Source organism: Macaca nemestrina, chromosome 12 (assembly GCF_043159975.1).
Source record: "Macaca nemestrina isolate mMacNem1 chromosome 12, mMacNem.hap1, whole genome shotgun sequence".
In the NCBI taxonomy this organism is placed as follows: Eukaryota; Metazoa; Chordata; class Mammalia; order Primates; family Cercopithecidae; genus Macaca; species Macaca nemestrina.
In genome coordinates this window covers 14,291,718-14,356,205 of record NC_092136.1, presented here as the reverse complement: position 1 = coordinate 14,356,205, position 64,488 = coordinate 14,291,718, and the positions used below count along the sequence as shown (strand labels likewise).

The 64,488-nt window shown below is 40.7% G+C and overlaps 5 protein-coding genes and 1 non-coding gene across 6 annotated transcripts; all 6 read left to right on the top strand.

Moving 5' to 3' along the window:
* Nucleotides 1-6,991: 6,991 nt before the first annotated feature.
* Nucleotides 6,992-7,939, top strand: LOC105464592 (olfactory receptor family 5 subfamily A member 1). The gene has a single exon (XM_011712603.2). It carries the CDS (start codon nt 6,992-6,994, stop codon nt 7,937-7,939), a length of 948 nt encoding a protein of 315 aa, XP_011710905.2.
* A 12,867-nt stretch (nt 7,940-20,806) lies between these two features.
* Nucleotides 20,807-21,751, top strand: LOC105464593 (olfactory receptor family 4 subfamily D member 6). The gene has a single exon (XM_011712604.2). The coding sequence runs from the start codon at nt 20,807-20,809 to the stop codon at nt 21,749-21,751; it is 945 nt and encodes a 314-aa protein (XP_011710906.2).
* A 15,301-nt stretch (nt 21,752-37,052) lies between these two features.
* On the top strand, nt 37,053-37,970 carry LOC105464594 (olfactory receptor 4D10). Its single transcript, XM_011712605.2, has one exon. It carries the CDS (start codon nt 37,053-37,055, stop codon nt 37,968-37,970), a length of 918 nt encoding a protein of 305 aa, XP_011710907.2.
* A 5,924-nt stretch (nt 37,971-43,894) lies between these two features.
* On the top strand, nt 43,895-43,996 carry LOC112423616 (U6 spliceosomal RNA). The gene has a single exon (XR_003014104.1). It is a non-coding gene; the product is annotated as a U6 spliceosomal RNA (small nuclear RNA).
* A 4,550-nt stretch (nt 43,997-48,546) lies between these two features.
* On the top strand, nt 48,547-49,482 carry LOC105464595 (olfactory receptor 4D11). The gene has a single exon (XM_011712606.2). It carries the CDS (start codon nt 48,547-48,549, stop codon nt 49,480-49,482), a length of 936 nt encoding a protein of 311 aa, XP_011710908.2.
* Nucleotides 49,483-60,736: 11,254 nt separating this feature from the next.
* On the top strand, nt 60,737-61,687 carry LOC105464596 (olfactory receptor 4D9). Its single transcript, XM_011712607.2, has one exon. It carries the CDS (start codon nt 60,737-60,739, stop codon nt 61,685-61,687), a length of 951 nt encoding a protein of 316 aa, XP_011710909.2.
* Nucleotides 61,688-64,488: the final 2,801 nt, after the last annotated feature.

Below are 64,488 nucleotides of genomic sequence, written 5' to 3'. Positions count from 1 at the left end.
CTGAGCTAACACACATAAGGCACATAGTATAGTGCTTAGTACATAGTAGGAGCTCAGGAAGGTTAAGTTCCCCCCCTTTTAACATACTTCTGGCCAAATAGGTTATACTAAGAAATGGAAAAGGGTCAATAAATATATATGTATAGATAGGCAATGTTGCTTTCTTTTGTGGAGTGGTGTTTAACCTATCTTTATGCTCCACTGCTATCTTGAGGATTTTCGTCATGTACTACCAGAAAATGTCTTGATTGGCCTTGGGGGATTGGAGGCCTTGGCCACTGGGATGGAGTTTAATAAGCATCAGTTTTGGAGCTTTTAGAGTTTGTGTTCTAGACAACCCCAGAGAGCAATTAACCATAAAGCCGTGAAGTTCAGGTGATACATTCCTCCCTTTCAAAAAGACCCTCAGGGGCAAATGTAATGAAACATCTCCAAGGAGAGAAGAAAAAAAACCTCTCCCCAATTTACCCCCAACCCCAACTTTGAACATTTTCCCAAAATGACCCTAAATGCACATATTAGCTGATACGAGAAGAGCTTCTTAAAGATTGCAACCTCCATCCTTTCTGTACATATCTTTTTCCTCCTTTACTCTGCCCCAAAACACACCTTCTATGCACCAAGAGGATATTTTGATCCTTGATGAAAAAACCAGCCTCAAGCTCTCTCCAAACTCATTAGCACTTTGGGAATTGGAAGCAGCCACTGAAACCCGATTAAACTCCTTCCAAAGCAGGACAACTCAAAACAGGTATCAGCTAAAGGGCAGGCAGAGCAGGAGCAACAGGGTAAGTGCAGTTTACTCTTTGTCTTCATCCCCATATTAATCTCACATGATAGAATCCCCTATATCCACAAGCCCATTTAGGTAACCAAGAAGTTCTTTGACTTTTAGTTTTTCTCCCTGCATCTCTCAATGCGATTTGTCTTTCCTCAAATTCAGCCAAATCTTTTTGTACTTTTTTAAATACTTTTTTTGTACTTTTTAAAAAATAGACCTTATTTTTTAGAGCAATTATAGAGTCATAGCAATATTGACCAGAGATTTCCTATTTATCCTTTTACTGCTACACATGCATAGCATCCTCCATGATCAACCTCCCCCACCACAGTGGTACAATGTTACAGTCAATGAACCTACATTGGCACATTATCCATAGTTGACATTTAGGTTCATTCTTGGTGTTGTGCATTCTGTGGGTTTGCACAAATGTATAATGACATGTATCCACTGTTATAGGATCATCCATAGTAGCTTCACTGTCCTAAAGACCCTCTGTGCTCTGCCTGTTCACCCTTCCCTCTCTGACCCCTAGCAACTGCTGATCTTTTTACTGTCTCCATAGTTTTGCTTTTTCCAAAATGTCTCATAGGTGGAATTATACACTATGTAGCCTTTTCAGGTTGATTTATTTCACTTAGTAATATGCAAGTAAGGTTCCTCCATGTCTTTTCATGGCTTGATAGCTCATTTCTTTTCAGTACTATACTTTTCAAGGTGTCTGCTGTATACTTTTTTGTTTTCAAGCATTCTCTGCTGTCATTTAAGTACTTAAGTAGAATACGGAAAATTTGAATTTACAGATTTTTTTGCCACAGTTTTTCAAATGTACATTATTCTTTTCATATTTGAGCTTTCTCCAATTCAAAATTGAAATTCCAGATAATATGCAGAAATTTAGGATTTACGTTCAATTTTGTTATCTGTCTCAGATAATTCTATGCTCTTGATTTATCAGTTGGATAGATTTCCCAGTGCAGTGTTTTATTAATTGTTGTATACGATAAGCTGGACTCTGTTTGATATAGTTTGAGTGTTTGTTCCTTCCAAATCTCATGTTGAAATGTAATCCCCATTGTTGGAGGTGAGGCCTGGTAGGAGGTGATGGGGCGGATCCCTCATGAATAGGGTAGTGCTATCCCCTTGGTGATGAGTGAATTCAGGCAACAGAGGGTTGCTTAAAAGAGCCTGGCCCTTTTCTGTTGCTCTCTCTCTCTTGCTTCTGCTCTCACCATATGAGACGTCTGCTCCCCCTTCAACTTCCGCCATGATTATAAGCTTCCTGCAGCCCTCATCAGAAGCAGATGCCAGCACCACACTTGTACAATCTGCTGAACTGTGAGCCAATTAAACCTATTTTCTTCTTTTTTTTTTTTTTTTTTTTTTGAGACGGAGTCTCGCTCTGTCGCCAAACCTCTTTTCTTTATAAATTATCCAGCCTCAGGTAGTCCTGAAAAAGGGCCTAATACACTATTCTATATTGTCTTAAAAGGGCCATATTACTAAAAGAGAGCTAAAAGAAACACATGGTCTCTTTAACTGGTAAGCAGTTGACTATTAAGTATTCAGTAGTATTTTTTAAGTCTTCAGAAAACCATGATGAATTATTAGCTTTATAAATGCATTAATTGTTCATTACAAATTTTGTGAACAGTAAACCCAGCATACTATTAGATGCTATGGTAAAACAAATATGAAACCAGTCTTTTCAAAAACCAAGGTTACTCTAAGGAGAGAAATTTGCTCACCATGATAATCTGAGTAAGACATTTAAGAGCCTGATTCTGAAATCACAGCCCAATCTTGGTTATTCTCTACTGCTCCTGTGATGGGCTTCCTGAAGTACATTTGAGCCCTTGCAACTACCAAGATGATTAAAAGGGAATGACATTTCTGAAGGAACCTCTATGCCCTTAAACAGAGCCTCAATTATTAGTAAGTAATCCACAAAGTAATTTAGAAGACCTGTAATCCAGACACACTTTACATAGCAGGTTTTCTAAACACTGCAGACGCCTCTAAACTCCAAAACCCTCCTTCTCTTTTCTCCCTAATGCTGTGAATCATACCATCTGAATCTTAATTCTTGAATTAAAGTCTTGAACCCTTTAGCATTATCACCTTACATTGAGAGGAACTCCTCATTTCATCAATCATTTGTACATTCAGATGAAAGAAAGACCTGGAAGAGCAGTACCTTGAGGGCACCAGGCACCGGCAGGAGCGAGAGGAAATGGCATCATGAAGTGAAGGACATGCAGCTCAGGTCGGGATTGATGGGGAAATCACAGAACACTTCCAACTCCACAGTTTGGCTGACTGAGGTCCTTCTCATCATTCAATTTTTTCCTCCATCACCAACTGTGTCTGTGAAGTTCAAATGAGGCAAACTTGGTTATAAAGTTTAGCACTTCCTCCAGATATATTTGATGGAAAATGAACAGAATCATAAATCAACTCTACAAGTCCCCATCGATTACCCAGTATTTTCTATGTGCAAAGGACTGTGCTAGGTGCTTGGTTTTACTGTATTATTATCTTCCCGTGTCCATCAAGGACAGTGTAGTTCATGAAGATCCTGGAATTGCATCTACGAGTCTAATGAGGTCACTGAGCCTCTCAGACTCTTCCTCTTCAGCTCTGTAAAATAGACCCGGTGTTGATTACACCTGTATCATAGAATTGTAGGGAGTCCAGGCTCCCCAAGTTTGCTGCAAGAGTGAATAAAACCTCCTTTCCCTCTCAAGGGAAGAAGCACCTCTTCGTGAGCGGGGTTCCGTGCCATAAAGCACTCCATACGACCCTTAAGATACCTTCTCTCTAATGTTCTAAAATAAGCTCCAGGGCATCCATACGTGGGAATAAAACTCTACATATGCTTTTCCTTTTGTTTCAATTTGTCCAGCTCCACTTTCTGTTTCTGGGGCTGGGAAATCTCATCCTTAAATACAAAATTTCTCCCTCCTGATGACAACATTCAAAACAGACTTTCAATTAACCCATCAGACCTCCAGTCATTAAGTTCCTCAACCTCACTCGTAAACACTTCTTACAAACTTGCATGGTCCATTAGTGAACTTCTTATTTCTCTAACATAAGCATACTTCAACCTATTATACAAGGAGGAAGTGTTTCAAAATTAATGGTCGGTTCTATCAATAATACTTTAAGGAATAGGTGCTGCTAATAACAGTCACAGTCCCAGTTTATTAAGCAAACATTCTATCTCAAGACCCATCATGAGCCCTTTATATATTATCTTAAGCAATTTTCAAGCTCTGTTGTTACTGTTGGTTTTGTTGTTGTTTTGAGACAAGGTCTCCCTTTGTCACCTAGTCTGGAGTGCAGTGGCACAATCACAGCTAACTGCAGCCTCAACCTTGTGGGTTCAAGCAATCCTCCCACCTCAGCCTCCCAAGTAGCTGGGACCACAGGTGTATGCCATCGTTCCCGACTAATTTTTTTCATATTTATTTTTATTTGTAGAGATGAGGTCTCACCATGTTGCTCAGGCTGGTCTGGAGCTCCTGGCCTCAAGCAATCCTCCCGCCTGTGCTTCCCAAAGTGCTAGGATGATGAGCATAAGCCACCACACCTGGCCAGTAGTGGCTGTTATTCCCATTTTACAAATGAGGAAATTGAAACTCAGAAAGGCTAAATGAGTTGCCCAACATCCCACAGCTGGCAAGTGGCAGAGTCAGAATTAGAACCAGGCTTTTTCTAAAGCCTACCCAGGATCAAACCACTACCTTCTTGCAGAGCTCTTTTTGTTTTAGCTCCCAATGTCTCCATGTGGCTCTACGTCTGCTCTCAATTATGCCAAAGTTTGTTGCACATTCCTCTTTTATTTCCTCAAAGGATAAAGAATCTTCTCTTGACTCTAGAAAGTTCACAAACCTTTTACAAACAGGAGCAAAACCTTAGAATATAGGATGAAGCTTAAAGTCATACCAACAATATTGTGACTACTGTGATGAATATCTAAAACTCTGCACAAATGGCAGCATGGTGATAGCTAAAAGGAGCTTCACATTCTCCCATTATCCAAATTTGAGGGGTTTAGCACTGAAAAATATGTAGAAGGAACTATTGAGAGGGGAGCAAATGAGCCCCAATTTCAAGGGCATCTGTCTGAGCAAGTTCCAGGAAAAAAACATTAAGAATGTTAATGAGACCTTAACTGGCAATGAGTAGATGTAGACTGATTTGTGAAAACTGAGGATGTTAAAACAAAGTGGCTCTCCTAAACTGAGCAAGAAAAATTCAGCACAAATAGAGTATTACTTCCCAAATTGTGAAGTTATTGACTTGCAATGATTTCTATAATGTATACAAGTTACAAAGGTTTGTGTACTGTGATACAAACACCTATGCACATAAACATATACTTGTACATAAAAACTATACACCAAAATGTTAAGAGTTATTATTTCAAGAGATAGATCATAATGTTCAGTTTCCTTTTTTTTTTTTTATTAATCAGGAACATCATTTTTTGTTTCAATAGTTCACATTTGTATATTGATCATTAACCAAATATCTCACAGTTCTTTAATTTAAAAGGCAGTTAAAATAATTTCATTGATTTCCAAATTATTTGGGTTAAGAATTGAAGAAGGATCAAGATATATTCCAAACCTTTAAGGGTCATTCACCATGAGCCACATGGCCATCTGACCACATTTTTCCCGATGCTTTCTGTAGGATTAGGGACCCAGATTCAGAGACTCGATGACTGCAGTTAGCTTCTGATTAATGTGCATTGACACTCAGTGTGGATGTGTGAGGGAGCAATGGGAGTCCTTACTGGTGTGGATTTAATAAAATCAAGTCCCTGATCTTGAAAGATGCTTCATGCACTGAAAATTCAAATAATTTGATTGAGGATACTTCGTAACTTAGGTTTAAAGTAACAACAGCAACAACAACAAATACTTATAGAACAGTTACTATGGGCCAGGCATATTTTAAGAAGATTAGAAGATACATGACGATGATGATAGATGATAGATAGATGATAGACAAACAGATAGTAGATGATAGATAATTAGATAGATCCTATAACAATGTAAATGCTATTATTATCTTTAATTTTACAGAGACCTAGTCAACATCGCACATCTACTAAGTGAGGCTGAGAATTGAATCCAGGCAGTCTAGATCCAGAGCCCACACTCAACAATTAAACAACTCAGGCCAGGAGCAGTGGCTCACACCTGTAATCCCAGCACTTTGGGAGGCTGAGGCAGGTGGATCACCTGAGGTCGGGAGTTCGAGACCAGCCTGACCAACATGGAGAAACCCCATCTCTACTTAAAATGCAAAATTAGCTGGGCGTGGTGATGCATGCCTGTAATCCCAGCTACTCAGGAGGCTGAAGCAGGAGAATCGATTGAACCCGGGAGGCGGAGGTTGCAGTGAGCCGAGATCGTGCCATTGCACTCCAGCCTGAGCAACAAGAGTGAAACTCCATCTCAAAAAAAAAAAAAATTAATTAAAAAATAAATAAATAAATAAAATAGAAAGCTCAGACTGAGATAAATTTGAAATTCAACCTACATTAGTATATTTGGACCCAATATCTGACAATTAAGAACATTTTTATATACATGTGGCCTAATCCTTTGCATTAAAAACATTCTATCTGATTAATCATCTCACAACTACATAGCTGAACCTAGTTCCATTGATCTTTCCCTCCTAATGTGGAAACTTAGGTAAAGGAGATGAATAGTTATTCCAAGGCATGACCTGACTCACCTGAGGCACAAAGGACTGTCCTAATAACTACTCACTGGTCACTTGTTATATGTCAGGCACTTAAAACAAATCTATAAAGTAATTGCTATCATCCAGTTTTAAGGATAAGTTGAAGCCAGAGATGTTAGCTATCTCACCCGAAGTAACACAACTAGTAAATGGTCGAGGCAGGAGTTGATCCTAGGGATTTGGGATCCAAAGTTTAAATTCATATCAGCTACACTATACTGCCTAAATATTTAAGATGATGACTGCAATTGCCTTCTTCCAGAGAGAGAGAGAGACTGAGACTGAGACCAAGAAAGAGAAACAGTCTTTGCATAAAGCTGTAACCTGTAATCCTCTGCCTTCCCTCTCATGTGTTTTGTAATTATTTGCTAATACCACCTGTAATGCGGACTGTCATTACTATCTCAGGTCTGCATCTTGTCCATGTGGTCCACGGGAAGCATGCCCATAACCAAACCCTGGAACAGCTCATCAGTGACCATGTTCATCCTCCGGGGATTCACAGACCATCCAGAACTCCAGGCGCTCCTCTTTGTGACCTTCCTGGGCATCTATCTTACGACCCTGGCCTGGAACCTGGCCCTCATTTTTCTGATCAGGGGTGACACCCATCTGCACACACCCATGTACTTCTTCCTAAGCAACTTATCTTTCATTGACATCTGCTACTCTTCTGCTGTGGCTCCCAAGATGCTCACTGACTTCTTCTGGGAGCAGAAGACCATATCATTTGTGGGCTGTGCTGCTCAGTTTTTTTTCTTTGTCGGCACGGGACTGTCTGAGTGCCTTCTCCTGACTGCTATGGCGTATGACCGATATGCAGCCATCTCCCGCCCCCTTCTCTACCCCACTATCATGACCCAGGGCCTCTGTACACGCATGGTGGCTGGGGCATATGTTGGTGGCTTCCTGAGCTCCCTGATCCAGGCCAGCTCCGTATTTAGGCTTCACTTTTGTGGACCCAACATCATTAACCACTTCTTCTGTGACCTCCCACCAGTCCTGGCTCTGTCTTGCTCTGACACCTTCCTCAGTCAAGTGGTGAATTTCCTCGTGGTGGTCACTGTAGGAGGAACATCGTTCCTCCAACTCCTTATCTCCTATGGTTACATAGTGTCTGCTGTCCTGAAGATCCCTTCAGCAGAAGGCCGATGGAAAGCCTTCAACACGTGTGCCTCGCATCTGATGGTGGTGACTCTGCTGTTTGGGACAGCCCTTTTCATGTACCTGCGACCCAGCTCCACCTACTCGCTGGGCAGGGACAAGGTGGTGTCCGTGTTCTATTCACTGGTGATCCCCATGCTGAACCCTCTCATTTACAGTTTGAGGAACAAAGAGATCAAGGATGCCCTGTGGAAGGTGCTGGAAAGGAAGAAAGTGTTTTCTTAGGTCATGTGTAGAAACTTATTTATCCAAACTGCTGGAGAATTAAATGATCCAAGCCTTCACCTCCACCTCTGCTTCAGGCAAGGGAGACATCCGGTGCTTTTACTTGAATGTGGAGACTCTTCCCTCTAGATTCCTCTCACCCTTCCTCATGGTCACTTGTCTACTGACTGTGCCATAGATAGCCAAAAAGGTAAAGGAATTTCTTCAGGAAAAAAAAAAAAAAAAAAGAACCTCCACAATAATCACAGTAACTAACCTTTATTGAGCACTTAATATGTACCAGGCACGAAAGTTATTTAATTAAATACTCATTGCAGTAGTAAAATACACATTGAACTATCCCCTATGTTACAAAATAAGGAAACGATGTGTCAGCAAGGAAAACTAACTTGCTCAGGGTCACCAAGGAAGGGGCAGAACTCTGATTCACACCAAGGCCTTCCTGACTCCAGAGCCCACGGTCTGCCCAAATGCTGCAGTCCACATTCAACAAAAAATAGCCCAAAAGTAGTACAAGTATATAACTCTTGTTATTGGCATATGGCAGAATCTGAAAAGATACACTGTGTATAGTTAAGGTAAATGACAAGAACAAGATGACACCTCATCAAATGCCCTCTCTAGGATCTCCCTGTTGAATTCCCATTATGGCTACTGAGTAATTTGCTAAGCAAATGCTGAAGGACATTCCCCTTGGCTGCCATTTCTCTCTATCTCAGCTATGTAAGGGCTGGGGAAATTTGAGTCCAATAGTGTCACACCAATACTCTTCTTTTCTCAGTCTCAGTCCCCTAAACTGCCTACTCAGTCAGAACCTCCTTGATTTTTCTTTAATATTTTGCTAAATGTTGTGTTTTGTTCTTTTAATTTTATTTTATTTTAAGTTCTGGTATACATGTGCAGGACGTGCAGGTTTGTTACATAGGTAAACATGTGTCATGGTGATTTGCTGCACCTATCAACCCATCACCTAGGTATTAAGCCCCACATCCGTTAGCTATTTATCCCGATGCTCTCACTCCTCCCTGCCCCCTGACAGGCCCCAGTGTGTGTTGTTCCCTCTCTATGTCCATATGTTCTCACTGTTTAGCTCTCACTTACAAGTGAGAACATGGGATATTTGGTTATCTGTTCCTGTGTTAGTTTGCTGAGGATAATGGCTTCCAACTCCATCCATGGCCCTAAAAAGAACACTAACTCCTTCCTTTTGTGGCTGCATAGTATCCCATGGTATATATGTACCATCTTTTCTTTATCCAGTCTATTATTGATGGGAATTTGGGTTGATTCCATGTCTTTGCTATTGTGAATAGTGCTGCAGTGAACATACCATGCATGTATCTTTATAATAGAATTATTTATATTCCTTTGGGTATATACCCATTAGTGAGATTGCTGGGTCAAATGATATTTCCATTTCTAGGTCTTTGAGGACTTGCCACACTGTCTTCCACAATGGTTGAACTAATTTACATTCCCACAAATAGTATAAAAATGTTCCTATTTCTCCACAGCTTCACCAGCATCTGTTGTTTCTTGACTTTTTAATAATTGCCATTCTGACTAGTGTGAGATGGTATCTCATTGTGATTTTTGATTTGCATTTCTCTAATAATTAGTGACGTTGAGTTTTTTTTCATATGTTTGTTGACCACACAAATGTCTTCTTGAGAAGTGTCTGTTCATGACATTAGCCCACTTTTAGATAGGGTTGTATGTTTTTTCTTGTGAATTTGTTTAAGTTACCTTTGTCAGACGGATAGATTGCAAAAATTTTCTCCCATTCTGTAGGTTGTCTGTTCATTTTGATGATAGCTTCTTTTGCAGAATCTCCTTAGTTTAATTAGATCCTATTTGCCAACTTTTGCTTTTGTTGCAATTGTTTTTGATGTTTTCATCATGAAATCTTTGCCAGTGCCTATGTCTTAAATGGCATTGCCTAGATTTTCTTCTAGGGTTTTCATAGTTTGGGGCTTTACATTTACACCTTTAATCCATCTTGAGTTAATTTTTGTATAAAGTGTAAGGAAACAGTCCCATTTTCAATTTTCTGTACATGGCTAGCCAGTTTTCCCAGCACCATTTATTAAATAGGGAATCCTTTCCCCATTGTTTGTTTTTGTCAGGTTTGTCAAAGATTCGATGGTTGTAGATGTGCAGTCTTATTTCTGAGATCTCTATTCTGTTCTATGGGTCTATGTGTCTGTTTTTGTACAAGTACCATGTTGTTTTGCTTACTGTAGTCTTGTATTATAGGTTGAAGTCAGGGAGTGTAATGCCTCCAACTTTGCTATTTTTGCTTAGGATTGTCTTGACTATACTATCTCCTTGATATTAACCATGCCATTCCTTTACCAGTTGTGTCCTTTTTGATCACCACACCCTGAATTCCCCTTACTATCTTCTATCTGAACCCATTGCTCCTATAAAATTCCTGTTTCTCCTCTTGAATAAATTAAACCTTGCAGCCCACATTGGGTATAATTTATTTGGCATCAACTCAGGGAGATATATCCCAGGTTCCCACTTCCAGATAATTACCCCTTCATTTCAGGCAGTTACAGTGGAGTTGTCCCACACAACTATTTCTGCTGGTAAATCTCTCTCTCTGGCCACTTGCAACACATTCACTTTTCCTTGGTGTAGGTCAATTGGATAAGTAGATATTTGACTTGATCGTTCATATAAGAGAAGTAATTATTTCCTCCATATCTGGAAGAACATAAACAATGCATAGGAAAGCAGAGATCCCTGTCTCAGGTTTCCTGGGTTCTTCATCCTCTAAATTCATTCCTATCCATGGCCAATAAAATGTAGAATGACTCCTACTATTCATATATACAGGTACTCAGAGAGAGAGAGTTGAAATTTGCTGAGTGTTACTAAGTTTCAAGTTCTATTCTGAACATTTCATACATGTTAAGTCATTGAATCCCCACTCACACAGCCATTGAGTGGAAACTGACTCAGCATGGCTTCTGAGACAAAACTCATCAACACTTTGTGACATTTCCCCCAGTGGGCCCCTGATAAGGTTGAAGTGGGAAGGTTTTATAGTGGCAGCCAAATATACCACCTAGGGAAAATACTAAAGAATCTCAACATATGCCTCCCACTTCTGTCTACTGGAAGCATCCCATGCCTCCATTTTTCTATTGCACATCTTCCAAATGTAGGCCCAGAAGCAGAGGCCGCAGTTATGCCTAGAACTACAGAACCATTGCCACTGCGGTCAAGCTGGTGTATGAAACTGCAACAATTAAGTCTGTAACATTTTAGGAATGAAAAGCTGACAGTATATCTGTATATTAAAGGATAGTTGCTTTACAGAAATATAAGCAAATGAATCAAAAATTTACAGGCATTTTACTATTACAAGGGAAATTCAAGAAAGAATATGAGGAGAGATTGTCTGATCCTCAGCCCTATTTGCTTGCAGTTACATCATTAGCTTCTTCAGGCATTATTGGGTAGTAGAGAACAGCAGGAGGCAGGGAGACAAAAGTCAAAATATCAGTTTAATAATGTTAAACTGACAGATAATGTTTTGTTGGAGGACGTGGCTTTGATCTGGTCCTATGGCTGCCCCACACTGTACACCAGAATCAGACAGGCTAACCCAGGAGAAGCAGGCTTGCCCGGTTGCACTAATTGTGTAGATGAGAGAAAATCGGTCCACACGCTGTCTGCAGGGAGACAGATCCCAAAGAAAGAGAAGGAAGATCAGGAGGCCAAGTTCTCCTGCCTAATTGTTTTCCCCGATTCTCCAGTCCTTTAAATCAGGGGTGTCCAATCTTTTGGCTTCCCTGGGCAACACTGGAAGAATTTGTCTTGGGCCACACAAAAAAACACATTAATAATAGTTGATGAACTTTTAAAAATATCACAAAAACACTCTTAATGTTTTAAGGAAGTTTACAAATTTGTATCAGGCCGCATTCAAAGCCGTCCTGGGCCACATGCAGCCCACGGGCTGTGGGTTGCACACGCTTGCTTTACATCACTCCTACCTTCCTAGAAAAGACTGAGTGAAGAAGGAGGCACAAAACCTGCATGCCATTTCAGTGTAAGTTCCTCTCCAGGAAAACAGGAGGACAAGGGAAGGAACTCCCCATACATACTAAGACCTTTAAGGTTCCTTCACCCCGATCCTCTAAGAAGCACTAAACTGAAGTTCCATCCATTACTATGAGGGGCCACCAGACCAGGAGGCCTCATCTGGTGGAATCCAATTTGCCAGTATCTCCAGGTCTCAGTCGAGGCCCCTTTATGATGACATTGGTCACATCCAATGCTTGGATCTTACAGGATTATTATGAGCCCAAAAAAAAAATTGATTTTTAGAAACTTCTTAGAAAAAAATTAAAACATTATATAAAAACCAGAGATTCTTGTTATTACCAAATGCCGCTTCCCCCAAGGAAGCATTCCCAGACTCTCTGGACCTCACTAAATCCCTGGGCCAATCTCGCCGCATTCTTGCCCTTTGGTGTGAATCATCACAGTTGTAAGTATATGCTTGAGGGTGCGGGTCACATCTGTCTCTTCATGAATATATTCTCAGCATCTAGAACTCTGCCCGATACACAAAAAGCAATGAATATGCATTTTTTGGTCAATCACTGTAATTGATCTGTTTGAAGAAAATCAATTATGTGACCCAAATTGTAACCACTGTCACAAGAAATAGACTCTTGAACTATAATATTGTTGATGAAATTGCTGTGTTATCATACAAGGACTTTGCATCACATTGATGTTGTTATAATTTAGAGAAGGGCCTTTAGAGATTCCTCAGACTTCCCTGTACACAGTTTCATCACCTCCTTATTAGATGTGCTATCATAATGATGTGTGTGTGTGTGTGTGTGTGTGTAAAGGAGAGAAAAAACATGCATACGTGTTGCTTAGTGACTTTTTAATAACTCCCATTGCATCTGCAACTGCCCACGTCTCCATTGAAAATTGTATTTCCTACAAATATCCAACATTATTCCCTACGCTAATTATTATAGTAGACTTCTAATTCAGCGTCAGTTAGGAACAGTGTAAACTCTTCCTGTGCTTGGGTGAAGAAGGGCAGAGCAGTGATGATGGGGAACTTGTCAGGCTCACTTTGCAAAGGTAGGTGACGGCATCCTGAAAATTTTGCATACCTACAACCTTAGGATTTTGATAGTGTCTCTGAAAGGCAAAATGTCCATTTGCAATTCTGGAAGGATATGTCATCTTGAACTAAAAGTTTCGGGCCGATTAAGATCTCCTGCCTCTAACCTAAAATACTGGGCTTCTTAAGACACATTCAAATAAGGTAATTTTTCAAAAAATAAAACTCATTCCATAAACATTACTAAGCCCCTACAATGTGTTAAAAAAAAAAAAAATACTGGTGTGATCTCTTTCTTAAAAGGTGATTAAAAGTTAGATGGCAGCAGAAAGAAAACTATATAATGATATTAGGATTATGATAGTATTAATACCCTACATTTGTATAATGCTTTGAAGTTTACGATATTCTCTCATATGCATTAAGCCGTTTAATTGACTTATACAGCAACATAAGTGAATAGGGATGTAAGATGAGGCTGAAAATGGCCTAAAGGAAAACAAATACTGTTGGGGAACTACTGCACATCAGGAGCTGGACACCCATTTGTTCATTCATCTTCAAAAAGAATTATTGAATAACTGCTATGTGCCAGGTAGGAGCTGGGGATACAATGGTGACAAATCCTTGCCTTCAGGGAGTTTACATTTGGAGGAAAAGGCAGACACACGTAGACCCATAAAGGCAAGGAGTGAAAAGTGCTAGATTATGACAAGCAAACCTCACTATGCAAAGTAAGGTGTATGTTCCCCATTTCATGGAATAAGATCCCAGGGTTCATAAAGGTTAACTTGCTCCAGGTCACAAGAGCCACAGTTTAAAATACTGGAACCTGGCTTCGAAGGCTGTGCTCTTCTGAACAAGCTAATTCTACATTCAATAATGCAACCTTGAGGTTACAAAACAGAAAGGCTATCATTTGACCCTGAGCTGACATTGAACCTGATAGTCCAGAACCTTCTAAGGTGATTGGCCAGAATAATAATATTATGGAATAATATTAATCTGAAAGAGAAGTCAACAATAAGTAGATTTGATCTCAGTTCCCAGAGACCTGAGTTGGCTGGTCCCAGGTTCTCCTCTAGGTGCCTCCAGCCAATGCCTCATGGAGCCATAACACACCCAAAGAAAAATTAGAGCTATCTTTCCCACACACCCTTTTCTGAAATAAGTCAGCTTCTGAGAACAATTTTAAAAACAAACAAAAAAAGAAAAATACAAGATACATAATATCAGAGCTCAAATTAACGGAGAACTTTTTTCTTCGAATTGTAAATAGGTATAGTAGTTTTTCTGATTTTCAAAATCAGAAGCCATTTAAAATCATTTTTTTAGTTAGACACAACAGAATGTCTTTTTAAAATAAAAACACCAAAATCCAATTATCAACAGATAATGGCTACTACTGTTGTCATTTATTAATACATCTTTTCAAACTTCTAGCCATGTAAATATTTTTCCCAAAAATAACATCATGTGACATATTCAGTGTTTTAATCTGTCACTAAAAAGAAGTCTCTCCATGTTTAAGAGTACAATTCTACGTTATCACTTCGAATGTCTGCAAATACTTAATTGTACTATTGTGCCGTATTTATTGAACAAATTTTCTGTATCGGACGCTAACTTAAATTCTAATTTCTGCTATTTGAAACAGCACTGAGATGAACTTTGCTTATATTTAGGACATTAAGCATTTGGTTTATTAACTCTTTAGCATAAATTCCTAAAGTAGAAATTTTGAGTCACGGTGTTTGTACATTTTACATTTTGACAACATATTTCCAGAATGACCCCAGAAATGTTGCCCATGTGTGCACTCCTATTAACCATATAAAGGTGTCACTTTCTCCACATCTATGCCAACAGTGGACTATTCAACATTGGCTAATCTTCTAGATGAGAAATGATACCTCATTGCAATTTAATTTGTATTTCCTTTTTCTTTCTTTCTTTCCCTTTTTTAATAGAGACAGGATCTTCCTATGTTGCCCAGGCTGGTCTCAAACTTGTGAGCTCAAGATATCCTCCCTCCTTGGCCTCCCAATATATTTATTTGATCAATAGTTGATTGATTGTCTTTTCACATGTGGGCTAACCAACTGTATTTTTCTGTGAATCACGACTCATTTTTGTTTTAAAGTATCAAAATGTCTGTGTCTTACAGATTTATAAGAGCTCTTTATATATCAAAGATGTTTACGCTTGTTTTATTTTTTTTAGATATTTTCCCAAGTTTTTTATTTATATTTAGTTTTAAGCTTATTTATAATGCTTTTAAAATGTAAAAGCTTTATATTTTTACTTAGTCAAATATAATTATTATTGGCATAATGCTCCCCTACTCCAAAAATTATGAAAACATTTATGTAAGTTTTATTCTAATATTTTAATTGCTTTTTTTGGTATTTATATTATTAAGGTGACAAAATCTTCTTGTCTTCCATTTCTATGAGAAGTTAAAGAGTGTTACAATTTATTTCAGCTCACAGTATCTATCTATAAAAAGAAAAGACATTAAACATTCAAACACAATTAGAATTGGGCTGTGTTTTTTGTTTTGTTTTGTTTTTTGTTTTTTCTTTGGAGACAGGTTCTTCCTCCATCACTCAGACTGGAGTGCAGTGGCGCAATCACAGTTCACTACAGAGCTTCGATGTCCCAGGAAATTTGATGTGCCCAGTTCAGCCTCCTGCGTATCTGGGACTACAGCACACACCACCAGGCCCAGCTAATATTTTTTGTAGAGAAGTTTCTCCATGTAATCCAGGCTGGTCTGGAACTCCTGGCCTCAAGTAATCTGGCCACCTCCACCTCCCAAATTACTGGGATTAAAGGCGTGAGCCACCACACCCATTCTATTTCTTTTTTTCATTTTTCTTTTTTAATTTTTTTTTTCACTTTTATTTTAAGTTCAGGGATGTAAGTGCAGCTTTGTTACATAGGTAAACTTGTGTCACGGGGGTTGTTGTACAGATTACTTCATCACCAAAATGTTAAGCCTGGTATCCACTAGTTATTTTTCCTGATGGTCTCTCTCCTCCCACCCTCCACTCTCCAAAAAGCACCAGTAAGTGTTGTTCCCCTTTATGTGTTCATGCGTTCTCATCATTTAGCTCCCACTTACAAGTGAAAACATGCGGTATTTGGTTTTCTGTGCCTGCGTTAGTTTGCTAAGGGTAATGGCCTCCAGTTCCACCCATGTCTCTGCAAAGGACGTGATCTCATTCTTTTTTATAGCTGCATAGTATTCCATAATGTATGTGTACCACATTTTCTTTACTCAATCTATTATTGATGGGCATTTAGGTTGATTCCATATCTTTGCTATTGTGAATAGTGTTGCAATGAACATACACATGCATGTCTTTATAATACAATGATTTATATTTCTTTGGGTGTATATGTAGTAGTAGAATTGCTGGATGGAATGGTATTTCTGTCTTTAGATCTTTGAGAAATCTCCACACTGTCTTCCACAATGGCTGAACTAATTTACATTCCCACCAACAGTGTATAAGCATACTTTTTCTCCACAACCTTGCCAGCATCTGTTATTTTTTGACTTTTTAATAGTAGCCATTCTGACTGGTATTAGATGGTATCTCATTGTAATTTTGATTTGCATTTCTGTAATGATCAGTAATGTTTAGCTTTTTTTCATATGATCATTGGCTGCATGTATTTCCTCTTTTGAAAAGTGTCTGTTCACATCCCTTGCCTCCTTTTTTACGGAGTTGTTCGGTTTTTTTCTTGTAAATTTATTTAAGTTCCTTATAGATGCTGGATATTAGACCTTTGTTGGATGCATAGTTTGCAAAAAATTTTCTTCCATTCTACAGGTTGTCTGTTTACTCTGTTGATCGTTTCTTGTGCTGTGCGGCAGCTCTTTACAATACCTTTATCATCAGTTAAAATTAGAAAACGAACGTGCCATTTGACCTAATAAGTTCATTTCTGGAAATGTATCTTTAAAAGAAATCATAGATGCACATGAAAATGCATTTACAAAATGTTGAGTGCAGGATTATTCAAAAAGACTAATCAGGGACTGACTAGGCAACTGAAGAGATCAAGGTATGACTTTTGTAGCCCCTCACTTCCTGTACATTCTACAAGCCTGACTCACAATGCCTCGCACTCACCCTGGTTTCCATACTATCTATCTTAAGTCCTGAATCCCAAACTGCTGTGCTCTCCTGGCTGGTGTCTCATTCCGTTTTAGCCATCATGACTGATGCTTATTCTTCACTTGCCTGACTCCCACATACCTATGAAAACCTGTCTCTACCTTAGTCACCGATGTATTTCCCATCACATTCCACAGGGGATCAGGGAGACCTTGCAGCAACAACAAAGAACTACATACAGTAAAACAATAGAATGTACGTAAGGAACTGTTAAGAGGCTACATGTGAAAAATGATAGAGTAGGAAATTAAGTCACACATATGTTTTTGAATGTATGAAAGCCAAAACAAAAATACATAGTCAGGGCCTGGCGCGGTGGCTCACGCCTGTAATCCCAGCACTTTGGGAGGCTGAAGTGGGTAGATCACCTGAGTTCAGGAGTTCCAGACCAGCCCAGCCAACATTGCAAAACCCCGTCTCTACTAAAAATACAGAAATTAGCCGGGCATGGTGGCTCCTGCCTGCAATCCCAGCTACTCGGGAGGATGAAGTAGGAGAATGGCTTGAACTGGGAGGCGGAGGTTGCAGTCAGCCAAGATTGCACCACTGCACTCCAGCCTGGGCAACAGAGAAAGACTCTGTGTTAAAACACACACACACACACACACACACACACACACAGATACACAGTCAGTTACACAATTCTTATTGCCTCAGAAAAGAATGCACACTGATGTCCCACAGGAGCTCTGCCTTGCACTTTCATCTAGGATAAATGTCTTCTTTGGAATCTCCTGTGAAGAACTAAATAGATCCTGCCCTGAGTACAATCCAAAGATGGATGCTTTTCCTTGTAGACACTCTAATAAAAGGAAATGACGTAATTCCAAATACATTGTACCAGTTAGTATGTTACTGGAGGCTAGCATATTAAAGTAAGATTTCTTTTGGGCTGTATACCTTAAATATGTGCAATTTTTAAAAGATTGTAAAAAGTTTTTTAATTAAAAATAAATAAACAAAAATGAAAGCGGCAACTCACTTCCACAGGAATGAAATTATTCTAATGGTGGAAACATCAGGGATCTAACAAGATAACAAGATTTTTGTTTAAGAGGACTTCTGTATGTTCTAACCCCACAAACTAAACTATAAAATACACTCAACTGTAAGAGAACTGAAATAAGAAAAATTAAGAACTATGTTGCTTATGGAACACTTTCTTTTGCTTTTATTTCAGGGAAAGTGCTCTATCCTTTGTTCATCTGGTATACTGTTTTCTTTCTTATCCTATATTTTTTCAGACATAATTATGTTTTTTCAAATGCCAATTGCCTACTTTTTATTGTTGAATTAGATTTTGGTCATCTCAATTTTTTTTTTTTTTTTTTTTTTTTTTTTTTTTTGAGGCAAAGTCTCACTCTGTCGCCCAGGTTGGAGTGCAGTGGTGCAATCTTGGCTCACTGCATGCTTTGCTTCCTGGGTTCACGCCATTCTCCTGCCTCAGCCTCCCGAGTAGCTGGGACTACAGGCGCCCACCACCATGCCTGGCTAATTTTTTGTATTTTTAGTACAGACGGGGTTTCACTGTGTTAGGATGGTCTCAATCTCCTGACCTCGTGATCCGCCCACCTCAGCCTCCCCAAGTGCTGGGATTACAGGCGTGAGCCAGTGTGCCCGGCTCCTTAAATTTTTAAAAATTATCTAGAATATGAGTCCTTGGGACATACAGATATTCTTTGTTTCACAGGCCTGCTGTATCAAATGGTTTGGGGGCAGGGTTATTGTTTTGTAGAGACAGGAACTTGCTCTGTCACCAGGGCTGGAGTACAATGGCACAATCATAGCACACTGCAGCCTTGAATTCCTGGGCTCAAGCGATCCCCCTACTTCAGCCTCCTGAGTAGCTCATGTGCACACCACCATGCCTGGCTAATTTATTTTTTTTAATTTGTTGTTGTTGATAAGATGGGGTCTCACTATTGCCCCGGCTGGTCTCAAACTCCTGATCTCAAGCAATCTGCCCGCCTCGACCTCCCAAAGTGCTGGGATTACAGGCATTAGCCACGGCACCTGGTTCACACAGATATTCTTACCAAAAGAAGTTTGTCCTCACATGACTGAATATCTGATTTGGGGAAAAGCAATATTAATATAGTAAATTGCTATTATATAGCAATAGTAGAATATCCCTAGAATTTGAGTCAATAAACCTGGTTATAGCTCTCTATCTTTCACCAATTCAAACTCTGATTCTGAAAAAAAAAAAAATGTCCTTCTCTAGTCACTCCTGAAGTAAGAAGCATTAGACTAATTTATCTCTGAAGTCCTGTGATGCTCTAATGATCAGTTTTTCTGTGATACTAAAACATGCCCTTAACAATGATTGTAGCTCTATACTCTACCAAGAGCCCTGTGTGTCAATAGCAAGGTCCAGGCTTCCCAGAGTGCCAAAGAGGAGTAATTATGAGGGCCTGACTCTTCTCTTTTTATAAGGGATGAGATGAGGAATAGGTAGACAGGCTACTTAATAAACTGTTTAAGCCTTACATACACACTAGAATTCTCGTAAGCCAAAGTAAGCCCCAGACTCTTTGATTTCTCAGAGTGGTACAGTGGAAAAATCCCTGGAGACTGTCATGTTAAAGAAAAATTATTCACCAGACAATTATTAAAGACAGGAATATAGATTTCATTTAAAACTCTTGCAATAGAAGAAAAAGATTGAACTCAACTTAAAATATAGCAAAGACAAGTGAAGATTTATAAGCAATGAGCAGAGTGAGGGAGGTCAGTGGATTGGAAATTACTAAGAAGTGATATCAAAGGTAGGATGGTTCTTGCTAAACTAGCATAAAAGAATTCTTGCTAAAGACTGGCCAAGAACTTAGACACAAGGACTTAGATATCGAGGGTGAGGGATGAGATTAAAAATAATAAATACATAAAAGGGTAACGGGTGAGGAATTTGATTAGATTTCAAGGGTGGGAAATTCTCATTAAACTGACTTGGCAAGATTCCTGTTAAAACTGGGCTCAGCAAAGACAGACACAGAAGGTCAAGATTGAGTCATAGTCAAGAAAAGGGCTCAGAGGAGCCTAAGCAACATTTGGTCAAGGAGGGAATCTTTCTCAAGTCAGGAGAATGATTTGGATTTGAATCCTCGATTTACAATTCACTAATTTTGCAACTATGCAGATGTGAGTAAGTCATTCACTGCTCTAAAGCTTCAGTTTCCCCATATATAAAATGTAGATAGTCGTTCTAAAGACTCTTCAGAAACTTCATGAGAATCGAAATCAAGATGAGCTATTGCAGGTGAAAGCCCTTGGTAAAGCATAGGCAAATGGCCACAGTCCATCCATCTCTCTCTGGTCAGAGTGAGGATAGAGACATGTGATGGTTTTTCCCTGTCAACCCAGGATATTTACAATAAGAAAGAAGAACCGTATGAAAGAAGAATTTCCAGACCACAAAGGGAAGGCTAGCCCAGTTTTTCTGTGTAGTCATGATGACCTCGATGCTTGAGAGCAGTATGTGATCAATGATTTTGCCACCTCATGTCACCATAATCCAAGTTCTAATATATCTTCACCCAGGGTAGGACGTGGAAGACAGTCATCCCCGTCATGGACCAGATCAACCACACTAATGTAAAGGAGTTTTTCTTCCTGGAACTTACTCGTTCCCAAGAGCTGGAGTTTTTCTTGTTTGTGGTCTTCTTTGCTGTGTATGTAGCAACCGTCCTGGGAAATGCACTCATTGTGGTCACTGTCACCTCTGAGTCCCGCCTGCACACTCCTATGTACTTTCTCCTGCGGAACAAATCAGTCCTGGACATCATTTTTTCATCTATCACCGTCCCCAAGTTCCTGGTGGATCTTTTATCAGAGAGGAAAACCATCTCCTACAATGGCTGCATGGCACAGATCTTTTTCTTCCACTTTGCTGGTGGGGCAGATATATTTTTCCTCTCTGTGATGGCCTATGACAGATACCTTGCAATCGCCAAGCCCCTGCACTATGTGAACATGATGAGGAAAGAGGTGTGGGTGGCCTTGGTGGTGGCATCTTGGGTGGGTGGTGGTTTGCATTCAATCTTCCAGGTATTTCTGATGCTTCCACTCCCCTTCTGTGGCCCCAACACGCTGGATGCCTTCTACTGTGATGTGCCCCAGGTGGTAAAACTGGCCTGCACTGACACCTTTGCTTTGGAGCTTCTCATGATCTCTAACAATGGACTGGTGACCCTGCTCTCATTCCTGCTGCTCCTGGGCTCCTACACGGTCATTCTGGTGACGCTGAGATCCCACTCTGGGAAGGGGCGGAACAAGGCCCTCTCCACGTGCACTTCCCACATCCTGGTGGTGACTCTTCACTTCGTGCCTTGCGTTTACATCTACTGCCGGCCCTTCATGACACTGCCCATGGACACAACCGTATCCGTTAATAACACGATCATTACCCCCATGCTGAACCCCTTAATCTATTCCCTGAGTAATCAAGAGATGAAGTCAGCCATGCAGAGGCTGCAGAGGAGACTTGGGCCTTCCAAGAGCAGAAAATGGGGGTGAGCAGTCAGATGGAGAGTGGAAGTCCATCTGATCTAGTTTTCTCAAAATGCTAACCTAAGAGTAACAGGTAGCTAGCTCTTCTTCCACCACTTCATTGTATATCTTCATAGCCACTCGATTCTATTAGCGAGAGTATACAAACAAAAAGAAGAAATGAGATTAAACAATGTGAGCTATCGAGTTTGTGGACTCAGGAGAAGAAGGGGGTATAAGGTTGAAAGCAATACCCTAAATGCTTTTTGGTGTTATCTGTGACTCATACCAACACTTATCTCACTTTTAGCACCCGTAATACGGAAATATCATTACTTGCTCACAAGGTTGTCAAAAGAACGAAATGTGATCAATGCAGTGAGGATGATAGTTGTGAAGGTTAGTACTGCTCCTGGCATTAATCAGGTATTCAATCAACTTTCCCTATTACCTATCCCTCTCTTCCTAAATGTGCATATATGCAGAATATAGACACATTTATTTCATATATGCTTTCTGTGGTGACTCTGCTATATCCAGTCAATTATTAAAATCACTTGATTTTATATTTTAAGTACAGAATTTTAAGTATATTTCACCAATTAGTGAAAATGGGAGGAATATTTTAAATTGTAAGTCAAATATGTACATGGACAAATTTATACATGGACCAAGTATTTCCTGTTCTCAGGTCTAGTCTACTGATTTACGAACTGAAATTAAAAAGATGCTTGTACAGTTTGGGTACATATATGCGCAGAGACAATTTCTTTATGTTAACCTGAACTTCCTTTTCTTCTTTATACACTCTTTACATTTCACCCTCGGGGATTTTGTGACTGGAATAAAACCACAGTTTTTGTTTATGTATGGGTAGGCAATTCAAGACAAATCATGGTGGTTCAAGAAAACAAAACCTGTCTAATAAATACATTTTATGCCTTCATGGCCCATGGCCCACTTTTTGTTCCAGGAGAGAAAAGAAACACATTGTATTCAGGGTCATTTGGGAATAGCCACTGGGTCTGTGTTAGAATCCACCTGTCTCTCAAGGGAAGGATTCCAAGAGAGTAGATATGTAAAGACAATGAATCCTCCTTCTTCCTCTATACTCATCTCAAATCCACCCTTCGGCCTTCAACAGTCATTCAAAAATTATCCAAGAGAAGTAAGGAAGCTCAAGAAATTGCAACACATTGAAAAAAGTTTTGCAAGGTACCGAAATGTTATAATGCATTAATATTTGGCCACGAAGATCCTAGTAGTTGGCATACATCTGTGATCCTCCCTGAGTCCTACAAGACCGAGATAATGAGCCAAGACCCTGCATCAGCTCACCGTGCAGGCCCAAGGGCCTAGAGTCGCAGCTACTCATGGCAGGAGGATCATTTGAACCCAGGAGTTGGAGACCAGCTTGGACAACACAGCAGGACCTTGTTTCCACACACACAAAAAAAAATTATTAGCCCCCTCAGGGAGCTTTATTAGCTGTTTTTCCTAATTGCTCCTTTATGAGGAAATTCAATACCAAAAATATACTGTATATATTTATGTGTACTGAGGCCTTTTGAAGGGCCATACCTCACTGTAATAAGTAAGTTTTGTTGCTCCCCTGAGAATGAATTGTCTCTTTGGACATGTCAGGCTCTCACTGAGTATGAATGATTATATGACATTAGATGTTTCCAGAGACCAATATTTCCCCAAAACTCAGAGAATCACAGGAGAGGTAGATTCATGTCCATGCGTTCTGGGGCCTTGAAAGAATTTGGAAAGCAGAGAAACATGGGCATCCTTGTGCGTGTCTGTCTGTGTGTGTGTGTGTGTGTGCATATGTGTGGATTTGCTTGCAGTAATAACTTGGAAACTGTTTAATAACTCCCTCTGGAACTCTGACACTACCAGAAGGATGCCCATTCTATTTCCACACTCACATCCAATAAAATTTCCTTTGCTAATTCTCATATTAGGCCTGAGCCTGAGACATTAGTGCACATAGCAAGGACATTTTGAGCCAAGGAGAAGAGCCAACAATGATGTAACTCTCTTAGTCGGCTCTTTCCAACATGAAGGCTGAAGAGAAGACATTGAAATCTGGTATGATTTATTTTCAGAAGGACTTTACCTTCAAGCGCTATATTTCCCCACGATTGTATATGCTGAGGCCCAGCTACCCAGTCTCAGATGGTGTAAATTCATATTTGGACACTGAAGGATTTAGGTAAGAATATTGAACTGTCAGAGTGTGAGATATTATGGATTATGCATGAATATGATGAGCAGGAAAAACGCATCAAGTATATAAGATATGGCAAAAATAGTTGAAAACTTTAGCAACAGGAAACTAAAAAAAATGGATGTTAAATATTGGGAAATAAGTAATATTTTCATAAAAAGGAACCACAGCAATAAGGTCAGCATAATAAAAGAGAAGGCAGTTTGTATTTGATGGAAAGAATAGACCAGGCGGTGGCTCACATCTGTGATCCTTTGGGAACCTGAGATGAGCAGATTGCCTGAATTCAGTTGAGTGTTCAAGACCAGCCTGGCCAACATAGTGAAATCCCATCTCTACTAAAAACACAAAAAATTAGCCAAGCGTGGTGGTGCACCCCTGTAGTCCCAGCTACTCAGGAGGCTGAAGCATGAGAATTGCTTGAACCTGGGAGCCTGAGATTGCAATGAGCAGAGATCACACCACTGAACTCCAGCCTGGGCAGCAGAATGAGACTCTGTCTCCAAAAATAAAAGTAAAATAAAATGAAATAAGAAAAAGAAAGGAGCAGATTTTGTTTCAGTTTAGGGTTTGCCCATGAGGATCATGAAGCTCTTTCTACAAAATAGGTGCTTACTTACAAAGACATGACCTTAACCTCAAATTCCCTTAACAACAGTGAAGGTTTCAAAGGCAGCTCCATATGCATACTTTGCCCATGGCTCACTGGGTGTCGTTTCTCTTTGATTCGGAGACAGCCTTATTCCCAAACCCATTCACCCAGTGCTGAAGACTTGGCTCCGCTCAGTCAATTCACACATGTTCACTGAAACAAAACTAAGCAAGCTGATTCAAAGAGAAGCTGTCCTTTCACAGAATAGCATTTTACATTTTGCAAATGTCTTCATGAATAACCTTTCATGTTAGGCAGGATTCAGTTTTAGCTATTGCAAGAACAGAAGTCCAAACACAACATGTTCTCACTCAAAGGTGGGAATTGAACAATGAGAACACTTGGACACAGGAAGGGGAACATGACACACCGGGGCCTGTCATGGGGTGGGGGGATGGGGGAGGGATAGCATTAGGAGATATACCTAATGTAAATGATGAGCTAATGGGTGCAGCACACCAACATGGCACATGTATACATATGTAACAAACCTGCATGTTGTGCACACGTACCCTAGAACTTAAAGTATAATAAAAAATAAATTAATTAATTTTTAAAAAGATTCGGTTTTAGGAGAAACAGAAAGGAACCAAGTTAACTAAATGCCTACTATTGAATGACGGGTATTTTACAAACACTACTTCATTTACTCCTTATGCTACCTAACAAAGTGTTATGCTTCCCAGTTTCCAGAGGAGTAAACTAAAGAAAACTAAAAGACTTGCCAAGGTAACAAAGTAGGAAGAGACAGAATTCCAACCCCGGCATGCCCTACTCCAAAGCTCTTAACATTATCCCACACTGCATTGTCATAGACCCCTGCGGCATTTCACCACTGAGGATCTGAGGCACAAGAGGCAAAGCGGTTTTCTCAAACTCACAGAATCTTTTCATAGCCTGGCTCAGAACATGAATCTCTACCTAGCATCCCTGAAACCAAGTCAAAGATATGAGCAACACAGGCTGGGCACAGCGGCTCACACCTGTAATCCCAGCACTTTGGGAGGCCAAGGTGGGAGGATCACCTGAAGTCAGGAGTTTGAGACCAGCCTGGCCAACATGGTGAAACTCCATCTCTACTAAAAATACAAAAATTAGCCGGGCGTGGTGGCGTGCACCTGTAACCTTGGGTACTCGGGAGGATGAGACAGGAGAATTGCTTGAACCTGGGAGGCGGAGGTTGCAGTGAGCTGAGATCGCGCCATTGCCCTCTGGCCTGGGTGACAAGAGTGAAACTCTGTCTCAGAAAAAAAATGAGCAACATAGCTTATTAGCCTGTGTTTGTCAAGATCCTTCTCACTCAGACTCAAAGGCCAAGGACATATAAGTCACGATGTGCGTTTATCAACTAGATTTATTCATTAAAACAAAAAATATTAATAAGCACCTAACATGTGCCCCAGACTAGGTGAGGCTTTAACAACATTAGGGTGAATGAAACATTGAGCAGACAGGATGAACTTGAGACTTAATAGGAAAATTATACTGAATTATGGAGAGACAGGCATATAAGAAATTAGATGCTATAAACCATGATAGGTGTCAGGGCAGAGAATGGCGGAGACACAAAGGAGGGACCTGGGTGAGGGGAGTTAGGAACATGTGCTCAAAAGAGTATACCATGAACCTGAATGTTGAAAGACCAGGATTGGTCAAGACAGATAGTTGGGATATTCTGAGAATGGGAAGGACATGGTAGGCAGAGGGAGCAACAGGAATGTAGACCCAAAAGCACAGGTAAACAACAATTTGCATAATATTTGAGCCACTGAAACCAGAATCAAAAGAAACAAGGCACCAGATAATATCCAAGACGAAGAAAAGTCTTGGATGTAAAAAAAAAAAAAAAAAAAAAAAGGAGCTTGGGGGCTTTTTTGGTGCTTGTTTTGTTTTGTTTTGTTTTGTTTTTTTGATACAGAGTCTCACTCTGTCACCCAGGCTGCAGTGCTGTGGTGCGATCTCAACTCACTGCAACCTCCACCTCCCTGGTTCAAGCAATTCTCCTGCCTCAGCCTCCTGAGTAGCTGGGATTGTAGGTGTGCACCGCCATGCCCAGCAAATTTTCGTATTTTTAGTAGAGACTGGGTTTCACCAAGTTGACCAGGCTGGTCTCGAACTCCTGACCTCAAGTGATCTGCCCACCTAGGCCACTACACCTGATCCAAAAAAAAGGAGTTTAAACTTTATTTTTCAGGCAATAGGGCACCATTTAAAAAATTAAACAAAGAAATAACATGGTCTCATTTAGGATATAAAGACATTTCTGGAAACAACAAAGAGAATGAGGTAAGAGGAATGTAGAACAAAGAAAAGGAGACCAGTTAGGGAATTCCCGCAATAATCTAACAATAGATGAGAGGCTTTAACTGAAGATGGAGAAGAGAGAACAAGAGAAGTAAAGAAAGTGGAATCCTAAGAGAGCTAACTTTGCACAATGTCCTGGTGCCTTTCCAAGTGGGTAGCTCAGTATATGTCATTGGGATGAAATGCCGTCCCCATTAGTACATGCTGTGGTGTTCACTGTGCCCACGTGGAAGAAATAGACTCAGGAAACAAAGGGTCACATTCTCTGGAGCATGTGAGAGGCAACGCGTGTTTTGGGTTTGTTTATCCACACGATTTTTTAAGGTTATCACCCTTCCAAAGCTTGTTTTTCCACAGCCAGAGCACGATGCCTCCCAGCTGTGCACTGAACTGGGGACCTTCTATCTGTAATATGGTGCCAGATGACTCACGCAGATGCTTACACTGAGTATGGCTATTTTCCCCTGAGTTAACTTTTGTATGCTGCCACCATCATAAATTTTATAAATTATTGAAATTATGGTGTCAGACTCCAGAAAAATATATATATATTGAAGTGTCGTGAATGGAAAATGTACTGGGCTGAAAGTGAAAAACTGACTTCACCACTACCTTGCTGTGTGGTCTCTTACATGTCACTTGAGGCTAACAGGAAATTTATTTTTCTTTAATTGATCCAAAACCAAAAAAAGGTTACTGGTTCTTTGAAAAGATAAATAAAATTGATAGACCATTAGCAAGATTAACCAAGAAAAGAAGAGAGAAAATCCAAATAACCTCACTAAGAAACGAAACAGGAGATATTACAACTGACACAACCAAAATACGAAAGATCATTCAAGGCTACTATGAACACCTTTATGCACATAAACTAGAAAACCTAGAAGAGAAGGGTAAATTCCTGGAAAAATACAACCCCCTAGCTTAAATCAGGAAGAATTAGATACCCTGAACAGACCAATACCAGTAACAAGCAGCAAGATTGAAATGGTAATTTTAAAATTACCAACAAAAAAAGTCCAGGACCAGACAGATTCGCAACTTAATTCTACGAGGCATTCAAAGAAGAATTGGTACCAATCCTTTTGACAGTATTCCACAAGATAGAGAAAGAAGGAACCCTCCCTACCTCATTCTATGAAGCCAGCATCACCCTAATACCAAAACCAGGAAAGGACACAACCAAAAAAGAAAACTACAGACCGATATCCTTGATGAATATAGATACTAAAATCCTTAACAAAATACTAGCTAACCGAATCCAACAACATATCAAAAAGATAATCCACCGTGATCAAGTGGATTTCATACCAGGGATGCAGGGATGGTTTAACATACACAGTTCAATAAATGTGATACACCACATAAACAGAATTAAAAACAAAAACCACATGATCATCTCAACAGATACAGAAAAAAACATTTCACAAAATCCAGCATCCCTTTCTGATTAAAACTCTCAGCAAAGTCAGCATATGAGGGACATACCTTAATGTAATAATAGCCATCTATGACCAAACCACAGCCAACATAATACTGAACGGGGAAAAGTTGAAAGCATTCCCTCTGAGAACTGGAACAAGACAAGGATGCCCACTCTCACCGCTCCTCTTCAACATAGTACTGGAAGTCCTAGCCAGAGCAATCAGACAAGAGAAAGAAATAAAGGGCATCCAAATCAGTAAAGAGGAAGTCAAACTTTCACTGTTTGCTGACAATATGATCTTTTACCTTGAAAACCCTAAAGACTCCTCCAGAAACTCCTAGAACTGATAAAAGAAACAGCAAAGTTTACGGATATAAGATTAATGTACACAAATCAGTAGCTCTTCTATACAATAGCAATGACCAAGCAGAGAATCAAATCAAGAACTCAACCCCTTTTACAATAGCTACAAAAAAAATAAAATTCTTGGGAATATACTTAGCCAAGGAGTTGAAAGTCCTCTGCAGGCAAAACTACAAAACACTGCTGAAAGAAATCATAGATGACACAAACAATTGGAAACACATCCCATGCTGATGGATGGGTAGAATCAACATAGTGAAAATGACCATATTGCCCAAAGCAATCTACAAATTGAATGCAATCCCCATCAAAATACCACCATCATTCTTCACAAAATTAGAAAAAAAATTCTAAAATTCATATGGAATCAAAAAAGAGCCTGCATACCCAAAGCAAGACAAAGCAAAAAGAACAAAATCTGGAGGCATCACACTACCTGATTTCAAACTACACTATAAGGCCATAGTCACCAAAACAGTGTGGTACTGGTATAAAAATAAGCACATAGACCAGTGGAACAGAGTGGAGAACCCAGAAATAAACCCAAATACAGTTGAATTAATTAATGCAAAAAAACAAAAATTCTAAGTTTCAGCAAGTTATAGACGGCTACAAACTAAATATGTCCATTTCCTGAAAAAAAAAAAAAAAGAGGTATTTGTTGGCTCTTTATTGGTAGAGCCAGAGGCCAACAGAGAGAGCAGCACGAAATGCACACATAATAAGCACCCAATTAGTGAAAAAAAACTGATGAATAAAGAAACATGAGTTTTAGCTTTTTAATGGTTTCTTACTGCCTAAAAAATAAAGTTTAAACTCCTTTTTTGGGCCAGGCATGGTGGCTCAAGCCTGTAATCCCAGCACTTTAGGAGGCCAAGGCAGGTGGATCACCTGAGGTCAGGAGTTCGAGACCAGCCTGGCCAGCATGGTAAAACCCTGTCTCTACTAAAAATACAAAAAAAAAAAAAAAAAAATTAGCCAGTCATAGTGGCGTGTGCCTATAATCCCTGCTACTTGGGAAGCTGAGGCAGAAGAATCACTTGAACCTGGAAGGCAGAGGTTGCAGTGAGCCAAGGTAATCCCACTGCACTGCAGCCTGGGCGACAAGAGTGAAACGCCATCAAAAAAAAAAAGGGAAGGAAGGAAGAAAGGAAAGAAGGAAGGAAGGAAGGAAGGAAGGAAGGAAGGAAGGAAGGAAGGAAGGAAGGAAGGAAGGAAGGAAGGAAAGAAGGAAGGAAGGAAAGAAGGAAGGAAGGAAGGAAGGAAGGAAGGAAGGAAGGAAGGAAGGAAAGAAGGAAGGAAGGAAAGAAGGAAGGAAGGAAGAGTTTTAGTGACAGAAAAACAATAAATAAAATTAATGTACTTCAGAATATATCAAGAAAATTAAAACAAGCTGTAGACTAGGCAGATTTATTTGCAATACGTATTTCTAATAAAGGACTTGTATCCAAAATATATCCTAAAACTCAAATTAAGACAAATTAATATAGGAACAAATTTGAATAAACACAAAATCAAAATAAACTATATGAAAAGTACATTATAAATGTGCAACATCACTGGTAGTCAGGAAAATAAAAATTAACACCATGGCCAGGTGCAGTGGTTCACGCCTGTAATCCCAACACTTTGGGAGGTCTAGGCAGGCATATCACTTGAGTCCAGGAGTTCAAGACCAGCCTAGGCAATATGGCGAAACCCTGTCTCTACAAAAAAATACAAAAATTAGTCGGGCATAGTGGCATGTGCCTGTAGTCCCAGCTGCTTGGGAAGCTGTGTTGGGGGGATCACTTGAGCCAGGGAGTTGGAGGTTGCAGTGAGCCAAAATCATGCCACTGCACTCCAGCCCAAGCGACAGAGTGAGACCCTGTCAGAAAAAAGAAAAACACTACAATGAGATACTACCACATACCCATGAGAATAATGAAAATTCATGATGCTAACAATATCAAATGTTGGGAAGAACATGAAGCAACTGCAACACTGCTGGTAGATCTGTCAATTGCTGCAATCACTTTTCAAAACAGTTGGGCAGTTTCTTATAAAGTTGAACATGCATTACCATATAGTGCCCTAACACCTCCAGGTATTTACCGAAGAGAAATAAAAACCTATGTCCACAAGACTTGAACAAGTATGTTTAGAGTAGATTTATTCATAATAACCAGAAATGAGAAACAACTCAAATGCCCATCAACAGTCAACTGGACAAATGAATTGTGATATATCTATTCAATGGAATACCATTCACAATAATTAGGGGTAATTAACACATTCAAGAAAACAGATGAATCTCAAAAACTCTTTTTAAAAAGCCAAACACAAAAGAGTTTCACTATAACTCTATAAAATTGATTTTTTAGAACAGAAATGAAATTTTTTGAATATATATATTTATTTTCTTGACTATTCTACATTAAAAAATTATTTCTGTTCTAATATATATATCTTGTTATATATTCTGTTCTCTCTATCTATATATATTGGTGGGAGGTGTATATGTTTCCAATGCTTGTCAGTCTTTTTTTTTTTTTTTTTTTGAGACGGAGTTTCGCTCTTGTTGCCCAGGCTGTAGTGCAAACTTCAGTCTTTCATACAGCTGCAAGAATGATCCTGTATGATTATGTCAGTGCCCTATTTAAACCCTCCAATTTCACTCAGAATAAAAATAAAATTCTCATAATGGACTACTCATTCTGTATAATCTTGACATCATCTGCTAAGCACTGGTCTTTTTGATGTTCCAAAAACATGGTGCCTCTCTCCTTAATACGCTTGTGTAAAACTCAGTTCCTATCCATTCCCACCTATCTCACTGCCTACCTAGTGGTTTTTATTCTGTTTACCACCAACATACTCTATACATTTGACTGATTTACTTTATTTATTGCCTGGGCTATCCCACTAGAATAGTAGCTCCGTGAGGACAGGATTTGGGTCTGTTTTATTCACTGCCGTACTTTCAGTTCCTTGGTTATAAAATAGACTCTTGAGAAGTAATTGTGGTGTAAACAGGTTTTTACACTTTTCTGTGTATTTGATATAAATCACAGATGCCAGAGAGCTTATATAATCACTAAGTCCCTGTGTCACATGAATGCCATTACTGCATCCTATTCACATATTAATTCTTGTTTCCAGTTAAATTTAAAATCTTAAAGCTCTATTCCCCAGTACTAAAATTCCAAAACAGATTCACATTTGTCTGGATCCAATTCATTATTCTCCTCACCTTCATTGAAAGGCATCAACCACTCTCAGACTCATTGCCCATTTAATACGTCTGAATCAGGAGTCTCCACACATGTGACACAATTCACCATAAAGCTTGTGGGTAAAGTACATTCTTGTTCTTTTTATTAATTGATTCTCTTCCTTTCCTTGTATCTGCTGCTTCTGACTCAAGTCAGACATTGATGACTGAGACAGAAGAGGATGGAGACAAACGTCCATTCAGTCTGCTACTCCAGAACCAGGTTAGTGAGACCCAGAAAAAGGTAAGGAAAAAAAAAAAAAAAAAACAAGCATTTTCTATCTCAGCATGTATGTTCAGTCTCATGCTGTTCTTTGTAGACTAGTTTAATGTAATGAAACACAAGTTCAAATTCATTGTCATTCTGGAAAGAGTGGAGGTGGATTCTATGGAAAATCAAACCTTTCAACAAATTGAGTTAGGCTAAAATAATTATTGCATTTATGTGAACAGTTTTATTATCTTGCACTGACCCATCTGTCTCCCAATTGAAAGAGTCCACATAAGTAGTGTTGGAAACAGGAAAATGTATATTCCCCAAATATCACTTAAGTTGTGTATGTTTATATGGACATTTATTAAAACAGCATGGTCATACTCAAATGAGATGGACAGTAAGTGTGTGTGTGTGTGTGTGTGTGTGTGTGTGTGTGTGTGTGTGTGTAAAACAAAAAAAGGCATCATGGGGCTATATTTATTCTGAGTTTAATTAGAAACTGGACTGGTAACAAATTACTTGAGGTCCAGTTCTCCCAGGTTTTTGGCAATCTAGTTGGAACCCACAGGTAGATGATGTCCTCTGAGCCTTGCAAGCTGTGAAAATTGGACTCAAAGCCTCTCTGGCATAGCATTTGGCATGTATTAACAAAGTTCTTATTAAACTGTGGTTAAGGAGATAGGTTTCCTCTATTGCCTCTAGAGAATTTGGACACCAACCAAAATGTACCCAGATGTGTCTACGTACACATGGTATGCTTTGGCAACACTTTAATAACTCCCATTGAAACTCCATCACCAACAGCAAAATCAGCCACTTGACTTCTCTGTTGTCCAGTAACATTCTCTTTCCAATTCATAAATTAAGCATAAGCCTCAGAGGTTTGAACATAAGTCAAGGACACAATGGAAGAACTTTTATAGATGTGGTTCTTTGAGTCTGACTTTTCTCTCCAAAAGTGGAGCAAAGACACTGAGATATTTAGCATTGCAAAGGGCTTAACCTTTAGGCAAGATTTTCAAGAATCAATGTCAGTAGTCTTCTGTTATGCAGTGTACCTAATAGCATCCAATTTGTAGTTGGAGTTTTGGGATCAAATGAACTAGGTAGAGACAAACTTCTAGGTAGGATTAAGGTTATGCCTAATGAAATTGAGACGTTGTTATTGATTATGTATGACTAATTTTACTTTGAATATTTTCCAGGTATACCAAGTGCTTCCGACTTAATCATCTCAATGACGGAAACAACAAAGGTGGGTGTTAAATATTGGAAAAATTGATATTGTGTTAAGAGAGATGCTGGAAACATGATCCATTTGGTGTGAGAGGAGGCATCATGCCTTCGCTGTGACCCTTTGAATTGCTTATGTGTGAGGCCACCTCAGCCTAAGGTCAATGCAAAAAGGGTTTCCAGACCGCTTTCTGCCAAATGCTTACCTTCAGAAAGACTTTTTCACATGCTTTCCTAATACAAAGTTTCAACCTATAATGACTGAACTTTGGGAAAAAATAAAATATTGTGTCTTCCATCTTGTTTCTATACCTTCCATTTCATACGGTCGTTCTTCACCCAACAAAGGTTCATGCTATATTCCATATGAAAGACAAGATTTACACTAGTGCAGACTTACCTAACGGGTGGTGGTGAGAATTAAATAAATCAAGTTTTTATACCACTTCACATATACAAATGACTCAAACAATGGATTTTGTTACTGCCATAAATGATCATATCTCCTACCATATGTGCTGTGCCACCCAAATCTCTTACAACATATCTCACTTTTTATCATGTATCATGTTCACTTATTTGCATAAATTTTCCATTTCTGTTGGTCTGTAAACACTTTAGAAATGTGGCCCAACTTATTTGTATAATTTGAAGATTATGATAAATGTCCACAGGCTATGTATAAGGTGGCACGAGTAATAACAATTACAAAATTTATTTCAAATGACCAATGACAGCTTATAAACGTAGGCATTATTCTAAAGATGACAATGTCTCTCATTGCTGTGTGATCCCTCCACCCTCTAAGCTTTGATCCAAAGAGGGATAGAGCAGAAGAAAGCGTGACGGTATAGTATCAGCTGCCTCCCAGAAGGGGGTCACTGTCTTTTTCTCACCCCAACACTCAAGCAAGATCCATAACCTTTCATCACCACTTTCCAGAACACGCCACTCCATGTAATACTAGAAGTGCATGGATCAGAGTTGAGGAGTAAAGAAGTCAAAAGGGCCGGGCACGGTGGCTCACGCCTGTAATCCCAGCACTTTGGGATGCCAAGGCGGGCGGATCACGAGGTCAGGAGATCGAGACCATCCTGGCTAACACAATGAAACCCCATCTCTATTCAAAATACAGAAAATTAGCCGGGCGTGGTGGCAGACCCCTGTAGTCCCAGCTACTTGGGAGGCTGAGGCAGGAGAATGATGTGAACCCGGCAGGTGGATCGCGCCACTGCACTCCAGTCTGGGCGACACAGCCAGACTCCGTCTCAAAATAAAAAATAAAAAAAAAAAGAAGGAGAAGTCAAAGGACATTGTCCCTACCCATCATGGATGAACATTTCAGGCTTTCCTATCTTGATTAGGAGAACAAGAAGCTCAGTAGGCTTAAACCATTCATTCACAAACCAAACAATACCTAGGCACCATTGAATGTAATAATAAATCTTTGATTAATGAGGTTTCTGTTACTAATAAAAATCTCCTTCCATTCCACACTTCCTCCCTCTGTGCCAACCACACTGCATTTTCCAGTGTTCTCTGTACAAGCATATCCTCTTCACCACTGACTGACATTTTACAGGCTGTTTCCTTTGCATGATACATCTTGCTTTTGTTTGCTGGAAATTCATCTAAATTGAAGGAAAACTTCCCCTCCTCTAGGAAGGCTTGCCGCACTAGTCCCAGCTAGAGCGCTGCCGTGCTTCCACAGCACTATATTGGTACCAGCATCATCTCCCATGTGTGATTATGCACTTACATCTTTATATTTTCCATCAGAGCGAAAATTACTCCAGAGTAAGAACTTTGCTGTGGTCATATGTATACTGCTAGTACTAGCAGAATCCCAGCCACACCATAAGGATTACAAAATGTGTGCCAAAGGACTGAAGGATTCATTGGCTAAACGAAAGCCTTCTCACTGGCCTAATACATGGAGGGTCAGGAATGTAATCAAATCCAACATTAAAGAGTCGGGTTCCATTTCAATGACATCGATTTCTGCCGCACAGTCTTATCGGAGGTGCTGCAGAGGTGTGGAATATTGGGCTGAACCTATGCTGATCCAAACTCACCTGAAAATTTTATAATTTTTTTAAACAGTGCTTCTGAGACTGTTTTTCTGCCACCTTTACCCTAAAGTAAATGGGAAAAAATAACTGATCAACTGAATGCTTAAACAATGATCATATGTTGCAACGCACGTCATGTTGTAAGCTTTGGAGGTAAACAGAACCACATCCGAAGTTCAGTTCCACCACTTACTACTGCTGTGAGTTTGAGAAAATGAGCCCACCTTTCTGAAGATCATTTCTTTATCTGCAGGGAGAAATTTTTTTAAGAAACCTTCCTTATAGGAATACATAAAATAATAATTCAGAAGGCACGTTAACTCTTGGGGTATGGAGATTGCAGGGACATCAAGGCTCTCCAGCTGATTTTCTCCCGGCCACATGCAGTTGGTGAAAACAGGATCTACTGTTGGTGAAGACAGGAAAGGGGAAGGAAAAACAGGACAGGAGGTTAGACCTTTTGACAAAGCCTGAAATTGGGCATTAACATTCAGACCCCAGGGTCTATACCCTCACTCAGTCTACTTTTCTCTTTTCTAAGACAAGGTCTCACTCTGTCACCCAGGCTGGAGCACAGGGTGCAATCATGGCTCACTGCAGCCTGGACTTCCGGGGCTCAAGTGATCCTCCCACTTCAGCTTCCTAAGTAGCTGGGACCACAGGTGTGTGCCACCACACATGGCTAATTTTTTATTTTTTGTAGTGATAGGGTCTCCCTATGTTGCCTCACTCAATCTTGTCTTCTCTCAAGTGAATATTTCCCTTGACTCAGATTGCTACTCCTCCCTGCTGACACCAACTGATATTACACACGCAGAATCCATCTGACACAAGGCAGAGTGGAGAGGTCAGAGCCCGAGTCATTCAGCTACTTGATGGCAGAATAAGGACCAAGTGAAACCAGTGCTCCAATCTCCCCAGTCCAGAGCTCTCTTCACTACATCCCACTGCCTCTCTCAGCAGGGAAATTCTTCCTTTGGGGAAAAAAATAAGTCACCTTTCAGATTTTCAAAACTTCTGTTGGCTCCTATCAAAATGTATTCCTGTACAGGGCAAAAAAATAACTGATAATAATAATAGTGACCATAAACCAGGAGCAGCCACAGCATAAAAAAAAAAAAAAACTAGTACTTTCACTTCTGTCTTTTGAGAAAGCCAGAACTTTTGACCTCCAAAGCAATGTAAGTGACAAGAAGAGATGAAAAGATTTACTTAAAGCAGAATAAAGAGAGGAAAGATTTATTACATTGGGAGTTTTGTACCAAAAACATCAAATTAAACTTGGGTAATTGATATTTTAAAATACGCTATGTCACTACTTAATATATTTTCTTTCCCAAAATAGTTCTATAGGAGAAGAATTATTGAATGACTTTGCATATGATAACTTGATTTTATCACCAAACTAACTGTAATCTGGAAAACGTGAACAATGCAACAAATTGCAAAAACTACAACCACATGGGAAGTTTCTGCACTAAATTCTAGGTGTTTAGGAAGAAAACAAAATAAATATCCCAGTGCTTTCATATGACATGGTTTAAACCCAAAGAGAATAAAGAGGATGATTCAATGGAGATGAAAAACTGCACCAGGGTAAAAGAATTTATTTTCCTTGGCCTGACCCAGAATTGGGAAGCGAGCTTGGTCCTATTTCTTTTTCTACTCTTGGTGTATGTGACGACACTGCTGGGAAACCTTCTCATCGTGGTTACTGTCACCTGTGAATCTCGCCTTCACGTGCCCATGTATTTTTTGCTCCGTAATTTATCTATTGCCGATATCTGCTTCTCCTCCGTCACAGCGCCCAAGGTTCTGGTGGACCTTCTGTCTGAGAGAAAGACCATCTCCTTCAATGGTTGCTTCACTCAGATGTTTCTCTTCCACCTTATTGGAGGGGTGGATGTATTTTCTCTGTCAGTGATGGCATTGGATCGATATGTGGCCATCTCCAAGCCCCTACATTATGCGACCATCATGAGTAGAGACCGTTGCATTGGGCTCATAGTGGCTGCCTGGGTCGGGGGCTTTGTCCACTCCATCGTGCAGATTTCCCTGTTGCTCCCACTCCCTTTCTGTGGACCCAATGTTCTTGACACTTTCTACTGTGATGTCCCCCAGGTCCTCAAACTGGCCCGTACAGACATTTTCGTACTTGAGCTACTAATGATTTCCAACACTGGACTGCTCACCACACTGTGGTTTTTCCTGCTCCTGGTGTCCTACATGGTCATATTATCATTACTCAAGTCTCAATCAGGAGAGGGCAGGAGAAAAGCCATCTCTACCTGCACCTCCCACATCACTGTGGTGACCCTGCATTTCGTGCCCTGCATCTATGTCTATGCCCGGCCCTTCACTGCCCTCCCCACAGATAAGGCCATCTCTGTCACCTTCACTATCATCTCCCCTCTGCTCAACCCCTTGATCTACACTCTGAGAAACCATGAGATGAAGTCAGCCATGAGGAGACTGAAGAGAAGACTCTGACCTTCTGATAGGAAATAGACCAATACTTCCCTCCTTCTCACCACTTTTGAAAATGCTTGCCCAGGAAATACATTCTACTCACTAGTTGATTTCTAATTATTTTTTAGTCTACTAATAAGAAACACATGACTTTCAAACATTCTGATTAGCAGGTCATAATAATGTAAAAAAGATTGGTTCTGTGTCACAGGAGCAAGTACAGAGATAAAATTGTTAGCGGGAGAGGTGTATATTGTTTTTGCAATACAGCCTTGGAAAAACTAAAGGAAATGAAATCAAAATACACTCAGACATTTCCACTACAATCCTGTACTACTGCCAGGAACGGAGCTGAGACACACATTAGAAATATGATGGGCCGGGCGCGGTGGCTCAAGCCTGTAATCCCAGCACTTTGGGAGGCCGAGACGGGTGGATCACGAGGTCAGGAGATCGAGACCATCCTGGCTAACACAGTGAAACCCCGTCTCTACTAAAAAATACAAAAAAACTAGCCGGGCGAGGTGGCGGGCGCCTGTAGTCCCAGTTACTCGGGAGGCTGAGGCAGGAGAATGGCCTGAACCCGGGAGGCGGAGCTTGCAGTGAGCTGAGATCCGGCCACTGCACTCCAGCAAGGGGGACAGAGTGAGACTCCGTCTCAAAAAAAAAAAAAAAAAAAAAAAAAAGGAAATATGATGCAGCTTGGGCATTAGGATTCCGTAAGATCTTTCATGGAGTCATCATATCCTAATTAAAGAAATCACATCCAAGTTAAGTTCCCCCTCCAGTCCTATAATATGAACAAATAAATATCACTGCTAGGTTTTTTAATCTAAAGCCCACCTACTGGTAGCTGAGAGCAGGTGCTTGGATCAGCACAGCTTGAGTTAGAACATGACCTCACATATTGTGACCTCTGTAACCTTGAACATAGTTCTAACTTGATCTTCCCCTGAATCCCAGGTCTGCTGGCCCCCACTCCAGGACATTCCCTCAGTAGCCTGTGCTTGGTTGTAGTGCAGAACTTGGGACCTTGTTTCAATTCCCTGTTCTCTTTCTCCCAATCTCCCCCAGTAGGATTATGCTTTATTTATTGTCATATCCCCAACACCTGGCACAAGTATAATATAATAAACACTACTGAAAATTACTGAATTAAAACATTCAGTGAAGGACTATCACCTCTCACTCATTTCTGGTATTCAAATCATTGGAAGGTATTGTTAAGAAAATAATTCATTTTTACTCTCTGAAGACATGACTTCCTAAAAAGGACTGAAATCTTGGAAGCCGCTTCAGACTGTACATACTTATTCAAAAAGCTGGAATAATAAAACGGAAAACATTATGCAATATATCAAGTTGGTTTTTATTTGTTTATTTAATGTGCTATTACAGCTGCTGGGAGTTATTCTTTTGTTTTTTCTTTCACCCATTTCTGAAGGTAGATCCTAGATATCTTTAAATTGTTGAAACTAGCAAAATGTGTACGTTGGTATACAAATCTCAGTTCACAAATCAGATATGCAAAGGCCCTGAGATGGGGATGTACACAAAGTCCAAGAAACAGCAAGGAGGCCCTTGGGACTAAGTGAGAAGAAGGAAGTAAGAGAGAGGAAGTGCCTGTAGTTGAGTTCAGAGAGATGGTAGGGTCATGGGGCCAGGTCATCGCAACTTTGTGGACTGCTGCAAAGCTTTTAGCTTTCACATTAAGATGTGACAGCATCTGGAGGTCTTTGAGGAGCAGAAGAAGGGTAAGGACAAAAACCGGGGAGCAATTCAGAGCCTACTACAATAGCCCCATGAGAGAAAGAATGGAGACATGACTTAGAATGGTAATGGTGGTCATGGTGAGAAGTTTGAAAAAATTTGAAGGTCAAGTTGGCACGATTTGCAGATGAACCCAACATGGATTTCCTGACTACTACGTATCCCATGAGAACTCCATCATCCAATTTGGTCATCAGGCCATTAATGATCCCTTCAGATCCAATATCTCCTTTCAGTACTTATGTGTCACACTTCAGACTCATCCTGCATGCATGGGATTGCAAGAATAGAAACTTATTTCCCAGCAGAAGTCAAAGGTTAACCTCTTTTAGTCCCATTGTAGGAGTCAATATAGCTGTGGAATCTTCTTATGGACTCATGCTTCCTAGAAAGCATCCAGGTAATCAAAGCTGGGAAAATAAACTAATTAAAATTAAATTAACTTTTTATATTCATAAATAAATGCTGTACCTGGAAATAATCAATAATGTAAAAAGTCAAGTTTTTGTTTTGTTTCCTTTGGTTGGTACCATGTATTGTGTCCTTTATTTATATTTTCAAATCACTTAATAAACATTATTTTTTAACAAAGGCAGCAGTATTTCTTGGAGAAATTACTGATTTTACGACTGGGGCGGAGAATATACAATATAAGCCTGGAGCATCTTTTAGCACCAAAAAACAAGGAAGTGTTTAAAAAGCAAAACGGTGGAAGTATGTCAAACGGGCACAGGAGTCAACTGAAAGAGCTTCCCATAGCCAAAGTTGGAACAACAAAATACATAAAGTAGTCATGGATTGTAATCCAAAGTATAAAATAAATATCCATGAACCCAATCATAAATAAATGATTAAATAAATAAAGGATAATAGACAAGTCTTGCATGCAGAACAATTCCAAATAATGTATGTAGATTCTCTGCCCTCAAGGACATGGAGCATGATTCCAATTCTTTTTCTTTTTTTTTTTTTAATTGAGACATGGTCTCACTCTGTTGCCCAGGCTGGAGGGCAGTGGTGCGTCTCGGCTTACTGCAGCCTCAACCTCCTAGGCTCAGGCGAACCTCCCACCTCAGCCCCACAAGTAGCTGGGACCATATGCAGGTGCCATCATGCCCAGCTAATTGTTGTATTTTTAGTAGAGACAGGGTTTCACCATGTTTCCCAGACTGGTCTCAAACTCCTGGGTTCGAACAATGTTCTTGCCTTGGCCTCCCAAATTGCTGAAACTACAGGCACAAGCTACCACACCCAGCCCCAACTCTCTAAGTGTGAGTTATAAGTGGTTATCTCCTGTCTCCAAAAAAGTACAGTTTTTTAAAATCCTGGAGAAACCTGACAAAGACCTCAGCCGGGTGTTCAAAGTTAATATCATCAGTGACCAATCATGTTAATGACACGTACCCTAATATGGTTTGACTATGTCCTCACCCAAATCTCATCTTGAATTGTAGCTCCCATAATGCCCATGTGTTGTGGGAGGGATTTGGTGGGAGATAATTGAATCATAGGGGTGGTTTCCCCCATACTGTTCTCATGGTAGTGAGTAAGTCTCACGAGATCGTATGGTTTTATAAAGGGTTAACCCTCTTTCTTGGTTCTCATTCTCTCTTCCCTGCCACCATGCAAGACATGACTTGCTCCTCCTTGCCTTCCGCCATGATTGTGAGGTTTCCCCAGCCATGTGGAACTGTGAGTCAATTAAACCTCCTTCCTTTATAAGTACCCAGTCTCTGGTATGTCTTTATCAGCAGTGCAAAAGCAGACTAATACATACCCTTTGATATGATGTGATGAGAGTGGCATTTGGCCTCTGCGTTCTTTCTCCCAGATATCTGCAACCCCTGTCTAACCATGAGAAAATCATCAGGACCAGCCAAATTGAAGAACGTTGTGTAACAGCAGTCCCCAACCTTTTTGGCATTATGGGCTGGTTTCACAGAGGATAATTTTTCCACAAATGAAGGTGGTGGGGATGGTTTTGGGATGTTTCATGTGCATTACATATATCGTGCACTTTATTACTATTACATGTAATATATAATGAAATAATTATACAACTCACCATAATGTAGAATCACTGGTAGCCCAGGGCTTGTTTTCCTGCAACTAGATGGTCGCATCTGGGGTGATAGGAGACAGTGACAGATCATGAGGCATTAGAGTCATAAAGAGCATGCAACCTAGATCCCTCGCATGCAGAGTTCATAGTAGTGTTCTCACTCCTGTAAGAATCTAATGTCCTCACTGATCTGACAGGAGGTGGAGCTCAGGCGGTAATGCCAGCAATGAGGAGTGGCTGTAAATACAAAGGATGCTTCTCTCACTTGCTTGCCCCCCACTCACCTCCTGCTGTGTGACCTGGTTTCTGACAGGCCAAGAGCTGGTAACAGTTCATGGCCTGGTGGTTGGGGACCCCTGTTCTGTACAATACTTGACAAGGACTCTTCAGTACTGTCAAGGTCATCAAAAACAAGGGAAACAATGGGAGCAATTATGGCCAATATTCCATTTTCAGAAGCTTAAAGCTGTAGATCTTAAAGATGGTCAAACAATGAAGCTAGCTATTGAATAGAATCACATTTCTCACTGTGTGGCCATCTTGGTGTCTCGTTTCATTTGACTTTATTTTTCTTAGTATAGACAGTCAACCATGCTACTCTGTCCTGTGCCTGCTTCAACCTCTTCCCAAACTGGGGATTCCCAGTCAGTAAAGTAGGTGTTGAGATCTGGAGAAGGGATGAGCCTTCCCCAAAACTTGCATGCCCCTGTGCTGTTTGTTACTAAAGGTTCCCTTTCCAGTTCTCTTTGTGTAAGTTGTTAGACTTGGATGTAGAATAGGATGGAAGACCAGGCAGTGAGTCCAGTCCCCTCGTCAGCTCCAAGTTTCTCTGCACCATGGGCACTCATGGAAGGGTGCCCTCTGATCACCAAGAACAGCACTTTTTGGACTTTCTCAGGAATACAGCTCGACATATTTCAACACAACCTTTCTTCCTTTTGGAACCAGAAGATAAAGGGAATTCACTCTTTCAGTTGCCTCTGGAAAATTTTAGGCTCTAGACAAAATGTGTATTCCTAAGTATATGTGTCTGAGTGACTTCTTAATTACTCCCACTGAAACAACCTCACTGTCAGCAGAATTTTTCCACAACTACATCCAACTGTAATCCCTCAGATAATTCTCACGCTAGTTCCGGGATTAAGGAACTGGTAAATATCATGGGAACCCTGTGAATCAATGTGAAAGAGCCAAGACAATATTATTCCCTAAGTCCTTTCCACATTAAGATAGAAGAGATGCCATTGAAATAACCGGCCTTCAGAGGGGTGTTGAGCAGAATTTTCTGAAGTTGGATGATTCCTGAGGTTCATGTGAACATTATTCAAGATGTTGGAATTCTTAGAAGAAGGTTGCAGATTTTAGGTAAAAAAATAAAAGTCTGCATGTGTGCGTGTGCCTGGGGTGTCTGGGTGTTTATGCATAGAGTGAGAAATAAGAATAAGAAAAATTAAAATCTAGGTGTAATCATTAAGATTCACAAATACACTATGACTAAAAATAATGTAATATGTATACAAGATGCTGCATTCCGGGGAGAACCTTCCTTTAGTAACAGACAGCACAAGTTAGAAATGCTAACAAAGAGTACGTTGTGGAATGAGAGACAGAGTTGAGGTCAGTTTGGAATTGGGGAAAAGGCAGCTTTTGCTCTCTGCGACCTCTTGAATGATACGGACAAGACATTTTTCTCAGTCTTGTTTTCTCTAGACAGATCTTCTCAGGCTGAAATCAACAGAGGTAATTCTTAGCCTGAACTTCAACCTGCAGTAATAAATGAAATATTTCAAACGCTCACAAAAGTTGAGAGAATCAGACAATAAACACCTGTCTACCCCTCTTTAGATCTAACACAAAAATAAGAAGTTTATGGTGTAGATGACAGGGGAAAACTTCCCCTTCATCCTCTGAAAGTTCACTGAAAATCAGCTGACAAAAGGCAGACAATTAGGAGGAAAGGAATACAAATTTATTTGATCATAATTTTACATGACATGGGAGCCTTCCGAATGAAGACCCAAAGATACAAGGAAAAGGTTCATTTTTATGTTTAGGTTCAACAAAGTATGGACAGCCATGTAGAAATACGATTGGACAAAAAAGGTATGGTCGCTTGCTTTGGCAGCACATATACTAAAATTGGAACAATACAGAGGAGATTAGCAGGCCCCTTTACCAGGATGGCACGCGAATTAGTGAAGCGCTCCATAAAAATAAAAATTTAAAATTAAAAAAAAATGGTATGATCTCATACCAACGGACAATGGGGAAACCCAGCAAGGCCTGTCTGTTTAGATCGTATTTGGCCTCTCTGTGCAGCAATTCCTTCCTCCTGGGTATGAGGAAGTGCTCTGTGTGTGTGTCTCTCTCTCTCTCTCTTTCTCTCTCTCTCTCTCTCTCTTCTGGAATGGAGTTCCTATGACCTGCAATCAAACAAAGTAGACCTGAGAATTTATTTATGGCCGACTCTTACACAGAAAGGTGGAGTCACGGGGAAGTTAGAGTAATATGTTTAGGTTTTATGGCTGGCTTTGGAGAAAGAGGGTTCTGGTTTCCATGACCCGCCTTAGGGAAGAGGTATTGGAGTTTCTACAGCTAACCTTGGGGAAGAATGAAGGACCAGCCACCCGACACAGGAAGGCAGGAGGAGGTCAGAGAAAAACTTTTACTTCTGAGGCTACTTCTGAGGCCTTCATTATGGGGTATTGTTTTCTGAGAGCTTACAATAGCAATGATTTTCTTTTCTCTGTCTTTCCATGCTGTCATGTTTGCACCCTTTCTTTCCAGCCAAACTTCCCACTCATTAGCAACTTTCATACATTTAAATAGTCTCCTAAGGCCAGAAGGTCCTTTCTCCCCATCCCTATATGTCCGAAACATAAATGCCACTTCCTCCTTACAGTTTCACTGAGCCTCTTATTTGGAAATCATCCTCTTCTCACACTCAGCTCTTCATCTGTCCTTAGATGGCCCCCATCACTCCCATGTAACTATCAGATTTCAATGCTTCCCACTCACTGCATTTAGATTTTATTCCTTTCTCTCAAATAACCTAGAATTCTTCCCATACTCCATCAATATTTGCTAAATAATTGGATGGATTAAAAGTAGCAGAAGGGTGAAGCAGAAGCTGGGGGATGTTGTCTTTAAATTACCAAAGGCAGTTGGTGAACATGAGACCTATTTCTTTTTGACCAATAGGCCCAGCCTGGGGTCTGGGATATGGTTTACCTTCCACCCGTGTGTGTGTAAACAATGTGCTGTTTACACGGGGGTCCCTTTGCAGAGTTTAATAACTAAATTGGTTTTCCTCACATTTCTAGTAACTATACTGAGTTGGTGTTCCTAGCGACCATTTCCTCTCTCTTTAAGCTAATCAGGATTGATAGCTACCATTTAGTTCAATGCACTCCATTTACTGATGAGGCTCCACTGTTAGAGTTACCCGGCGTAGCACTAATCATGACAGATTACCAGCCCGTATGCTGAGAAGCTTACACATGCTAATTCTCCAACCCTCATAACTTCCCTGTGAGGTGAGTAATATTATTATCCCCATTCCACAGATGAAAAAGTAGAGGCTCAATAAGGTTATGCACTTGCTCAAATTGCACAGTGGCAAAGCCAGGACTTGAACCCAGACGAGCCTTGATCCCAGAGCCCTTGCACTGAACAGTTTCTCTGGTCTGCTAATAAGATGTCAGAGAAGAAGCCAAACCAAGCAAGTGCTCTTTTTACTGTCATACGCTGTCACCACTCTCTGGGTCACTGGAAGGCAAATACCTCCTAATTCCTTCGAAACAGCAAATGTTCTGATGAAGTGGTTGAGGATACACGTTTGGGAAACATGCAGCTCCTCCAAAAGAATGTCCATAAATATATTGGAAATACATTTATTAAAGAAGTCGTGTGTGGGAATTATTAACCTGGAGTTTTCTTTAAGGTAGCACACATATAATTACACTTATTACAGATTAGGCAATGCTCTGAGTACTGATGCTCTACATAGATTAATTTATTTAACCCTCACAAAAGTTTTATGAAGGAGATGCTATTGTCTCCAAATTACTGATGCAGAGAATGAGGTCAAGGGATGAAGCAATTTGCTCATGTTAGCACAACCAGTAAGTGCTCAGCTGCGATTTGAACAGGCTATGTAGTCCCAGAGTCTAGCAGGCATCTACCTCGAAGGTAAAATACTTCTTGGCAGCTTGTTTTTGGATTTACCTATTAAATAGATTTTGGACAAAATTGCATAGAGAGGAAAGAAAACTTGAAGACAAAGTGAGCTAAGTGAGAAGAAATATCTTCATTTAAATTGGAGAACACACCCAAAGAATGGGAAGAAAGGGACTTTTGCCTTTCATTTGTTTCTAATTATGGAAAGAAAAAGGAGGTAAACTAGCAAGAAAGAAAATAAGGCCCATTTCAAAAATATACCAAAAAAAAAAAAAGAAAGAAGAAAGGAATTCAAAAGCAACACAGTTATAAGGTAAGTGTATGTGTAACAGCTTTTTAAAAAACTGCCAGCCAGGTGCAGTGGCTCATGCCTGTAATCCCAGCACTTTGGGAGGTCAAGGTGGGTGGATGACCTGAGGTCAGGAGTTCAAGACCAGCCATGGCCAACATGGTGAAACCCTGCCTTTACTAAAAATACAAAAATTAGCTGGGCATGGTGCTGCATGCCTGTAATCCCAGCTACTCGGGAAGTTGAGGTGGGAGAATCACTTGAACCTGGGAGGCAGAGGTTGCAGTGAGCCAAGATCGTGCTACTGCACTCCAGCCTGGGCGACAGAGCAAGACTCCATCTCAAAAAAAAAAAAAACAAAAAACAAAAAAAAACTGCCAAACTATTTTCAAAAGTGATTGTACCCTTTTACCTTCCCACTGGAGTTCCATTCCTCTACATCTTTGTCCTCTCTTGATATAACAATCTTTTTCATTCTAGTGACTCTATACTATTTTTAAATTACACTGTGGATTTAATTTATATTTTCTCAGTGATAAATGATGTTGAGCCTTCTCATGTGCTTATTTGCTATCTCTGTGTCTTCTTGCTGAAGTGTCTGTTCAAATAATTTGTCCTTTTTTCTCTTCTGTTTTTTTAACTTCTTTTAGTGACTTCACTTTGTTAAAATAATTTGTCCTTGTTGCTTAATTGGGTTGTTTGTTCTCTTACTATTGAATGTTAAGAGTTACAGCCATTCCACTCCTAGCTAGTTACCCAAGAGAACTGAAAACATAAGTCCACACAAAGACCCAAATGTGAATGTTCATAGCAGCTTTATAGGTAATATTCAAAAGCCACAAATAACCCAAATGTTCACCTACAAGTAAACATATAAGCAAACTGTGGTATATTCATACAGTAGAAAGGAACAAAATATCAGTACACACAAAACAATGGATGAATTTCATGGTTGAAAGAAGGCAGACAAGATGAAAATACACATAGAATTTCACTTATAGAATATTGTAGAAAATACAAACCAATATATAATGACAGAAAGCAGATCAGTGGTTGCCTAAAGAAGGAAGGGTAAATGGGACAGGTTACAAAGGGGCACAGGGACATTTTCTGGGTGATAGGTATATTCACTCTCTTAACTATAGAGATGGTGTCACAGGTATATACTATGTCAAAACTTATCAGCCAAGTGCAGTGGCTCACGCCTTTAATCCCAGCACTTTGGGAGGCCGAGGTGGGCGGATCACAAGGTCAGGAGTTCGAGACCAGCCGGGCCGATATGGTGAAACCCCATCTTTACTAAAAATACAAAAATTAGCCAGGTGTGGTGGCGGGCGCCTTTAATCCCAGCTACTTGGGAGGCTGAGGCGGGAGAATCGCTTGAACCCGGGAGTCAGAGGTTGCAGTGAGCCGAGATCGCGCCACTGCACTCCAGCCTGGGAGACAGAGTAAGACTCTGTCTCAAAAAAAAAAAAAAAAAAAATTATCAAAGTGTGAATTCAAATATGTGCAGTCTATGGTATGGCAATGATAGCTCAACAAAAATTATTTTTTTAAGAAAGAAATTGAAACAACAGAAGAGAAGCTCTGAGCGATATTTTTATTTCCATAGCTAAGGAGCTATTTACCACCCAGGGGTTTCAGTATCTAAAGTAGATTAAAGTAGAGAAAGAAACAAAGAAATCCCCTTAAAGAAGAGTAGAGCAATAGAGATGAATTTTATGGCTTAAACATTTTCTAATTTTTCACAAAAATAAGTTTGTGATTTAAGAAGACAGGGGTGCTGCTTCCGTACAATTCAATCCAGTAGGGGGCCATTTTGCAGACAGGGGTTCTTAGAACCATTTAAATGGAGCATCCAGTCTCGGAAAAAAACAACAAAATCCTCAGCCCTGTGAATCTCAAGGTGTTCTAGTCACACAAAGTAAGCACTGCCTTACTCACACAGCAAACGAATCCCATTTTTATATTTCCCATGCCACAATAGTCTCTTTCTAAATAGTTAACATCCCCCTCTGTTTATCTTGAATAATGTTCTAAGTATCTTGAATAACTGGAACATTATTTTACACATTTTATGCATTTTTTAAAATTGTAATTTACATAAGTGTATGCATGATTGTGTAATAAAATGTCATTTTACATGCGTTGGCAATAAACTTGAAATTGTATTTCATGTGGTGGTAATATCTCACAAGTTTTCAAACTGAATACTTGAATCTGTTAAGAAAGAGTAAACACTTTCTGAAATAACATTATTTTTTCCAAGATATTCAGGAAAGAGAAAACATGATTCAATGGAGTTGGGAAATGTCACCAGAGTAAAAGAATTTATATTTCTGGGACTTACTCAATCCCAAGACCTGAGCTTGGTCTTGTTTCTTTTTTTATGTCTTGTGTACATGACGACTCTGCTGGGAAACCTCCTCATCATGGTCACTGTGACTTGTGAGTCTCGCCTTCACACCCCCATGTACTTCCTGCTCTGCAATCTAGCCATCCTTGACATCTGCTTCTCCTCCATAACTGCTCCTAAAGTCTTGCTGGACCTTCTGTCAAAGAAAAAGACCATATCCTATACAAGCTGCATGACACAAATATTTCTCTTCCACCTCCTTGGTGGGGCAGACATTTTTTCTCTCTCTGTGATGGCGTTTGACCGCTACATGGCCATCTCCAAGCCCTTGCACTATGTGACTATCATGAGTAAGGGTCGATGCACTGCCCTCATCTCTGCCTCCTGGGTTGGGGGCTTTGTCCACTCCATGGTGCAGATCTCCCTGTTGCTGCCCCTCCCTTTCTGTGGACCCAATGTTCTTGACACTTTCTACTGTGATGTCCCCCAGGTCCTCAAACTTGCTTGCACTGACACTTTTGTTCTTGAGCTCCTGATGATTTCCAACAATGGCCTGGTCACTACCCTGTGGTTTACCTTCCTGCTTGTGTCCTACACCGTCATCCTAATGATGCTGAGGTCTCAGGCAGGAAAGGGCAGGAGGAAAGCCATCTCCACTTGCACCTCCCACATCACTGTGGTGACCCTCCATTTCGTGCCCTGCATCTATGTCTATGCCCGGCCCTTCACTGTCCTCCCCACAGATAAGGCCATCTCTATCACCTTCACTGTCATCTCCCCTCTGCTGAATCCTTTGATCTACACTCTGAGGAACCAGGAAATGATGTCAGCCATGAAAAGACTGAAAAGAAGACTCGTGCCTTCTGAAAGGGAATAGAAAACAAATTCAGGCCAGGTGCGGTAGCTCACGCCTATAATCCCAATACTTTGGGAGGCCAAGGCAGGTAGATCGTGAGGTCAAGAGATCGAGACCATCCTGGCCAACATGGTGAAACCCCATCTCTACTAAAAATACAAAAATTAGCTGGGCATGGTGGTGTGTGCCTGTAGTCCCAGCTACTCGGGAGGCTGAGGCAGGAGAATTACTTGAACCTGGGAGGCAGAGGTTGCAGTGAGCCGAGATCACGCCACTGCAACACAGCGAGACTCCATCTTGAAGAAAAAAAAAGAAAAGAAAAGACAACAAATTCAGCTCTTCATCATCAAGGACACCTTATATTATTTTTCCCATGAATTCACATTTACATACACAGATACACTGTCAGTAAACCAACTATACTGACTACGAACAATTTGTCTTCCTATTTAAGTTAGTAGATAACTGATAACCCAAGCTTCTGTGCAGCATGAAGTAACTAGTGTTATAGGAGTGAACTGACTGTTATTTTTCCAAAGACCAAGTAACCGTATGTCAATCAAGACAGCTATATGGCAGGCAGATAAGATGATTAAGTCCAACATTTTTTTCAGAAGATAAGGAAATAAAAGCCCAGAGAGATAAAGTGATGTATTCAAGGTCTTACATTAAGTTAATTACAGAGACATCTTCAGATGCCCAACCCATTGTTCTTCCACCACATGAATGTAATGTATTACATTGTTGGACTTGTCTATACCAAACTATAACCCTGTTCCAGAAGGATCTCATGATCAACGCCTCTGGTGTACATATACGTGGGTATGTACGGCCTACTGGAGTTTGAGAAATTGGCCTCTCCTAAGTTAAATTAAAGTGGGCTCATGAGCTACTGAGAACTTCATAGGTTCATAATGGTTATCCTCCTGGATTCCTATCAAGATTGATGAGGCTTGGGAAGATTTCTCATCATGGCCTAAAGGTATGTATCTTAATGCAGAACTAGACATGCCAGACATTCTCCTGATGAGTTTGGATAAAGGCAAGACTTCAGGAACCACACACGTGAAGCAATCTAGCTCTACCATCAAAGGACTGATTTTCCAGTTGTAGCCTTACAAGGGTCAGTTTTGACTTGCCCTTGCCATTGAGAATTCACATTTCTTTTCACTGGAAAGAGACAGGATGGGAGAGTTAGAGAAGGGAAAACTCTACCCGGTCTATTTTTTCAAACTTCTAGTGTTCGTGAAGAGGCAGTATAGGTATAGGCTAGTGAGAGACAGCAGTAAAGCATGGTGGATGAAAGTTCTAGTTTCAGAATCATACAGACCCAGGTATGAATCCTATTTCTGCCATTCACCAGCTGTGTGATCCTGAGCAAGTTATTTCATCTCTCTCTCCAAAGGTCATAGTTCACCTACACAAAGATTCCCATTATAATATCCACCTCATGAGGTTGTGTAAAGGACAAAATGAGATGGTATACATGAAACATATGAAACCTGGCAGAGAATAAATGTGCAATGAAAGATAATTGTTATTATTAATACCACCTTTATTGGTTTGCCTAACACACCTTCTGTTTCCCATTGGCCTGTCACACCCTTCCCCATATGACCCATACTCCTCATTTTTAGATAAAACTGGTTGAGTAGAAAACATGAAAATGTATATTGAGTTCAAAACATCTATCATGTTAAAATGTCTAGCTATTATTAAAACTTGACAGTAGGTTTGCTTGTTATTTATAAGGCTTAAAGAGTCACCCTGGGCGGGTGCAGTGGCTCATGCCAATAATCCCAGCACTTTGGGAGACCGAGGCATGTGGATCACCTGAGGTTGGGAGTTCAAGACCAGCCTGCCCAACATGGTGAAATCCTATCTCTACTAAAAACACACACACAAAAAATAGCCGGGCGTGGTGGTAGGCACCTGTAATCCCAGCTACTCAGGAGGCTGAAGTGGGAGAATCATTTGAACCTGGGAGGCGGAGGTTGCAGTGAGCCAAGATTGTGCCACTGCACTCCAGCCTGGGCAACAGTGTGAGATTCTGTCTCAAGAAAGAAAGAAGAAAAAAAAAAAAGTCACCCTTAAGCTAATGAGAGAAACAGTACAGGAGAATTTAATATCAAAAGAAAATAATGGGTCAAAAATAAACCCTGGCTTTCAGAGTAGCCAAGAGGACAGGCCCCATGGGATGGAACAGAGAGCCCAAGGAGAGTAAATTAGCCAAAGGATAACGAATGTTGAAGGATAGTGAATGTTGAAGACAAACTTTACTTAAGTCTCTCATTGGATCCTGCCTGGCCCTATAAGCATTCATGAACTAACTGGCTCAAATGTTTGCCACTTCCTGTCACCTGATCAACAAAATCTAACTTCTTACAATATTAACTTACTTCTGCAAGCAAACAGATTCTAATAAAAAGTCACACTTGCCAAATTACTATTCATAGGGTCCTGCTACATTTGCCCAAGTAGGTTTGGTCTCAAGAGTCCCTAGGCTTTTCTTTATGAAATCGCCTATGAAAAAATACACACTACAAGCCACTTAATAGCCCATTTCACGCCAATCTGTCCTTTGCCCTTTTCTTTTCTTCCTAACTCTTGTGACTCACCCAGATCAATTTTTTATCTCTATATCAGAATCAGATGACACCACAGATCTGTAGGGCCTGACTCAGAAGCAGAATCCCAAGAGATCAAGAACCCAGGAACTCTTGGCATATCATTGCCGTGTCTAAACATGCAACATAACCTGATTCAATAAGTCAGGACAGAAAAAGCAATTGCATCTGATCACACAAACAAGTATCTACAGTGACATAAAATCACAAGTTGTGTAGCATTTTTCCCCTTTAAACTAGTTTTTACTAGTTTTTGTTTGTTTTGTTGTTCGTTTTTTGAGATGGAGTCTCCCTCTGTCACCTAAGCTGGAGACAGTGGTGTGATCCCGGCTCACTGCAGGCTTCATGTCCTGGGTTCCAACAATTCTCCTGTCTCAGCCTCCTAGGTAGCTGGGATTACGGACGCCCACCACCACACTCGGCTAATTTTTGTATTTTTAATAGAGATGGGGTTTCACCATGTTGGCCAGGCTAGCCTCAAACTCCTGACCTCAGGTGATCTGCCCACCTCAGCCTCCCAAAGTGTTAGGATTACAGGCGTGAGCCACCGCACTCGGCCTAGTTTTTACTTTTTTATTTTGTTTTGTTTTGTTTTTGAGATGGAGTCTTGCTCTGTCACCTAGACTGGAGTGCAGTGGTGTGATCTTGGCTCACTGCAAGCTCTGCCTCCTGGGTTCAAGCAATTCTCCTGCCTCAGCATCCCAAGCAGCTGTCATAGATAAATAAAAATTATACATATTGACAGTGCACAGTACAATGTGATGTTTTATTATACATATACATTGTGAAATGATTGTTGTATGCTTTCATGCTTTCACTATTTTTTAAGCTCTGCTGCTAAGAACTGTAGAAAAGTCAACTGACTCTGGAGACACACGTGGTTTTCAAACTGCTCATTTGTATATGCGCTCCCCAAATCAAATGTTTTCATAATGAATATCTCTGGGTAAGCGTGAAAAAATAACGTAAAATAATTATGAAGTAACTGAGTTGATGAATATCAAGAGCTGTCCCTAGATGTGAAGTGAGCTATACATTTCAGAGATGTAGGTTGAAATAACTGTAGGGGCTGACAGGGCACAGTGGCTCATGCCTGTAATCTCAGCCCTTTGGGAGGCCAAAGCAGGAGGATCATTTGAGGCCAAGAGTTCAAGACCAGTCTGGCCAACATGGTGAAATCGCATCTCTACTAAAAATACAAAAATTAACTGGGCATAGTGGCTCGTGCCTGTAATCCCAGCTACTTGGGAGGCTGAGACAGGAAGATCACTTGAACCCAGGAGGCAGAGATTGCAGTGAGTTGGGATCATGCCACAGTACAACTCCAGCCTGGACAACAGAGTGAAACACTGTATTAAAAAAAAAAAAAAAAAAAAACTGTCCTGGGACAACGTACATGTTGCTTTAAACAGAAAATATGGCCGGGCGCTATGGCTCAAGCTCATAATCCCAGCACTTTGGGAGGCAAAGGCAGTTGCAGCACCTGAGGTCAGGAACAGCCTGACCAACATGGTGAAGCCCCATTTCTACTAAAAATACAAAGCTGGCCGGGTGTGGTGGCAGGTGTCTGTAATCCCAGCCACTTGGGAGGCTGAGGCAGGAGAATCACTTGAACCTGGGAGGCAGAGGTTGCAGTGAGCCAAGATCACACCATTGAACTCCAGCCTGGGCAACAAGAGCAAAACTGCATCTCAGAAACTAAATTAATTAATTAATTAAATAGAAAAATGCTTACATAAATCTACACAGTCTCTGAGAGCTGCTCTGACAGTAGCCACAGAGTTTTGAATTTTTCATCGCTACTCTTTTATTTATTGAAGTTTCATTTCCTAGCTGATTGCAGGCAAAGTGACTTTGGTCAAGAGGAAGACTGCACAGTCATTGGTGTGGTTTAACAAAACACTTTCTTCCTGGGCCAATGGGAAAATGCACTGTCTCATGTGTTTCCTCTAGAGGAAAGGGTATGTCCTGAGTGCACTGGGGCGTCTGCATGTATGTATGAGAGGGAACAGAGAAAAAATGAGAAAGAGAGAGAGAGAACAAAAAAGAGAGAGCACTTGGTGACACTTTAATGACTCCCACAGGAACTCCTGAGTTGTATTGTAGTGTATTGTGTTGGCCACTGAGCTTCCACATTCCTGCCTAACAATATTCCCTTTGCTAATTCCTATCTTGGGCTTGTCGCTGAGAGACTAATACAGGTGGCCAAAATGTAATAAGGCAGAAAAGAGTCAGAATACTGTAATTACCTGAGGTTGCCTTTTCCCATCTGAGGAAAGAAGATAACGAAATCACTCACCTTGAGGTAGGCTTTACATTAAACAGAGAATTTCCCCAGTACCTATTTCTTCTAAAACGCAGCTGGAGCATCATAAGAGGATCAATTTCCCACTTGAAGAATAAACCAGCAGTTAGTATTAGTGCCTATGAACTTCTGAAACTGAAAAGCTGTTCATGCTGAATTTTGAGAAATGCTGCAAATGTGTAGAATGTTCCTATAGAAGCCAAGACTCTTAAGAAGCAAAGAAAAGAGGTCGTTTTTCACTATTGGAAAGAGGGAAAGTATGGCTTGCAAAATATACGAAGACGGTCAGTTGGCTTCAGGAAATGTGGCTGTATTTTACTTGTTGAGATATTGAGGTTCAAAGTTCATTAAAGGTATTTCAGAAGGTGCTGACATCACCAGCTCTCAGGAGGATGACTGAATAGAAAAAACAGCTTTTAAAGGCAGTAATTCCTGAGTTTAGTAGATGCAGTTTTGCCTCTTGGCTGGGAATGAAATTTTGGAGGCTTTGAGTAAGATGTTTTCATGACTGGATTATCTGTGCCTTAATGTGCCACTGAATATGAATGCTTCTAATAAAAGTTTCAGGGATTCAATCAGGAGTAAGGGATTTTCAAAATTGGAAAAGAGAAAACCATGATACGTGGAGCATCCTAGAAAGTCAACTTAATGTAGAGAATGAGGAAGAATTTGCTCAGTGGGATGCTGGGGTATGGGGGGGATCCCTCAGTTTGCAGACTTTATCCAAGATACTTGATAAGCTTGTTTCCAAAGAAGGGTCCCCTTTGAGGTGATTTTTAAGAAATCCTCATTATCTTTTTTGTGACCTTGCAAAAACACATGAAACTGTATTTTTATTCATTTCCCCACCTGCTTTTTTTTTTTTTTTTTTGAGATGGAGTCTCGATGTTGCCCAGGCTGATGTGCCATGGTGTGATCTCAGCTCATTTCAACCTCTGCCTCCCAGGTTCAAGTGATTCTCCTGCTTCAGCCTCCCAAGTAGCTGGGATTACAGGCACGCAGCACCATGCCCAGCTAATTTTTGTATTTTAATAGAGACAGGGTTTCACCATGTTGGCCAGGCTGGTCTCGAACTCATGACCTCAAGTGATCCGCCAGCCTCAGCCTCCTAAAGTGCTGGGTTTACAGGTGTGAGCCACCACGCCCGGCCCCACCCACTCTTTATTGTGCATGTGTTTCAATGCATTGTGCATAATTCTATACTTTCAAAGTATCCTTCCCCCTCTGTAAAAGACACCCTCTAGGGGGACATAGTGACTAACACCTGTAATATCAGCATTTTGGGAGGATGAGGCAGAAGGATTGCTTGATCTCAGAAGTTCATGGCTGCAGTGAGTCATGATCATGCCACTGCACTCTAGCCTGGGTGACAGAGCAAGACCTTGTCTCAAACACACACACACACACACACACACACACACACTCCATAGGAACCTATCAGTCTATTATTTTCAAGGGGAGTTCACGTTTGAGATAACGTTGCTCACAACTCATTTCTGTACCTTGCCATTGGAACACTATGTGGTTGATGCAGGTTCTTTGTGGAAATGTAGCTAAATACCGCAAAGTCTGATTCTTCATACTCTGCTTTTTTTTTTTCAAAGTCACCTCTGACATACCTCACGCTAAGTCACTCCCAGCCATACCTCTCGCTTGCCATATCCTGGCTTCTAACAGCTCCACCTTATACTCATACTACTTTCACTTGATTTGCTAAAAATTTTTGTGAACTCTTTCTTTTGCAGCATCTTCTGGGAAGGACTGATCAACATCAGGAAGAAGTGTAGTTGAAGTAGGTAAGAGCGTCAGTCTTTGAAATAAGACAAATCTTGGTTTGAGACAAAGTTCTACTAGTTGTGAGACCTTAAGCAAGTTACTTAATCTTTCTGTGCCTCAGTTTCCTCATCTATAAAATCAGGATAATAATATCTATTTCACCTGAATATTACATATTCTGAAACAGATACAATGAAGCAGTTGGAGGCCGGGCACGTTGGCTCACTCCTGTAACCCCAGCACTTTAGGAGGCCGAGGAGGGCAGATCAACTGAGGTTAGGAGTTCGAGACCAGCCTGGCCAACATAGTGAAACCCCATCCCTACTAAAAATACAAAAATTAGCCGAGCGTGGTGGCAGGCGTCTATAATCCCAGCTACTTGGGAGGCTGAGGCAGGAATGCTTGAACCCGGGACACGGAGGTTGCAGTGAGCTGAGATCATGCCACTGCACTCCAGCCTGGGCAACAAGGGCAAGACTCCATCTCAAAAATAATAATAATAAAATAAGATAAAATGAAGCAGTTGGTATAACACATGAGAATCACCCCATAAGTGTTCTCTAAAAGCAAACAAAAAATTAGCAAAGCAGAGCTCCATCGTTCTGCCCACATTTCTACAATGCTGAGACCTTGAAAATTGCATGGAAGTCCTGGGGTTTGATAGTTGGATGACTGGATTTCTTATTGAGGATTATGGTGTATATTCTTCCAGTATAGGTTTATAATATAAAATCTATATTTACAACTGCACACAAAAATTAATTTAATTTATATTTTTGTTTTGTTTTGTTTTGTTTGAGATGGAGTTTTGCTCTGCTGCCCAGGCTGAAGTGCAGTGGCATGATCTCAGCTCACCCCAACCTCTGCCTCCCAGATTCAGGTGATTCTACTGCCTCAGCCTCCAGAGTAGCTGGGATTACAGGCACACACCATCAAGCCCAGCTAATTTTTGTATTTTTAGTAGAGACGGGGTTTCACCATGTTGGCCAGGTTGGTCTCGAACTCCTGACCTCAGGTGATCCTCCTGCCTTGGCCTCCCAAAGTGCCAGAATTACAGGCATGAGCCACTGCGCTCAGCCCACTCTTTCTATCTTAACTGTAAACTTCTTAAGGAAAGAATCTAATTTGAGTCACCTTTCCCTCAAAAAGACCACCTTTGTGTTATGGAAATCATACATAGAGGAAGGAAATAAGAAAGAATATAGAAAAAAGTAAAGAACAGGAGAAAGAAATACGGGAGGGAAGGAGAGGACAGGTGATACAGGACACTCTTAGGCTTGTCACAGCGGTTTCCTGAGCAGAAGATTTGAAAACCATCGACTGATCATTGCAATATCCAAAAGAAAGTTCCTAGAGTGGGCTGCTGTCATTTACTAAAATACGTGTCTACATTCCAGATTAACCAAAGGTGCCTTCTTAGATGATTGCTTCACTTTCCAGCCCTGGTAAGTACAGTGTAGGGAGTTCTTCCTTCAAGGATTCTGGAGACTTGAAATCTGTGGTGATTATTCTGAACCCCTATTCTTGCCACCCCCATGTTGTTGACATAAACACCTTAGGGGGTGATTGAGAGAATCTGAATAAATACCAAGGGAATGGGAAAGACAGCTCTCATTTTTCCGCGTGAGTAAAAGAAAGAGTGCTGCTTAGGGAAGCATAGTCTTTTAAGGACTTTTTTTCCCTAAGTTTAGAAGAGTAAAATGGAAAAAAAAAAAAATAGAGAAATTAAAGCCAGAATCAGAGAAAGAACTACATGTGGACCCAGGGTCACCTACATAACACAAAAGTTTAAGAACACCTAAAATCCATATGTGAGTAAAAAATAAAATGGTAACTCTTGGGATGGTCACAGTGGCCCCTGCCTGTAATCTCAGCACTTTGGGAGGTCCAGACAGGTGGATCACTTGAGCCCAGGAGTTTGAGACCAGCCTGAGCAACATGGTGAAACCCAGTCTTTTTATAAAAATACAAAAAAATTAGCCAGGCATGGTGGCACAGCCTGTAGTCCCAGCTACTGGGGAGGCTGAGGTGGGAGGATCAATTGAGCCCAGGAAGCGGAGGTTGCAGTGAGCCACTATTGCACCACTGCACTCCAGCCTAGGCAATGGAAGTGAAATCCTGTCTCAAAAAAACAACACAACAAAAAGGTTAGTCTCAGATGATAGCTGGTGAAGACTATAACCATGTAACTATAAAAATAACTGTTATAAAAGTGAGTTGTCCATTAAGTTTTGCTTTAAATGTAATTCATTCTTTAACCATGAGATTAAAGTGTTATAAATGATAAATGTTATATGTTTGCTATTTAAAACTTTATACTGAAGTATAATATGTTAACATACAGAAAAATGCACATACATATACAGCTCAATGAATTTCTTTTTTTTTTTTTTTTTTTTTGAGACAGAGTCTCGCTCTGTCACCAGGCTGGAGTGCAGTGACATGATCTCAGCTCACTGCAACCTCCACCTCCTGTGTTCAAGTGATTCTCCTGCCTCAACCTCCCAAGTAGCTAGAACTACAGGCACATGCCACCACGCCCAGTTAATTTTTGTATTTTTAGTAGAGACGGGGTTTTACCATGTTGGCCAGGCCTCCACCCGCCTCGGCCTCCCAAAGTGCTGGATTACATGAGTCACCACGCCCCGCCAACTCAATGAATGTTTTTACACCAGCGGAATATGACTACTGGTGTAAACCAGCACCCAGATCAAGAAACAGAATATTACCAGCGCCCAGAAGCCTCCCTTAGGCTCCCTTCAGTTTTGTACATATGAATAAAATGGAAGAGTGCATACTCTTTGGTCGCTGGATTATTCAGCATGACATTATGTTTCTGGGATTCACTTACATTATTATGTATAGTGTAAATCATTCTCATTGCTGTATAGTATTGTGTGAATGTAACACAATTTGTTTATCTTTTCTACTGTTGATGGGTTTCTGAGTCATTTTCCAGTTTGAAGAAATTATAATCAGTGCTACTGGTCAGGTGTGGTGGCTCATGCTTGTAATCTCAGCACCTTAAGAGGACAAAGTAGGAAGATCACCTGAGGCCAGGAGTTTGAGACCAGCCTGGGTAACATAGGGAGACCCCAACTCTATAAAAAAAAAAGTTAAAAATTATTCCAGCTTAAAAAAAAGAAAAAGAAAAAAAGAAAAAAATTATTCAGGTGTAGTGACAGGCACCTGTAAGTCCCAGCAACTAGGGAGGCTGAGGTGGGAGGATCGCTTGAGCCCAGGAGTTAGAGGCTACAGTGAGCTATAAGCTCACCACTGCACTCCAGCCTGGGTGACAGAGTCTCAAAAAATAAAAATAAAAAATAACAGTGCTGCTATGAATATTCTAAGACATGTCTTTTGATGAACACATGTACATATTTCCTAGAAGCAGAAATATGTACTTAGCAGATATGTAGGTAATGACATACAGATAGATCCTTTAAAAGAGATATATCATCATACATGTAGATATATAGATATCCTCCTATGCATATATAAAACTATATCTATATACAGTCTTAGCAGAGATATTCAAATAGCAAAGTGGTTATACCAATTTTACACACCCACTAGCAGCGTATTAGAGCTCCAATTGTTCCACATCTTCACCACCACTTTTTCATCTTTTCAGTTTTTATCTTTTTCAATTTAGCCATTCTGGTGTGTATATTGTGGCTTATTGCTCTAACTAATGAAGTTAAATTGGCATTTGGATATCCCTTTTGTGAAGTATTGGTTTCAACCTTTTGCCATTTTGAGGTTGGGTCATCCAGCTTTTTTACTGATTTGTAGAGGCTCTTTGTATATTCTGAACATGAGTCATTTCTCAGATAAACGTATTGTAAATATCCTGCTCTATTTGCAGGTTACCCTTATAATGATGCCTTTATGAACAGAAATTATTAATATATTCAGATTTCTTCCTATTATTTATTACTTTAGGTGTCAGATTTTATAGTGAAAGTACAATTGAATAGATTCACAGACTTGCAACCTCTGTTTCAGCAGCAGCCATGAGAGAACCTTGTCTCCTTGGATGACTGAATCAAAAACTTGGGTAATCTTTCATCCAGTGGTGGCATAGTGACTTGCAGACACAGCGAGTGCACAGAGAAAAGAACTTCCTCCTAATTCTAAGCCAAAACTTAAAAGACCACACTAGAGGCCGGGCACGGTGGCTCAAGCCTGTAATCCCAGCACTTTGGGAGGCCGAGACGGGCGGATCACGAGGTCAGGAAATCGAGACCATCCTGGCTAATACGGTGAAACCCCGTCTCTACTAAAAAAAAAAATACAAAAAACTAGCCGGGCGAGGTGGCGGGCGCCTGTAGTCCCAGCTACTCGGGAGGCTGAGGCAGGAGAATGGTGTAAATCCGGGAGGCGGAGCTTGCAGTGAGCTGAGATCCGGCCACTGCACTCCAGCCTGGGCGACAGAGCGAGACTCCGTCTCAAAAAAAAAAAAAAAAAAAAAAAAAGACCACACTAGATTTTAGGACATGTTAATATAATTTAACTGCACTATTATTTCTTCCAGAGATGAACCTGATAAAGGATCTGTGATTTAATGGATCAGGGAAATGACACCAGAGTGAAAGAATTTATCTTTCTGGGAATTACTCAGTCCCGAGAACTGAGCTGGATCTTATTTATCTTGCTGTTTTTGGTGTACATGACAACTCTGATGGGAAACCTCCTCATCATGGTTACAGTTACCTGTGAATCTCACCTTCACACGCCCATGTACTTCCTGCTCCGCAACCTGTCTGTTCTTGACATCTGCTTTTCCTCCATCACAGCTCCTAAGGTCCTGATTGATCTTCTATCAGAGAGAAAAACCATCTCGTTCAGTGGCTGTGTCACTCAGATGTTCTTCTTCCACCTTCTTGGGGGAGCAGACGTTTTTTCTCTCTCCGTGATGGCGTTTGACCGCTACATAGCCATCTCCAAGCCCCTGCACTATATGACCATCATGAGTAGGGGACGATGCACAGCCCTCATCGTGGCTTCCTGGGTGGGGGGCTTTGTCCACTCCATAGCACAGATTTCTCTATTGCTCCCACTCCCTTTCTGTGGACCCAATGTTCTTGACACTTTCTACTGCGATGTTCCCCAGGTCCTCAAACTTGCCTGCACTGACACCTTCACTCTGGAGCTCCTGATGATTTCAAACAATGGGTTAGTCAGTTGGTTTATATTCTTCTTTCTCCTCGTATCTTACATGGTCATCTTGATGATGCTGAGGTCTCACACTGGGGAAGGCAGGAGGAAAGCCATCTCCACCTGCACCTCCCACATCACTGTGGTGACCCTGCATTTCGTGCCCTGCATCTATGTCTATGCCCGGCCCTTCACTGCCCTCCCCACAGACACCGCCATCTCTGTCACCTTCACTGTCATCTCTCCTTTGCTCAATCCTGTAATCTACACGCTGAGGAATCAGGAAATGAAGTTGGCCATGAGGAAACTAAAGAAACGGCTAGGACAATCAGAAAGAGTTTTAACTCAACAAGGATAAGATAGTACCCATATTTTAAAATAGACATTAAATTTCGCTTTCTCAAAATGGGAAAAGAGCATGTTCATGCCCAAAATAAAGAGATACCTATGGCTACCATCGAGTCCTAAAAGAAGTTGTTCGATAGTATGTGCTGGGGACCACGTGGATGATACTGCTTTAAGACAAAATCCGTTCAAGTCTTTCCCTACTCACTTTCAATTATTCATTCCACAAATTTTTATAGAACATACACTATATGCCTGAAAGTACTGGGATTCAGATTGCTGCAAAAAGATTACATGTAGTCACCATCCTGGAGGCATAACCCAAAATACTTTTTAAAAAATATAAACAGGCTGGGCGTGGTGGCTCATGCCTGTAATCCCAGCACTTTGGCAGGCTGAGGCAGGCAGATCACCTGAGGTCGGGAGTTCGAGACCAGCCTGACCAACATGGAGAAACTCAGTCTCTACTGAAAATACAAAGAAAAATAGGCCAGGCGTGGTGGCGCATGCCTGTAATCCCAGCTACTCAGAAGGCTGAGGCAGGAGAATCACTTGAACCCAGGAGGCAGAGGTTGCAGTGAGCTGAGATCGCACCATTGCACTCCAACCTGGGCAACAAGAGCAAAACTCCATCTCAAAAGAAATAAAGAAAATAAAAAATAAATAAAGTGCTAGGGAAACTGTTGCCACGATGTTACTTGAGAGTTTCCAAAGACATTTAACAGCCAGTAGACATTTTCAAGGGGGAAAAGATAAGAAAAGAACAATACAAACAAAGAAAACAACATGTACATGTCCATATGAGGTGTCTTATGCCTGTAATCCTAGCACTTTGGGAGGCTGAGGTGGAGAGATCGCTTAAGCCCAAGAGTTCAAGACCAGCCTGGGCAACTTAGTGAAACCTCATCTCTACAAAAAATCATAATAATAGGCCCGGCGCGGTGGCTTATGCCTGTAATCCCAGCACTTTGGGAGACTGAGGCAGGCAGATCACGAGGTCAGGAGATCGAGACCATCCTAGCTAACACAGTGAAACCCTGTCTCTACTAAAAATACAAAAATAAAATTAGCCAGCCATGGTGGTGGGCGCCTGTAGTCCCAACTACTGGGGAGGCTGAAGTGGGAGAATGGCATGAACCTGGGAGGCTGAGCTTGCAGTGAGCCGAGATCGCACCACTGCACTCCAGCCTGGGCAACAGAGCAAGACTCTATCTCAAAAATAATAATAATAATAATAAATAAAAATTAGCCAGACATAATAGTGCATGCCTGTAGTCCCAGCTACTCGAGAGACTGAGGCAGAAGAGGTTGAGACTGCAGTGAGCCATGTTCACTTTACTGCACTCCAGCCTGGGCGACAGATCAAGACCCTGTCAAAAAAAAAAAAAAAAAAAGAAAAGACAAAAAGAAACCAGCATGTGCAAAGGAAGACAATGAAGCGAGATTGTGCCACATTTGTGCAACCATGAACTCAGTGTAGCCATGGTGTAATACACTCTTGGGGTGAATATTGGCACTGGACCTTTAAAAGAAAAGTTGGGAAGAATAACTCCATTTATGACCACCTGAACAATGCAAGCCCATGATTTCTGTTGAGGAGAGAGAATCCCCAATTCACTTCAAGGACATAATTTCCTCCTAGGAGAAGGAGATAATGCTGTTAGTGAGAGTGTTCATAAAGAAGAATCACTGTTGAGGCTGTGGACAGCTCCTTTGATTGTGTGGGAAAAAAATGAGCAAAGGCAGATGCCAAGTTCTCACATGGGAAGCAACTGACTGCCCATTATATAGCAGGATTAGCCAGACCCAAATTTCCCATTGTTTCTGTACATAGGGATCTCACCACTCCTTTACCTGTGCCACTCAATCTATTAAAAGGTAAAGAAAGGGTATAAAAAGCAGGATCGTTTAATCAGTGAACCTGAGAATTTGCCAGTCTCTGTTGTGAAAGAGACAAGGATAATGCTAGGAGATTTCTCTGACAATCCAACTGATATTCTGCTAAGATCTATTGACTTCACTGTCCTGTGATCCCCACTATGATAAAGCTCAAGCCAAAGCAGCTGGCACACATTTATCAATCAGAGTAGGCCAACCATTGCAACGAAAGCATCCACAGTCTAAGCAGTTAGCCACAACAACAGTTTACTTCTTACTCATGTCACAGACCAATGCTGATCTGCGGAAAGAGGCCTCAGTGCCACACTGTCATTCAGAAATGCAGGTTTCTTCCGTCTTGGGCTCCACATTCTCTAGATTCTCAGAATCCTGTCCATGATCCAGCAGATGGAGAAAGGGAGAGAGAATTAAGAATAAGTGATTCTCCTGCCTCAGCATCTTGAATAGCTGGGACTACAGACATGCACCACCATGTCTGGCTAATTTTGTTTTTTTGTTTTTTTTTTCGTAGAGATGAGGTCTCACTAAGTTGCCCAGGCTGGTTCAAACTCTTGGGCTCAAATGATCCCTCCATCTCAGCTTCCCAAAATGCTAGAATTACAGGCATGAGACACCTCGCCTGGACATGTTCGTGCTGTCTTGGGCTCCACATTCTCTAGATCCTCATAGTCCTGTTCACGCAGCCAGCAGATAGAGAAAGGGAGAGATAATTAAGAATTATGGGGAAGGCGCCGGGCACAGTAGCTCACGCCTGTAATCCCAGCACTTTGGGAGGCCGAGGCAGGTGGATCACCTGAGGTCGGGAGTTCAAGACCAGCCTGACCAACATGGAGAAACCCTGTCTCTACTAAAAATACAAAATTAGCCGGGGTGGTGGCACATGCCTGTAATCCCAGCTACTTGGGAGGCTGAGGC

Coding starts and splice junctions, on each gene's coding strand:
- LOC105464592 (XM_011712603.2), top strand. CDS start 6,992: ATGCCCATAACCAAACCCTGGAACAGCTCATCAGTGACCATGTTCATC.
- LOC105464593 (XM_011712604.2), top strand. CDS start 20,807: ATGGACCAGATCAACCACACTAATGTAAAGGAGTTTTTCTTCCTGGAA.
- LOC105464594 (XM_011712605.2), top strand. CDS start 37,053: ATGGAGATGAAAAACTGCACCAGGGTAAAAGAATTTATTTTCCTTGGC.
- LOC105464595 (XM_011712606.2), top strand. CDS start 48,547: ATGGAGTTGGGAAATGTCACCAGAGTAAAAGAATTTATATTTCTGGGA.
- LOC105464596 (XM_011712607.2), top strand. CDS start 60,737: ATGGATCAGGGAAATGACACCAGAGTGAAAGAATTTATCTTTCTGGGA.